Source organism: Agelaius phoeniceus, chromosome 7 (genome assembly GCF_051311805.1).
Source record: "Agelaius phoeniceus isolate bAgePho1 chromosome 7, bAgePho1.hap1, whole genome shotgun sequence".
Taxonomy (NCBI): Eukaryota; Metazoa; Chordata; class Aves; order Passeriformes; family Icteridae; genus Agelaius; species Agelaius phoeniceus.
In genome coordinates, this window is record NC_135271.1 from 43,506,871 (window position 1) to 43,566,180 (window position 59,310).

Genomic DNA, 59,310 nt, shown 5'->3' on the forward strand with positions numbered 1-59,310 from the left:
GATGGCAATGGGGACGGGGATGGGAATGAGTGACAGTGATGGCAACAGGGATCGGAATGGGAATGGGCACGGGGATGGGCTTAGGGATGGTGATAGTGACTGTGGTGAGGACGGGGATGTGGATGTGGATGGGGATGATGACGATAACGGTAGTGGGGACAGGGATGTGGATGGGGATGGGGACGGTGGTGGGAGCAAGGATGATGACGGTGACAGTGGTGAAGGCAGGGATGTGGATGACGGTGGAGACGGAGATGTGGCCAGGGCTGTCCCCGCCGCCCCTCCCGCACCGGGCGGGGGGCGGGCAGCAGGACAGGGCTGTGGAGCTGCTGGCCGAGCGGGTCGATGGGCCGGCCCGCGGGCGGGGCGGGCGGGGCGGTCGCTCGCGGGCTCGGGGATGGATTGCGGGTGTCCGGCGCGGGCGGGCGGTGCCGCCGCCGGACGGAGCGCGGGGGGCACCGGGCCCGGCGCGGCCTCAGGTACCGGGAGCGGGGCCGAAACCGGAGCGGGGCCGGAACGGGCGGGTCCCGCCGCTGCCGGGGATACCGCGGGCGAGAGGCCCCGCAGGGCTGAGCGGGGCCGGGCCCGGGAGGGAACTTTGTCCCTTCGTGCGGGAGGGGGGGCCGGGGGTGTGTGAGTGCTCCGCGTCCCGCCGGCCCTTGGCCCCGGCCGCCCGTGACAGCGCTGTGGGGAACGCGCCCTCCGCTCCCTGGCGCGGGGGAGCTGCCCTGGGCGCGCTGGGGGTGTGTGGAGGGTTCCGCTGTGCCCAGAGCGAGCCTGTACCCGCGGCAGTGCGGGCAGTGACCGTGGCCCTGGGCTCGGCACCGCCTCGGCCGCCGTGCCCCGCTCCGTGCCCTCGCTCCAGGAAAGACTGAGGCTCTGGAGCGTGTCCGGGGAAGGGCAGCGGAGCTGCTGAGGGTGTGGAGCACAGCTCCTGTAAGCAGTGCCCCAGGGAGCTGAGGGAGTTTAGCCTGGGTTAGAGGAGGCTTTGGGGAGACCTTGTTGCTCTGCACAGATCCCTGACAGGAGCCGGGCGGGGGTCGAGCTCCCTGGCAGCAGTGACGGGACAAGAGCACACGGTGTTAAACTGCGCCAGGGGAGGGTCAGGTTGGGCATTGGGAAGAATTTCTGTGCAGAAGGTTGATTAAACAATGGAGTGGGCTGTCCGGGGAGGTGGTGGAGTTGCCATCCCTGGAGGTGTTTAGGGAAAGCCTGTGCCACGGTCTGGTTGACAGGGTGGTGTTTGGTCATGGGATGGATTCGATGATCTCAGAGCTCTTTTCCAACCGAATAGATTCAGTGATTCTGAGCTGGCACAGCTGTCCTGCCTGGCTGGGGCTGTGAGGGGTATGTGCTTCCTCTGCTTGGGCTGCAGCTCCCTTTCCTTTCCCCCTGCAGTTTCCAGTGTTCTACTTGTGAGTTTCTAGTCATTCTTCCTCCCCCGAGGTCCCCAGGGCTTGAGCCATATATCTTTTCTCTTAGGCATTCACTTTTCTCTGAGTGCATTAGGAAGACTTACTCATTTCCTTCTCTTTGTTCCTGCTACTTTTCCCCAAAGATATCTGTGGGCAGGAAGGAGACTCCTGTTCACTCCAAGTGCAGTGATTTCGTGGTTTTCTCCCTTGCCTGGAAGGCTCGGCTTCCAGCTGCCAGGGTGTCTCTCTGCAAGCTGCCCTGCTGGTTCTTATCAGGAGTCTGTGTCTGTATATCCTGTGACAAAGCACGATATGTTTAGTCCTTGCACTAGACGAGATTAGATCTGCAGCATGTGAAATGGATGTCATTTGTAATCCTTAGCTGATGTTAAATGTGGAGCTACTGGTGGCTGGGATTCCTCTCTATGTAGTGAAGCTTAGAGAGGCCTTGGCAGCTTGACATGGAGTTTTTTCTCCTAATGTTGCTGGACAAGAATAACAAGGAGGTCAGTGGATGTTCTGCTTGTCAGATTTCACTCTGCTGACCTGAAACTGGGGTATTTCCAGCTCATTCAGTCAGACTTGAACAGGGTCACAGCCTTGCAGGGGGTGCTGGGGGGGTTACTGAGAGCTGAGTGCTTGGATGGGCTGGGAGCTGGTAAGGACCCTGAGGTATAAAACAGATTAATGCTCTGCACTACTAGTTCTATATAGGAAAATTTGTTTGAAGCATTGTTTCATGAATTTTGAGTAAGTGCTGAATAGGAAGCTTTCATTTCATTGGTGAAAATGTTTAAACATTCTTGTTCTTTTTATTCCTCAAATGCCAATATCCAGCTGTGCCATGACAGTTTGATAGCATAACTGTTACATATCAACAGATTCCTAAACCATACCTTTGATTAAGCTAAAGTCTCTTATTCTGGTAGTAAAATTAATGTGTTTTCTGTGCAGACTTTGGTCTTGTGTAACTTCCTATGCAGATGGGAGCAGTGATCTCTACTTGCAGAACTCAGTACTGGTATGGAAAACTTGGTTGCTTTTTTAGATCTTTTGTTTTGCTATATTCTAAGATCCTACAGGAAGCTTTATTTGAGTAAAAATGACAGGGCTGCAGTGAATGTGACAGTCATGTTGCATAAGGCTCACTTTTCCATCTCTTCTGAATATTCTTGCCTTTGCTCTCACCTCATGGTATCCTTTGGAGGTTGAGTAGACATCAGAATTGTGTTAGGTTAATGTTGCTTTAATGTAGGCTTACAGATTTTGACATATAAATGTAAATAATTTTACTTTCAGTTTTGTTTTGTTTTTGTTTTTTTTTCTGGTTAAAGTGAAAGCAGTGTCTCTGTTTCTTTTATCTCAAAAGCAATCCAATATGAAACAAGACATGATGACAGAACATGTTAAAAGGGGGAGGAGGTTGTATCCCAGAACTTGTATTGTTGGAGCAGCTGGTATAACTGGAAAAACTAAACCCATTTATTTTGCCTGCAAGCCTTATCTTGATATGTTGTCTTTCAGCTTGTATATGAAATAATCTTGAGTAAATACAAGGAAGAATTTCCAGTTGACTTGCTTGCACCATGGCTTGTGACTGAGATGCTGTTCTGTGTCTTTTGGCATTCTTGCTATGTCTTTTTTTCTATTTTTTGGTGGTGGAGGGGAGAGACAGGCTGTGTGTTTTCCTCCTGGAACAGCCAGAACAGCAATACTTCTGTTTTGCAATGATTTGGCAATTCTTTGGCCTATAATGTTTTCTTCTCTAATTGTCAGTGCAATAAAAGTTTGAGAATTTCATGTGATTTTCTCTTCTTGGGCGGAGCTTGTAATGTGGAAATAATCTGCACAAAGAAACATTTGATGCTGTCCCCATAAGCTTGCACATGAAGTATCAATGGTGCAGTTTTATTTCCTGCCCTCAGAAGTTGCTTGTTTCATGTTCAGGAGAGGAGAGTTGGACAGGCTGCTGAGCCTGTTGCCTTCAGTGCAGTCAGCTGTGTGCACATGCACTGTAGACTACACAGTGAGGCTGCTTTCTATATCTTTTGATATCATAAATTGAAGTGGTGGATCTTCTTACATGATCTAGGGTACTGCAGCGTTTTAAAATCAAAGTACAGTGTCATGACAAGAAAATTTTTAATGTTTGTTTTTCAGAAGATCTTCATGTAACTGGCTGAAAAATGGTTCTGCAAGATGACAGCACCAACTCTAAGACTGTTGGAATGGTAAATAAATTTAAAAAAGGAGACTTTAAAAGGTCTCATTGCTGTTTGCTGAAAATTATAATTATATTAACAAAAGTCTTTTAAATGAATATTCCTTTAAATGTCAGATTAGAGCTGGTATGCTTAAAGTTACACCATGTGGAAAGCATATTATTTCCTAATAATGGAAACAAAGGACAAACATGCTTAAGTTTCTGCTCTATTAATAGAGTAGAATATGATATTTACTTTTAAACCATAATTTTTATTGCAGTTTCTGTGTCTTCTGGTGGCCTAAATTTATCATAACTTTTTGCACTTGATAAATTAAATGTTCTGTAAGGGTAAAGCCCTACAATAAAAATGCCAAGGTTGTGGCTTCAGTCCCTGTGCCATTCGTTTAAGAGTTGGACTTTATGATCCTTGTGGGTCCCTTCCAACTCAAAATACTCTGTGATTTTGTGATTAATTGCCTTGGTGTGCAGGATCTACAGTGAGCATTGTCTTTATGGAATAGAAGATGGATAATCACATGCTTTTGTCTTTAAAAAATACATCTTCCAGTTTGTTGGGTCTTTTTAAGCAGTTATGATAATTTGGTAAACTGTGGAAAAGGTTTGAACTTGCTGTGTGTAAATGTTGAGTTCAATGGGGGCTTGTGGGGTCCCTCTTAATGAGTTACCTCTTAATCAAAGAGGTGAAAAGCATGAATTTAACTATTGCTCCCTGTTAGCAGTTTACAAACTCTCAGCCATGCTTGACAGGTGATCAAAAGCTAATTTTGGGTAAGCATTTAATTCTGCCCTTGGTGTCACTTCTGCTGGGGATACTAATTTGAGACTCCTTAGCATAGTGTGTGACTCCTGTTCACCCTAAAACAGAGCTTAGCAACATTTCACATTAATAATGACAATAAAAATTCCAGCACTTCCAGGCAATAAAACTTATGGCTCTATTTTGTATAATGTTTCTTTTCCTATAAAACAGTGGATTTTATTGAATGTGCTTATAGAATCTGAGTTTAAAAATGATAAATAAATTTTATGTAAGACGATGTTTTGTTTTAATACAATAAAATGCTGTATCCATTTAAGGAAGGAAAGATACTGGGCTTTCACAAGACATAACATGGAGGTGCTTTATCTTTCTAGATTATTTTAAGGCAAACAAGGCTGTATGTTCTTCCATTACCTTCTTAGTTCTAATGTTTAAATTCTTTGCTTAGGAATGTGCACTGGAGAAATAGTGCCTTTCTCTGCATAGCTTAGAAAATCAGAATTTAACATCATCAGGTTCTTGTTCCTCATGTGAACCTCCTAGAGTCAATTAATAAGGAAGGGATTGTGTTCTTTGTAATATCAAAATTAGGTAAGGATCCTGTTTTCCTGCAATTCAGGGCTGCTCTGCATTTTTGATGCAGACCAGTTCTTAAGGTTCTAGATCTGTATGTCCCCAACACTTAGGGCTTGAGCTGCAGAAGAACTTGTAGAACTTGAAATTTTAGACAGTATTTTGCAAAGATAAATGCTTAATAAACCTGTGCACATTGCACATGATGTTTCACACTTTGCTTTTTTTTTTTTTTTTTTTTTTTAGGAGACTGTCTTCACTTTGACATGAAGTGTGAAGTTTGTTAGTCACCACTTTTGTTCCTTTTTTACAGTTATTGTGGAAGGTAATGTGACAAAAGTCTTGTTCTTGTGTGTTCATTTCTATCAGAACATATTACCCTCAATGTACAGAAGGCAAACATTAAAGTGTGGAATTGTATTTCATTGCAAGTTAGTGAGTACTGTTAATAAGTGGGACAATGTGTCTGTCTAAAACTTCTCAAAATAGTACTTTTAAGCTGTCTTTGCATTTTGTGTGATGTTTTACATGGTTTTAATTCTGTCCTAAAACTTAGTATTCAGGTTTCAGTAGGCTTTTGAATTTCTGCTGAACTTTACAGGCATTTTAGTATTGCTGCTTGGTAACTTTTTTAGTCAACTATTAGCTTGAAGGTGATGGTGCTGCACTTCATAGTCACCTTTTCTTGTTAAGCTTTTTGCCTTGTTAGGGAAGGATCAAGCAAAGGCTATATTAGGCACACAGAAATGTTAAACAGCTACTTGGTAGTCAGATGAGAAGTAATAGCTGCTCTTACTGCAACATAAAAAAATTCCAACTTCCAAGGCATAATTATGGGCTCTTTATTTAGAATTTTAGCATCTACTTAGCAAAGTTACAGAAGAAATGGTGTAAAATATGCATAGACTCTGAATAACTTTATGTGTAACCTCTTATCTAAGAAGTGCTGGATGTTCCATCATCCTTTACTTTGCTCCTGTTGAAGGATTTTAAAGCAAGGGATTTGTTCAAGCCTAAGGTAGACAAGCTGAGCACAAGATTAAACAGCTGCAGAATGTGACTGTTGTCTGTGCACGATCTCTGTTCACAGAGTGTGCTTTGAAGCAGCCTGTGGTGAGAGCAGCAGAGCTGGAGGTGTGAGGGGACATCTGATGTGGACATGTCCAGTTGATCAGGCTGGGCCATTCCTTCCTGTCTCCCCAGCTCCCTGTCCCCTCCTGCCTGCAGCACAGAGCTGCTGGAAGGCTGCAGTGCTTTCTCTTTCTAGGGTCATTTCCCATTCTCCTGCCTGACAGGAATGAGATTTCTTCCTTCCAGCTTCTTTGAACTCTTCTGTGCCCAGCTTCCACATTAGCTGCATATTATGCAAACACACAAACAATTTTTAGGCTATATATAACTTCATGTAATGGCTTGTAGGCTATTAGTCTACAAGCAAAGTTTGTAGAGTATGAAAGCAAAGTTTGTAGAGTATAATATGTAGTATTTGTTAAACCAATTCCTAAAACCTGAAAAATACCTTTATAAGCTTTCAAGCTTGAAAACCTTTATGTTAGTTTCTTCAAGTTTAAGTTTCTTCAAGTTTAAGATAATACATTTGTTTGCTCTCTCTTTGAGAACAAATATTTCCTCCTTTATTCTGTATCAAGTAGAAACTAATTCCTTGCTGAGTCTTTCATAACTTTGCCTCTCTCTACTTACAGATTTCTGCTTTCTTTTGTCAGTCCCACCATTTTATCAGAAAAGCAGAGTAATTATCCAGAACTGATGCCCACACATGGAATATATCGGCAGAGATCTAGTGGTATAATTATACTTCAGGAACTCTGCCTGTTCATTTTCCTTTTGAAAGAGGCCCTTTGAGAAATGGAGGAAAAAAATGTCAAGATTTGAACATGGCAGAGACTGTATAGAATATGAGTCAATGCAGAAAACAGTGCTGTGATCTCTAATGTGCTTGTGCATATCTGGGCACTTAAATCCTTAATCTGAGGCTGTTCTGGAAAAAAATAATGTACCCTCCTCACTTCCTGAGGACGTTATTGCACTGTCTCTTTCACAAATCATTTGTAAATAATGCAAAGAAAGCAAGTATTTGTATGTTGACACATGTGGAAGAAACAAAGCTCAATTAAAATTTATCAAACCATATTAGCAAAGCAGATGACCTCTATTTACTGTGAAAGTCAGAAGCTGCTCTCTAAAGATGACTTAGATTGCAGTTCCTTGAGCAGTTCTCTCAGATATGGTGTTTGAGTTTATGGTATGCTGTGCCATCTGTAGTTAATGAACTCTTAATAAATTGGTTCTTAAAATATATACATAAATAAGTGAAGGTTAATGATAGAAATCCCACATACATGTTTGGCTGACATTAGAGAGTTTGTAAAGACTTCTAGTACAAGAATGAGTCATCAGTCTTTGTCAATTGTATTTGAAGCTTTTTAGTAATATAATTGAAAGTTTTCCTAAATTTAGGCCTTCCATAAATTTAGGCCATCCAATGGGCAGCTGTAAAGCTGTGTCACAAATCTGAATTCCTTTGCAGTAGCATTAATGAATTTTTGATAGATTTTCACTAGAATTGGTTCATGCCTGTATTTCATAAATTACCAAAGAACTATATTTTTTTAAATACATATATTAAATGTAATTGTATTAAAATTGCATTTTACTTTACTTTGTAGAATACATTGTATTCTACTTAAAGCAGACTACACATTACATGTGTAGTCTACTTTAAGTTTACAATTAATTATTCTATTTTTTCTTGAATCACCTCTTGTTGTAAGAGTTTATAATTTACCCAAATGTTTTCCTACATCTTCTGAAATATTTGCTGAATGCCTCTAAGTTTAAACACATTTCTGACATTTGTCACAACACATCAATCTAATTTATACTGTTTGCAGAACTTGTAGTGTAAATTCCAAATTGTGTTTTACCTACTTTTTTCTTACTTCATTCCTAAAGCAGTTGATAAATTTTTGCAAAGTCAAGATTTACTTTCTAGTTGTCCCTAATATCTCTGAAAATTTCCTGCTGGATCTGTCAAAGATCTGCTTTTTAACAACACAGTCTTGTGTGTCCTTGCAGATCAGGTCCTGTTTATATGTATGAAACAGTTGCCCCCAGTGTTTATTTTTCTGTGTGCCAGTGTAACCTTCTGTGTGTTCTTTCTGTCCCTTTGCCCAGGTTCCAAATGGTGTGGGTGTTTATCATGAACCGGATGAGCTCCCAGAGCAGCTCATCTGCCCAGCGCAGGCGAATGGCTCTAGGAATTGTCATTCTGCTCCTGGTTGATGTCATCTGGGTGGCCTCTTCAGAACTCACTTCTGTGAGTATTGTTCCACACACTTTGAGGGAAAATTAATGAGGAAAATGCAGCAGAATCATAATTATCAAACTTGGTGTTTCACCAGCCTGAATCCACTAAAACTTACAGATAAGTTCAATTCAGTGCCTGTTTCTTTTGAGACAGAAGGTGCTACTGATGACTTTAAAATTAAACAGCATAAACTCATCACTGTGTACTGTAATCAGGGAGTTAATTTTGTTATTGCTGTATTGATTAAAATAATGCCCATATGGTTCCAAAAAACTGGTAAATGAGCTGTCACATGCCAGGCTGATTGATGTAGTGAATTGTAGTTCAGAACATCCAGAAGTTCAGGATGAAAGGACTCAAATCATGGAGTTTAAACCCTGTAATTTCATCTAGTTCATATATTAACCATATTGAAACTGTTGTGGTATTTATTTCATGTTAAGTTTTAGGACTTAAACCAGAGCTTTAGTAATGGAAATTGAGTTTTTAATAAACTCCTAAATTAATTTCTTTGAACTGTCATTATGTTCTAGATCAGTTTTGAAACTAAACATATACAATTGTTTGTGCTTGTCTTCTGATATTAATAAAACATTTTTTTGAATGAGCTAGCGGAGTCACTTTTGATACTGAAATGTTATTTAGCCAAAGTAGTCTTCTCTAATTTATGATTAATATGTTATTGCTTATAAAAGTGGTCTTCAATTTAGAAAATATTTGTATGTAAATGTATTTTCAGTGCTATTTGAGTTCAGTAGCATACATAGTTGCTTGGTGAGATACAAGTAACAAGTGGTTTTCCTTCTGAGGCATTGTTTCTTTCAAAAAGTCTCCTTTTTTTGGCATTGGAGGTAGTTTGGGAGAGGGTTCCCCCAGAACAGGTAGGGCTATTTGATTCCTTTGGTTATCCATGCCAATACTCACAGCTCTGGTATTTTGGGAAGCAGGCTGTTCTGGACTGTATATTTACACTTGATCATTCATGTTGTGAACTCTTATCTATTTGGTAATTTTGGATACTGCAATTATTTTCTTTCCACAGTATGTTTTTACAAGGTACAACAAACCCTTTTTCAGTACATTTGCAAAAACATCCATGTTTGTTCTATACCTCCTGGGATTTATTGTTTGGAAGCCATGGAGGCAACAGTGTACTCGTGGGTTTCGTGGAAGGCATGCAGCTTTTGTAAGTATTACAACTCTGTGGATGTGATATTTGTCTAAGTTTGTACAGAAAAAAAGCTCTGAAAATAGAGACTAGAGAAGAGCAAGAGTTACATATTTGAGGTATAAGCTGAATCATGCCACAGGAAGACATGGCAGTCGTAACAGTTGTCATGTGAAAGGATGAGAGGCAAGAAGAAGCAATGTGAGATGTGTCAGGAGTTGTAAGAAATGCTAGAAATGCTCTGCTGGGCCAGGCCATTGGTCCCTGCAGCCTGGATTTGTATCCTGGGCAATTGCAGAGGATAATTCCTCTTAACAAGAGCTTATGAAACTCACTGCTGGCTCTTGGTTCCCTTTAACTCCCCCAACATCTGCAACCAATGGAATCAGAGCTTGAACTTTGTAGCTGATTTTTAGCACTGACTCTTTTTGTCTCTGGCACAACTATGAACTGTTTGCTGACTGTTTTGAGGAGTTTAAAGTTTCATTTAGTAAGGGTTGTAGAATTATATGTTTGTTGTTGTTAATATTATAGCTTTTATGCATGAGTGACCTTCTGATGCCCATTCCAGAGTTAGGCATAGTTTGTGCTAGAACCTAAAATTGTTGTTATATGACAGAAATACTGGGGTTTTTTTCCAAGAGATGCTGGGAAGAGCAGTTGTTCTATGCCAGTGTTTCAAGATGCTGAACAGCAGCACTCAGGAAGCAGGAAGGCATTTGGCCTGATACTAATCTCACATAAAACCCAGAAAATGTGATCCAAGAACATGCTGTTAATCAACATGTCTTTATGGAAAATAGATTGTGTGAAAGAAACTGACTTGAGATTTTCTGGATGTGTTAGACTTCACTGATAGTGACAGTTGCAGGCATAACATATTTAAAGTGTTACATGACTTTTATCTGATTTTTTTTTAAGAAAAGACAAAGCACAAAGAACAACTGAAAAAATATTTTAAAAAAATTCTTGAGTTATACACATAGAGCATTTAAAGTTGGCTAATATCTTGATACAATTTTTGCTAGATCAGCCTTTAATACCAAGTGTTTGTGTGTAATATGGCATGTGTTAGACTTGATGTTGTTCAGAATCTTCATAAAGTAATTTGGGAATAAACAGAACTTAGTTTCTTTGCTGACAGTAATGAAATACGAACTGGAAAGCAATGACTAAGAGTGCCCAGTCTGTCACATGTTGTGTGTGGCACTCATGACACTGCTACTGGAATCCCATTATTTTTCCTTTTCAAAAGAACAGTGCAGACAGGACTGTAATATGCTGTTAGAAAATTCCTTTCTCCTTCAAGGAGTGCAGTTAAATATTCAACTCTGTAATTATTGCAAGTGCCTTTAAAGTGTCTTGTGTATTAGTCTGGACAACACATCCATTTATATGGTTTTATTTCAATGATTGCTTGGAGAAACACTCACATCTTACTTTTAAGTTCTCTTCCACGTTAAAAGTTTTGTTTAATAATTTTGCTACCATCATGGTAGAAGAGCAAGCTGCAGGTCAGGGAATATGGGTTTGCTAAGGTGCAGAAAGGAGGAGGGAAAGGAACTTTGCCTCAGTAAAATGAAGAAGGAGGCATCTTGTTGTTAATAGATGCACAATCATTTAGTGGGCATTGTGTCCCTAAGACTGAATTTTTCAGGTTTTCTGTATCTAAGAGCCTCATCCTGCATTCATACCTGGGTAGTTTAACTCAGTGGGGTTCAAGAGGTAAAAGGAAGTACTGAAATTATTACTGAACTTGTAAGCCCTCCTGGTATTGGGGAAGGAGGGCTGAGAGGAGAGAGGGAATTGTGACAGAATGATGGAAAAAATCATAAAAAACCTTACTCTTCAAAAATTACAGTTACTAATAACTTTGCCTTGGTAGTTTATTACATTAAGATTTCTGTAATTAGTTTGCAGATGCTGAAGGTTATTTTGCTGCTTGTACAACAGATACCACTGTGAACAGTTCTCTGGTAAGTGCCTTAATTTATGAAGGTGAATGCTTTATAACAACAAGGGACAGCTATCTTGACTTACTGTTCATAAAATATGGCAGTTTTAAGTGTAATAGGTTTTGTCAAAGGGGATTGGTAACTTGCATGCCTAATGTTACTAATAACTACTGCAAATAATGGTATTGCTTACTATGAGAAATATGGGTTCTCAGCTCAATAAAGCACTTAATTGAATGCTTCTGTAGTAGTTTGTCAAAGAAATATCTTCTACAGAGAAAACCTTTACAGATTCAGCTCATACCATCTCTGTAATAGAGTGGAGGAAGCAATGGAGTATTGCAAATTACTGTATGGATATTTTATACAGAATTACTTGAAGAGACATTTTTTCAGATGTAATTTTTTGGGAATTTTTAACTTTATCTATCTCTACTTAAGAATAAAATCATCTTTGCCTTCTCAATTCATTAAGATCATGTGACTCTAGAAAATGGAGCAATTTTGCATTAATTTAAACATCCACCAAAATTCTTAATCCTAAGCAAGTGTAATGAAAATCCAACTACCAGATCTTTTTAATGACTTTACTTTTACAGTTTATCAACTTAATCTAAGCAAGTAGCTTAAAACTTGTCTTGTAAGCAAAATTTTTAATTGCTTGAAATACTTCTAAGTGCCTAAAGTATTGTAGATATTTCCCAAAGTTTTTTGATGTTTAGGTTTAGGGTAGAAAATAAGGGCTTTTAGGGTCATGGGAAGAAAATGGGTACTTCAATTTTTCTACATACAGTCTGTATTTCATGTTAGTAGTTTATAATCTGGGCAGAAGCTATAGCTAATGAAATATCTGTAATATTGATGACTTATTTTGTAATTTTAATCAGTAGGCTGGCCATAAGTTTTGTGTTCATGAAGATACACACAAAAGAGCACAGTTCTCTTTTAGTACTGTGTTTTACCAATGTGTGTAACATACAGTATATTGTATACATGAATTTTGACAAGTCTATCCATTGTGTGCAGACCTGCTTTAAGTCTGATTCTCTTGCTATTAGCTAAATTTTTCTTTATTTAGTTTTCTAATTTGCTAAATAAATTCTGGTAATAATTGAAATATCCTGCTTAACCATATTTTTACTTATATTGATTCATTGCAGAGTGAACCTTTATATGTTCCTGTAAAGTTTCATGATTTGCCAACTGAAAAAAATGGCAGTAATAGTAGTGATGCAGAGAAAAGTGAGTAAAGACTTTGTTAGTTCTTTGGAGAAGGAGTTACTTTTCTCTTTGTTTAGTATAACTGCTGTCATGTTGCAGGACATGCTTCCCCTTCCTCCCCTCCTTTTTTTTTTTCCTTTTTTCTCCTTTCTGAAATCTCTTATTGCATGAATTGCAGTCTCAAATGTTTACTTTCAGGTAGAGAAAACATAGGCCTGTCGTTCAGTTTACCTTTCTTGGTCACTACAGATGCAGCCTATGTTTATCTCAAGGGACCAACTGGGTTCAGTACTTGTGATTCTTTCCTTCTGGCCTTGTAAGACCAGCAGCAGTGAGTCAGCCTCTGGAAAAACAAGCTATTGTCCTTTTTAGAGCAGGAGCAAAGCAGTCAAAGTAAGAATTTTAATAGTCTATGTGCATTCTGGTTTTATTTAAGCCTCACTATCTTGAGATAGTACCTGAAAAAGGCCTAAGTGTCCCAGACAATTGTGGGAAGGTTGGCTTCAGAACATCCAGTTAGGCAGTCCTCAGCACAAGAGTTCCTGCTTATCAAAGGGAAACTCTCTTAATTTCTCCATGGCACACTTTGGTAGGCTCTGCTTCCTGTGGCAACGTGCACCAATCACTTCAGAATTGTTCCAGCTGCAGCTTTCCCTTTACTTTTTTAGGAAATCAGGTATTGTTTCCCATTGATTTAAGCTAATATTTGCCTGTAGTGTTTAGTGTAATAGTTTCTTTATGGAGGAAGCTAATGATACTAAAATAACCTTCTAAATAAAAGCTGCTCCTAGTTTGCAAGATTAGTTAGAGAGTGGATTTCAAAAGGGCAAGTGACTTTATGGTCTCTGCTAAGCATTGAGGGCTGTTGGACTTTAATCTTGTAAATGAAACATTGTCCTTGCAGTTAGGTATAATTGTGTGCAGGTGTTGGCTGTTTGGCTATCAGACAATTAAAGAAAATCATATATATGTGTATATATATAAAATGGTTTTTGAGATGGAATAATTCCTATCTAAAAATGTGTTGTTACCTTTTGTTGATGTTTTTTACAGGGAGCAGGGGTGGTGCTTTTCAATGAGGTTTTCGTGGGTGGATAGATTACTGATTGAAAACAGTAATTAATTGTGTTTTGTCTTATTAGTGGTCTCCTGAATAGCAGAATATTAGTTTAATAAATCATGATGACATGTCTTCTAATTGAATAAGAACCTGTTATTTGTGCAGTATTTTAATCAATGGTACGTTACAATATCATCATTTTATTTGCATATTGTGTTGGCTCAAAAAGTTTAATAATAACACGAATATTTTTATTTTTTTAATTTTTTTTTCTGTTTTTCTGCCTCTGAAGCACCCAAGAAGCCTCGTGTGAGGTTCAGTAACATCATGGAGATCCGGCAGCTGCCATCAAGCCATGCTTTGGAGGCAAAGCTGTCCCGCATGTCCTACCCAACAGTGAAGGAGCAGGAATCCATCTTAAAAACTGTGGGAAAGCTCACTGCAAGCCAAGTAGCAAAAATTAGCTTTTTCTTTTGCTTCGTGGTATGTGCTCCATTCTTTCAGAAGACTTAAGTAAAGATGCATTTAAAACTTGTATAATAAGAGTGAATAAATATTGAGATGATTTGTATTCTTTAAACCTTATTTTATAAATGTGCAATAAGAAGTAAAACTCTCCTTGTGCTCGATTTAATTATGGATCTTCTGGTAGATGCTGTTGCTGCATCATGCCTCAGTTCTGGGGGGAGAGAGAGAATCCAGGCAGGATTTTTGAGACAGAAAAATGTAGAGGGCAGATCAGTGATGCCTTGTCTAGAAGCACCTTCACTGCTACTGCCAAATAGATTCTATGTAGTGTGGACTCATCATGGCTTTTCCTCAGGAAGTAGTTATTTAAGCATTATTTTTATTGTTATTATTACCATCAACAATAATAATACCACTGATGCATGTACCAGAAAACAGTAGTGTAATTTTTTCTGGGGTAGTGTCCTCATGTCCAAAACCAATCCTGTTTATTCTGTTCATGGATGCTACTGCCATGTACATGTATTTCTTCTTGGACTTTATGAATGTTTCTACATAAGACTAGAGAGTGGTTGCTTCCCTTTGGATATATCTGAGATCTTACTAGTGAGATCTCAATCAAGAAGTAAGAAAACATTTGCCATTTTATACCTTTATGGAGGAATGAAGAAATATTTTTTAGGCATTGAATGTAAGAGATCTTGTTTTTAACAGTGGAGATGTGTGCTGGTTTGAAGTACTCTGAAAGAACCTCATTAGGATGACTAATGCCACATGCATTACTGAAATTTCTTTGCAGCCCTTGTGCAGTTATCATCTTGAAGCACTCCAAAACAAGTTAAAAGTATCTTTAGTTACTACAGACTAGCTATTATAATGTCATTTTAATTCTTTATAAGTTCTGAAGTATGGTATTTTGTTATTAAACATGTGCTTGAATGTGGTTGGTTTGAGGCAGTTCTAAGTTTGCTACTGTCTTTTAATGTGCCTTCCACTTTAACAGAAGTTAGAAGTCTCTCTAAGCTAAAAATCTAGTTCTGATTTTATTTTTTAAATAACTGGAGTGGTTTTTTTTAAAGTAGGATTTTATTGCACTGAGAAACTTAAACTCTGTTGTTGCTACCCATATAATAAGTGAATTATTTTTCTTTTTCCCCAGTGGTTCTTGGCAAATTTCTCATACCAAGAAGCTCTGTCAGATACCCAAGTTGCCATAGTTAATATCTTGTCATCAACATCTGGTAAGTTTTATTTACACCACCAGATGTGCCCTACAACTCTGTTTATAACATAGAAATCTCATTACAATGGGTTTGTGTAACATTTTTACCTGTGGATTTGACCTAAAGGCATTGAATATGTATGTTTAGAAAATTCATTTTGTATTTGCAGAGATTTTTTAGAGTACCTTCATATTTCCTCTGCTTTTTATGTGTGTACTTCTGCAGCTACCTCTGTATATTAAAGAAATGTAATTGGAGTACTATAGCTTTGAAGCTGTGTAGTTTTCTGAGCAAACTACTGGCAAAACTTGGTTGTATAAACTCCTCTGAATTTCTCTTGCAGGGCTTTTTACATTAATCTTAGCTGCAGTCTTTCCCAGCAACAGTGGAGATCGGTTTACCCTGTCCAAATTATTAGCTGTTATTTTAAGGTAAGACAATGGGAGGGAACATTTGGTCCAAAACTCCCTGGTACAGTGAGAGGACAACTGTACCAGCTGTGACAATCTGTGACAATAAATGATACCCATCACTTTTTCAAAATCCTTTTTTCACAGATGAATTGAGCAACTGAATTAAGGATTCTTAAATGCTTCATATCACGAACCATTTCCAAATATCATTCTCCTGTAGGAAATTAGATTAATTTCTGTTGGAAATAGATGAACTTATTTTCTTGTGGTTTATTTGTGGTTTGTTTTAGCTTTGTGTAATGGTGAAAAAGTTTGAAACTCAGTGTTTTCAGCCTGTTTCATTAAATGCCTGGAGCATTGTTCTGGGAATTTAAAGGTGGGGTTGGTTGGTTTTAATTTGGGATCATGCCTTAGCAGTTGAGAGCTTCTTTTGACTTTCCAGAAGTGGGTTTTGGTTAACTAAAAATGCCAAAAGATAGAACTGTATATTTGTTTTTCTCTTTCTTTTATCTGTTTTTGTAAAGAAATTATTGAGTTCAAGCAATGTTTTGCATTTCTTCTTTTTTTGCTAGCATTGGTGGTGTGGTACTTGTTAACCTTTCTGGATCTGAAAAATCTGCTGGAAAAGATACAATAGGTATTTACTTATGGGTTTTAATCCTGGAATATGCAGTGATCAGTACCATCTTTTGACAGTGCAAAGTAGTCATATAACAAGATCTGTATCTCTTATTCATGTAACATTTCACAATCTGGCTTTTTAGTTTCAACTTCTAAAACATGCCATTTATGATAAATTTTCACTCTATGCATATATTGGGAAAGTATTTCTATTTTAGAGCTTTCTCCATTTTCCCATGTTTTTCATTTAGTAATGGATTCTAATCAACAGAAGTTTAGGAGAGTTGATCCTACTGTACATAACATGTTCAGCATATCTCAAGGGAGTATTTTTTCCATTTTTCCAGGTTCCATTTGGTCTCTTGTAGGAGCAATGCTGTATGCTGTCTACATAGTCATGATAAAAAGGAAAGTAGATAGAGAAGATAAACTTGACATACCAATGTTCTTTGGTAAGACCAAAAGTAGCTAACTCTGTTGAAAGCTTTAATTCAATGTGTGATTAAATCATATGCTTCCAGGCACTGAACTTTGTCTGAGTGGTAAAGGGGCTTAGAAAAGCCAAGGAAGTAGAGAAATCCTCTTACTCCCATGATTATGAGTCCTTTAGAGACTGCTTGTGTGAACTGTTTCTTGTTTAGAGCTTTAACAAGGAGAGGAACTTCCTGTAGGTATGCAGACAGCCCCACTGACTTAATGAGATTTCTTAATTTTTCTTTTCTTTTCAATTTCAAACCTGTAAATATCTGATGCAAATTTAGTTTGTGAATTTCAGGTTGAGTTTCTTACATTTGTTTCCTTTGCAACATTTCAAATATTGCTTCCTGGCTGCTTTTCTATATGCATCTATAGAATAGTCAAAATAGCAGATTTTAGCTGAGATTTTGGTTATGTTGAAGAAAATTTATTATGATTTACTTAATACTGTTTTTATATCCAGGTTTTGTAGGACTGTTTAATCTGTTGCTGCTGTGGCCAGGGTTCTTCCTGCTTCACTATACTGGGTTTGAAGCATTTGAGTTTCCTAATAAACTGATATGGATGTGCATTGTCATAAATGGCCTTATTGGAACAGTTTTGTCAGAGTTCCTCTGGCTGTGGTATGTACTCCATACATTGAATATATTTGACATGAATTATCTTTCCTGTGTTAAGATGTAGAACTGTCTAGGTTGGGCTTTGTGCCCTTTTCTTTTTCCTGTTTTTCCTGTCCACATGTGCAGTTTCACCATTGTGTCACAATGTCCTGTTAAGACAACAGCTGACTTTAAAAATTAGCTGATGTGTGCTTGCAGTAATTAAAATTCTGTGTGCTTTACTTATTCTAGAATTAACATTTGACATTAAAGAGGCTCTGTGCTACAGAGTTGAATTAATATTAAAGAGGCTCTGTGCTACAGAGTTGCAGTAGCAGAAGTAGAGGATGAATTCTGTTGTAACAGTTCTGTGGCAATACTGCAACAGAAGATCGAGGTGGAGTAGATGGAGTTCAACAAAAACGTTTTTTTTTTAGGGGATGTGGATTTTTGTTTGTTTTTTCAAGTTTAAAGTTATGTATGAATTTTACTAATTTTTTGTTTATTGACAAACTTTTACACCAGTCCTAGGTGTAAATGCATTGTAGCCTATATTCCTTGGCAATTGAACTGGTTTGTTGATAGAATATTTTTGTGATGTTAATGCCATCCTGGAAGATTAAACTGCAGCTCAGTATCAGTGTCAGGTTAAGTGTACTTTTAATGTAGGCAAAATAACAAACAAACACATAAATCTCCCAAACCTCAAACATTGTCTCTCCAAAATCAAGTACTAGCATAGGGTTAAGTACATGGGTGTGCACAGACTTTTTACATACATGATATTTGTTTAATTACTCAGAATGATATTCCAGTCAATTTAAGAGCTAGTTTTACTTCCAGTTCCTTTTCCCTAGAGTTTTGGAGTAATTACAGAGTTTGTGCTGATATCATTCTTTCCCAGTCCAGTGTGCCACTAGGATAGTCTTCTTTAATTTTTTTGGAAGTAAATAATATAATTTAACCTACTTGTTTACTCCACCCAAGCACATATTACCAACTACATAATGTAGGGATACATGTGACTCTTTGTGGTTTTTTTTTTAACTTTCTGATAAATTTTTATTGGCTTCTGTACCATTTATGCATTTACAGTTTTCTGTGGACAGGTTGGTTGTAATTCAGAAGCACTCTCTTATGCTCTAGAGAATCAGGGTATGGAAACAAAATGCAGATTTTTCTAGATGAAGTTAGCACATGTGAAATAGGGAAATTTCCATCATCTCAGAAGATTGGTATGGGAATTACACCTCAGCCCAGAAGACATGCATTGCCTAGTTAAAATTCTGTACATTTTCACAGATTTATGATGGAGTGTGATGGTGTGAGTTAATTTTTGATTATTAAACAGTAACTAACAGTTCATCAAATGTCTTCCTCTTTGATGTATTACTTTGGTTGTCTTTTAACTTTTAAGTAAGACCTCATTATTATAGTTATTATTTATTGTCATTAAATTGTATAATTGTTATGATTTTATTGTCTTTTAGGGGCTGCTTTCTTACCTCATCACTGATAGGCACACTTGCCCTAAGCCTTACAATACCTCTGTCCATAATAGCTGACATGTGCATGCAAAAGGTAAGATACCACTAAATTTTGATCATTGTTTACAGAATTTCCTCTAATTAAATTCTTTTAGGCTTGTACTTGTTTATTTGGTACAAGAAAATAGTTGAGTTTTGCATTTGGAATGTTTCCAGCCAAAAAGAGGCTTTGCTGTTCAGTGTTTTTGCCAGCAAAGTGTAATGAGTACCTGTAGACTTCTGAAACTTTGTGCACATAAAAATGAAGTTAAAAACCCCAAACACAACTTTTATGTTGCTTTTACTTCATGTCAGTGTGGATTTTGGAAAATAAGTCAGAAAAATAAAAGGATAAATATAAGAAAAGTCAAAAAGAGTCAGACCCTGAATAAATACTTCTGTAATGAACATGTGATAGGCAGTATATTTTGTGTTAGTTATATTTTGTGCATATTCCAGCATGGAAACAGAGCAAACACTGCAGTGGTTCCAACAATAATAAAGCATTTGTTGGTAAGACAGTTGTATTTGTGTTGCTCTTAAAACATCCACAATGCACACTTGAGATACAAATTGTTATGGGATGGTAAATAACTTATGATAACTGTAAAAGAAACAAGGAATAAAACATCTGTAGATTCCTCCCTCAAAACTCACTTCCATGAGGTCAATACATGGGAGCTAATGCTGGTAGTAAAAATTAAGAATTTTATATGTAGGTTTGTGTGTCAGTACACATTTTAGATATACACAGATGTGTGTGTATGTGCCAATGTAATACCAATGTATTAACATTGGTAGAGGTGTATATTATAGTTACATATTTCAATATATGAAAATTTTAGGTTGTCTTCTGAAGTGATTCATCTAAACTTCCTTCTGGGATGCACTGAAAAATGGACTATACTTTTCTAATTCCCAGTAAACAGTCTAATCTCTAGACTGTTTATTCTGAATAAACACAGAGTCCAGATCTTGTAAAATTAATTTGTTCTTCATGTACTAGTGCAACATGGAGGCATTTCAAATAGCAGAAACATCTCCCAAGCTCTGTTGGATGACTTTCAGCTGACATTGGTAACAAAAGGGCAAATTACCTTTTTAACTCATGTTGTGGGAAGTAATCCTTTCTGTATTACATTTTCTAAAATAAATTACTAGTACTAGAGGCACAAGTGAGGGACCCTGATTAAAGGCAAAGTGCTGTAGACTTTGAAGCTTTTTGGACAGGTGTATTTGTGCAAGTCTGTCTCTGTCATACAGACATCAGAATATCCTAAACCAGGCCCTGTGCTCGCTGAAGTCTCAGGTGTCCACATCTCAGATAACCTGACAGAAATTTTAGCTGCCCTGCCTCAGGCCAGCCTTGTGTTTACTTAAAAGAACCCTGCACAAGAATGCCACTGGCATGGCTAATAATCATGGAATCATAGAAGGTGCTGAGCTGGAAGGGGACCCATCAGGATCACCCAGTCCAGCTCCTGGCCCTGCCCAGCACATCCCAAGAATCACACCATGTAGTGTAAAGATTAAAATATCAATACATGCAGCCTTCATAAGACTGTCACGGGGTGGTAATTATACAATATTCATAATTACTAACTTTCTGGGTACTTATTTTTCTGTAATTTTCTAACATAAATCTGAATCTTAGGAAATTACAACCAGGTTTCTAATGACTAATTCCTTTTGGCAACTTAGGTGTTCTGAATTTCATTAGAAATCAGTTGGGAAACACAGGGCTCAACAAATGCAGTTGATGAGGTCTTTGAGGAGGATCATCAGTGCCAGGTGCCAAAGCTGAATCTGTTTTCTCCAAAGTCTTCAGCTTTGGATCCTCTTTCCACACGGGGGGGCTGTGCCCACGGCTCATGGCTCTGTCATCCTGAGAGGCAGGTCCCAGGCTCTTCCTGTCCTTGTGCCCTTGGTTTGGAGTTCCAGAACCATGGAATTCCAACCACTTTGGGTTGGAGTAGGCTTTATGGATCATTGCTTTCCAACCCATGGAAGGTCTAGGAGACTTTCTCCTTGGCACCAGAAACACAAGTAAAAACCTAAACCTGAGACTATTTGGAAATAACAGTCTTCATTCAGCTCCCAGTGCAAACAGAATTTTCCATTGTTAAGAATTAATCAGTGGGAACAGGTTATGCAGTTCTTAGAAGAAGCAATAACTATAGAAATTGTACAAAATAACTCACACTGTTTGAAAGAACTCAAACTGCATCTCAAACTTACAATAATAATCATTCCAAATATACAGCATGTCAATTATTTTTTGAGCTATCTAGTGAATGATGTTTGTGTTTCAATTCCAGGTGCAGTTTTCCTGGTTATTTTTTGCAGGAGCAGTACCTGTATTTTTTTCATTTTTCATTGCAACTCTCTTGTGTCACTATAACAACTGGGATCCAGTGATGGTGGGAATCAGAAGAATTTTTGCCTTTATTTGTAGAAAACATCGAATTCAGAGGTAGGGCAGTCACAAACTATAATCCTGTTTCTTTAGCCTTTCCCATATCCTATAATCCTATAGTATTTTATAAGCCACAATACTCATCCTCTGTTTATTTTTACCTGATTTTATATTCAGGTGTACTCATTTCTTAATAGCAGTAGTTGCCAATTCATTCATACAATTAACCTATGTAATGCTCAGAAAATGGAAAGATGTGAAATCTGCTTACCTTTTAAAATAAGTTTCCTAGTGCTTGTCAAAATTTTTTTCCCTTAATGCATCTGTAATAATTTCTGTACCCAGCACATGCAGTGAAAATTGTGCAAATTCGAGTACACTTGATAAATTTAAGGAATCTTTGCATGGTTTTAATGGCTAAAGTTCAAACAGCTGCATATTTGGTCCCTTATGTTGGCTTCATAACACTCAATTTAATATTCCTGTATGACTTGAAATAAATGTGTTTCTTTTAAGAATGCCAGAAGAGAGTGAGCAGTGTGAAAGCCTCATCCCTATGCATAGTGTTTCACAGGATGGAGATGGCTGCTGTTCATAGACAAAAGGTAAACCTTTAATAAACCTCAAACAATGCACAGAAATTTGAGGTTTGGTTTTCATGGTGGCATTTGTGTTATGCAAGGACACATTTTTAAGGAGCATGCAGTCAGTCTTGTTCTATATTGATGGACAGAGTTTGAAAGTGTATCTTCAAAGTTATTATTACTACTTGTTGCCAAGCATTATTCTCATAGTTCTTGGTCAATGGTTTTGAAATGTAGTTTTTTACTAAAGAGTATTACAAAGTTCATCCAAAACTGGATGTGAGTTAATACACCAGAAGAGCCATACAACTTCTTGGCATGGGTGATGTGTTTGGAAGACATCTGAAGTAATTAATTCACTCTTTAGTGTGTTGGGGTTTCAGTTTGGGCTGCTGCAGCCCATGAAACACAGCACCATTCAGGGAAGTTTAAAGATCACCAGACTTTATCATTACTGGTCCAGAAAGTGGAAAGGAGCCCTTGTGTTTGTGGATGATAAGAATTAAGTTGGGAAATTCCATTAAGTATTAGGCTAAATATTTCTCATTATAAGCATAGGGAAAGTAGACTGGAATAGCTAAAGAGTTTGCAAAATATCCCACTTTTAAGAGGAGGTTGCACAAATCTCTAAAAGGAACATTACATGGTTTGTCAGTACTGGCCTGGAGCATTAAAGCAGACAAAGTTTAGAGCTCTCCTAGCCCTGTGCTTCAGGGTTTTCAATAATGTGTGCAGAATTACATGACATTACATTATATTTTTATTTTCCAATGTTGCTTAAATCTAATAATGAAATTAAAAATATCCTAACCAAAACAGTAATTGTGATGTCTTAAGACATGGACTTATTTCCTTTGTTAGTAAGATGGAAACAAATATTTATGGTAATTTCTCTTTGTAATCCTGAGTTATGTACCTCTGATAATTTTTTTCTTCTTCTTCTTAGTTTAAAAATGGAATGATGCCCAGCGAAGAGACAATCTTCTGGAAAAGTCCCTAAGGAATCATGTTTCAGTGCCTATTCTGAATTTGTAGTAAAAATAGAAGTTTCAGTTCTTTTGAAACTCTAAACTTTTTCTCTTTCTTGCTTTCATCTGATTTTATAAATGAACAGATCTACTACATGCCTGTCACCATGGGAGTCTTAGTCCATCTGAGCAACCAACCTGCCTTATAACACTTGAGCTGGTGACATTACTTGACAAAATCAAGAAAGCAAATGCTGTTAAGTGATTTATTTCTTTTTTAAGTCACAATTTTGTTAAATGCTGGACAATATTATTTTTAAAAATACTTTAAAGTGAGTTATGTAAATAAGTTTGCAGGTCATCAAGTCTTACAGGCTTTCAGATGAAAAGCTAAATAGATATGTTACCTGTAGTAGGTACAAATTAAATTTTTTATGTTGTATAAACTATTTGCATATTAATAGATTAAAATAGAAAAATAATTTATTAAGTGCATTCCTATAATTCCTGAGGCAGGATCTTTGTATGGTCCTGGAACACTACATATACAATGTCCTAGGCCATTTTGAGTAGCCTTGTCATGGCAATGGGTGCTGATGTTTAAAAATCAAAAAACTGCCCAACAATCAGGAATGCTTAAAATTTCAGTGAATAGTTAAATATTTCTAATTACAATACATTTGGGTATACATTCTTATACATGGTTTAAAACAGACTGGTTCTGTAACCCATTCTCAGTCCCAGTTGTCTCTCGGACATGGAAATTTTAAGGTGTAGCTGCCACATTGTGAAAGAGATCAAATTAATTGTGGAAGTTTTCAATCAGTGGGTTGGCACTACACTAATCTGCTAAGCAATATGAAGAGGAAAGGTTGTTTGCATTGATTTTTCTTTCCCCCCAGCTGTATTAATAAATTTATTCTAAAACTGATAATTATCTTCCTTCCACTGCAGTGTTTAATCCTTTTGAATCCAGAGAAGCTATTATAATTATATTCAGGAATATTTGAAATTAGTCAATGCTATTTTTCAGCTCCTGGCCTATAAGACACTTAGATCAAAGTTAATTTTGGCTTTTGATGGATTTGAGTTTTTTATAATGAATGTAAGATGGATTTTTAGCCAAGAGTATTTTCTTCCACATAACAAGATTAATAATAATGTAGGGTATTTCTACTGTCCCTCCACACAAATACAGAAGGATGACATAGCAGAAATGCCTCTTCATGTTTTGGCACTCAGTAATAATCCTTCCAAAAGCAATTTTGGTGTTTTGGTAATATAACTATTATTTAAGAGGGAAAGCAGGAAAGCAACATGCTTAAGCTCTACATTTATAGAAGAATTTGAGCCAGCAGCTGGAATTTAATATAAGAAATGTGTGTAGAGTAGGAAGACAAAATGAACCTGGGGCTATTCTGTTCAAGTATTTAACCTTTATCAGGTTTTTCCTTCTTGTTTTTAGTACTGGATTGCACTACAAACTTTGGTGATCTGAGGCATGTCTTTAAGATGAGATAGTAAGTCCTTCCTGGACCCCAAATAAGAATTAAAAAATATCCAAAACCAACCACAACAAAATCACAAACCCAAAAGAGACAAGAAAGTCAATTAAATTTCACAGTTAAATTTCCAAACCCCACAAGTAGAGGGGTCACAAATGCAGTATGTTGAACTAATTTTATTTTGCTCGAATTTTCAGGCATTTCTTGATCAGTGGAATTTCCTTAGGTTTTGGATTTTTCCTTCCAAATTTATGACAAAATTAGAGGATGTTTGCTTTAACATTTTTTCAAAAAGTATTGTTAATGCCTACTTACACTAAAAAAAGGCTCTTTTCAGTTAATGAAATGTTTCAGTGAGATGCTGCAGAATATTTGATACCAGGCATTAACTCCAAATTTGAATCAGCTGGGACTTATGGCATTTGTGCATTAAGCCTGGGAAAACCAAGTTTGCTTTCAGATGGCAGTGACAGTATTTGTAGCAAAATCTTCTATGACTGTTTTTTGCAATTGGTCACACAAACAGGATTGGATCTATAATGTCAAATATGCAGTTGCTATTTATATTTGCCCTTATGTTCATGGCTTAAAGTCAAAGATCATCATAGCCTCCCATGTATATGACTGTTAATTTTCATTATTCATTAGTTTGAGAGGTTAAGAAAAGAAGTACTAAGAAAATATTCTTCTGTCTCTGACCCTAGGAATGATGAAGAACATTCAGTACATTCAAAGTCAGGGCTATCCAAATGTTTTTCACAAAAATGTGTTATTTTTTTTTTTAAATAAGATATAAAATATTTTTATCTTCTGGCACTAGGTAGCTTAAGCTGTGTTTTTGCATTAAATTACAATTCTTTAAATAGTAGGAACAAAACAAACTGTCCTTGCTGAAAGGATTTTTAAACAGTGGTGCCCCTGTAGTTACAGGAAACGTGTTACAGTTTTAATTACAGAAGCTATGATATACAACATTGTTCCTGCATTTAATAGAATGTGATGGAGTTTTTTCTACAAAACCTTGTGATTTTTAGTACAATGATATTTTATAAATATAAATGTCTGATTTGAAATGTAAATTGCATAGCTCTCTAATGGATGCTTGGTAAATGCACAAGAGATTTAGCTTTGATTCTCAGGTACCTCTGATGCAATGGAGACGTGCTGGGTTTTTCTTCCCTGTGACACAACTGGAATGTGAAGGAGCTCTCTCATGAATGGCAATATACCCTGTGTAGTAGGGTATATTGTCATTGCTCTTATTGTTTCAATTTGGGAATGGTTTCATTCTGACTTACTTCTTGTAGGAACCACATATGCTTTAGAAAAATAATGTCGAGCATTTCTTTGATTGTCACCCACTGGTTAAGGAACAGTGATTTCCCAGGCCTGCAAAATGGGGAATGAATACTATGTGTTACTCTGTCAAACAGTTGAACTCATTCCTGTAATCCTTTGAGACAACCAACAGTTTCTTCTGTGTGTGCAATTGAGGTTTTAGGGCTGTTTGGTTTTTATATATGAAGGAAATTATGATAATTTGCCAAAAGCAAATGCTACAGAGCATGCCTTTGCCTTTAGGGTTTTGGTGAGTCTTGCCTAGTTTGATAAGCAGTGTGCTGCACTTCAAAAGCAGAAAAGAATTTCAGTTTTTCTGGCCACTTCATGTTGGGTTTCAGTCACACTGAAAATGTGTTCCCTACAAGGGGCTGCTGCAGATGTAGTGCTGGTTCAGCAAGGGTTGGAAATGCCACCTCTGTAACCAAGTCTGGGCCACATGAGTGCTCCTGAAGGCACTGAGGGCTTGCTCTTTGGCTTTCCCAGTCTTCACTGCATCCTGCTCCTTGGCTTCTGGCCTCTGGGAATGCCTGCAAGGGCTGGGGGCTGTAGGACAGGACTGGTCTGGCTGGCTGCAGGGACTGCTCACAGGCTCAGAAGCTGGAGGCTGAGGCACAGCCTGGCTGTCCCTCTGGGTATTTGTGGAAATGGGGTGTTGAGCAGGGCTGGTGTTCAACCCTGCAGGGAACTGCAGGTGATTCTTGGTCTATTCATGGCAGACCTCCTTGGAATGTACTAACAGAAACAGGAGGGCTTGCAAATTGCTTTTCTTGGTGTGTGATGCTGTATTTTGTCATTCCTGTCACAATGCTCCTGCCTAGGTACTGCTATTCACAGCTGTGATGGCTTTAAATAAGGTGGCAAAACAATTTCTTTATAATTCTTGGTTCTATTTCTCTTAATGTTGAATGTTGTCTTTCCTATTCTCTACTGAAGATCCTCCTATCTTAGGGAAATTGTTACTGAGCTAAACTGAGCTCTCAGACGATGGGGAAAACCAGTAAAATTGTGGAGATAGGCTGAGTTTATGGACACACTTTGAATTTCATATGGAAATAGACCTCAGAAAGGCAGAGTGTAAATGAAGTGAAGAACTGGCATGCTCAAAAATCAAGATACAAACTGATGTTAATATCACAGTGTTGGGTTATATGGCTAACTGTAGGATGGTACTTTGAATCAGTTTCCTTTACTTGGCATAAGTTTTGAGTTAAGTTACCATTTCTGTTCTGGCTGTCACATGTAGCCTGTGATTTAATAGTTATAATTCCAGTAGCATTTATGTGATTCATAAACTGTTGTTATGCATTTTTCCCTCTCTAATCCACAATTTCATTAATGTTGTATTTTGTTTTACATGATCATTTCAGGGCATGATTTCTCAGGGAAATATGGATGATACCATATATTGTGAGAGCCAATAACTAATTCCTGCTTTTAAAATCGTTACAAACATTTCCAGGTTTCACTCAAACATTTCACATCATGTAACTTCCATGTTGAATTTCCTTAGGCTTATCAGGTAAATCATGATGAGAATGTTAAGAGCATTTAAAGATGTCAATAAATTTTACTCTGCCCAACACTTTGTTACTTTTTGGAGAAACATCCATTCTAAGGTAATGAAATGTGTGTGATTTTCTACTTAATTGTCCTCTTTGCCATAGAAATGGATAGTTACTCTGCTGATTTTGAAGCTGCACTTCTGGCATGACAATGACATTAACTTTTAGGGTTAGGCAGTGCTGTAATAACACATAATCTGATTCTGCGATAGATCAGTATAAATCTCTAACATAAATATATTCATTTTTATCATTAAATTTTTAAAAAGTCTCATCACTTTGGGGGATCTTGTTTGTTTTTCCAGTAAAGTTACTTTGGCCAGAATGGGATCTGATCCAAAGCCCACAAGAGTCATAGACAGCATTAATAAAGTAAAACTTTATTGAAAAGAGCTCTGCAGTCAGGTTGACCTTTATGCCTTTGCAGTATTTCTGTCTGCAGCATGTACTTGGAGTGGTTTGCTTTAAGACCTCAGTAATATAAAGGAGGATTTTTAGTGCTGGTAAAGATGGTAAACACACTACTGTTACTGTTCACAAATGATATTTCCACATAGCCCGTATGCAGCTTAATTATTTAGAAGGTGAATTAGTCTTGCTAAGTGACTTTTGTCTAAAATCAGCAGCATGAGAAATATTAACCCCTGCACTTTGCTGTACACTTCTTTTGCCCATAGTGAGAACATGTGATCATAGTCATCAGCCTTGAGCACCAGCTTCCTCTTGATGATTTCTGCTTTGACATTTCCATTTCCATGCCCTGTTGCATTCATTGCAAAGTGAATTTCCTCTCTAGGTAAAGCCAGCGTAATTGTATTTTGACTGCCCTAGTCCTCTGTGGTGTTAGAAATCTGACATAAAATATAAATCTGACATGTGTTGTGACTACTTAAGAGATTTGTGTTCTCACTCTTGTCATTACATCTGGTGTTAGTAGGTAACCAGACTTTTTCTGGATATGCCTGTCATGATGTGGAATGCATCCACAATTCCATCTGGCTTTCACTTCCTACTTTTAAAAAGCATAAAGGGCTTTTCTCTGAGGATTTTTGTAGAAAGCAGCTGTTTAGTTCCACAAGTTCAGAGTCCTTTAACTGCATCTCAGTTTATGAAGTTGCATCCCATATTCGCTTTCTTTTATTAATGAACTTCTTAAGGTTTTTTCAGGAAAGGTCCTCAAATTTTCTTTATGTTCCACAGAAGAAATATGCCTGGAAACTGAAATGGCCTCAGAAATAAAAATTCAGGGGTGTTTATTCTTTAGTTTTTCACATATGTTCCTGATTTTTTTTTACCCACTTTTTTTTTTTTTTTTTAAGAAATCCAACCACATAAAACCAATGAAACCCCCATACTTACCAAGCTGAGGGGAATTAGCCATTTAGTGCAGAACTAATTTTATATTATATACAAATGATTGTATTTTTATCAATGATACCAGTCAATGTGTTACTGATGTGGTCAGTCCACAAGTCTTCCTTGTCTGAGTCACAGGTGATGCTTCTCTTCTATGTAAATCTGACCTCTTGCATACCAATTAAGTTAGTTCCACTGCCAGTATGAGTAATTTCTAAAATACTTTAGAATCTACTTTTTCCTCTAGCTAAGGGGACAGCAAAGGCTTTCTAACCAATGTCACTTTCCTATTGAAGAAGAAGAAAAAAAACCTAAAAAAATGTAAGACAGAAATGTTAATTAAAAATCAAGAATATTAGTAGGAAAGTAGGAAGCATATACTGTAAAATCATTGGGGTAATTTCTTGCATAGCCCAATTCCACATAGGCAGTAGTTTATTGGATTGATCTCTGGTTGGGTATTTTAAATAATCATTTCATATTGAAGCTGAAGGCTTAAATTAAGCCCTATGATTGTTTAAAAAATCATGGAAAAAAAAATATAATTGGAGACTTAGGAGGTACTTTTTGTTTGTGGTTTGGTTATTTTGAAGTCCATCCAATGCAGTTACAAAGGAATGCTCTGTGAATTGGCACTCATGAGAGGCTGTTTACACAAGGCTACATGGAAAGTACAGCCAGGTGTTGGAGCTGACATTACCTGCATGGAATTAGAGAAATGTACTAAGTATGAGGTACAACTTCAGCATTGTAGAGCTGAAGGGACATTTGTAATGATTTAAAATTCATGTAAAGTCTCTTTGGAGTAGATACCAGTAAAACAAAACTGGTTTGGAAACCTTGATTTCTGAAACCCCTGACACCTGAGTGCAATAAAAGATGCACAAAACCAGTTGTAGTTTTGGTGGTTGTTCTGGTGTTGCATTTTGGACTGACTTTCAGGGAATTCTCAGTTACACTTTTAAAGGGGAAGCTGCTTTAAGTGAAGAGCTTTCACCTGAAGAAAACTTTTTTTTTTTCCCCCTGAAGTCTGTACAGTTTGCTGATAATTCAGATGTTCTGGGAGCACAGCAAGTTCCAGATATCCAAGTATCCTCTATGAAACATCTTTATGCATCATCTTTTAACCATTTTCCTTGTGAAAGCAGAACCTGAATTGCTGATGTGTATTGCATTTGCACTTGAAAACCTGATTTCAGAGTGTGTTAAACCTTGATCTATTTTTGATAAAAAAGAAATGTAGCATTTTAATCTAATTTCCATTTAATGGCAAGGATATTCATGCAGAGAAAAACATATATCAGGGTTTGATGCAGTGATTTTTAAGCCAAGAAAACAGCAGGATGGCAGTGGTAAATCTGAAATGGAGATGCATATCTCTTCAGAAAATCTGGTTTCCTCCTGCCCTTTTTATACCAAATTGTGTCTCCATTATTCCAGGATAATGCAGCTGAAGCAAGAACCAGAGCTTTTATCCTTTTGTTCTCTGAAAGTGAACACTGGCTTTTGCCTGGGGTGTCTTTGTCCTGTCACTTCATTTTCTGATGGGAGGTCAGTTAAATAAAAAATATAGAATAAGTATTTTTAATTAAAATCAGATTTAAGCTATTAATTATTTTGAAATTCTCTATATTAGTAGAGATCTAATGAATGGAAATTGAAGTCCTATATTGCAAATACTGAACAGTGCTTATATATTTTTAACAAAACCAGTATATATATGAATATTTGGAACATGCATGAAGGTGGAAATTGGAAGATTGTTTTTATGTTAAAAGGTTTATAAATTGAAATTCTCGATATCAAGTACCAAAACCCTATAAAAGGGCTAATGAAAAGAAAATGTAATGTATTCTCATTAACAGCCTGTGTAATACAATCAATGGGTGTGATGTTTTTGTTCTGTATTATATTTATTATATGTAAGTAAACAATAAAGATTATAAATCTTATTTTCTTAACAGGAATTGGTATTTGATTGGGGTTACTGCTTGGTGTGTTTTATATCATCAGTTAAGAAAAAATGGTCACCAGGGCTGGGGTTAAAAGTGAGTTTTGGGATGTCTCGTGTTACCTGGAGTCAGCCAGGATGTGGAAGGCTGTAATTTGGTGTCAGCTTGGTGTGAGTGCAGGTTTGGGCTGGGGCAGGGCTGATTTTCCTCCCCATGGCTGCTTTGGGGCTGGTTTGGGTCTGTGCTGAGCACGGGGTGCTAATGCAGAGATGTTTCTGCTGCTGCTGCCGCTGAGCGGGGCTTGCACAGAGCCAAGGCCTTGCTGCTTTTCCTGCTGCCACTCTGGGAGGAGTTTGGGGTGCACGGGAGGGGACACAGCCGGGATGGGGGACCAGGGCTGACCAGGGGACATTCCAGACCATGGGACAGCGTGCTCAGTACCTACAGTGGGGAAGGAAGTGCCGCTGTTGGGATGGATACACAACATACACGCACACTTGCGTAGAGACAACAACAGCAGCTTCATTATTACAAGTTGTTCTTAAGTTTTTATACCCTTAACAAAGTGTGATTTTAAGTCATTAGTTACATCAAAACAGCTCATTATATTCACTGGACACAGCAATAACTTACTGTGTTTTATTGGTGTAAAGTCATTAGCATCAATAATTAATTGGTCAGAATTTACAACAAATTATTCAGGCTGCTCACTAGGGCATGTATCTTCTGCCAGTATCTTTTATGTGTTTATTTTATGAGTTTCCATGCTAATGGCTTTGCTTTCTTCTTTGCTATAGATAAACTCATATTTTATCAGTTTCTTCTGCTGCTAACTCAGTTTGGCTTGCAGACAGACTAGCTGTTAAGCCCATCTACAGGAAGGAAGAAGAGGGGACATTGGGAGTGGAGGTGTTTGTCTTCCCAAGTCCCCATTGCGCTGGCAGGGCCCTGCTCTCCTGGGAATGGTAGGAAGGAAGAAGAGGGGACATTGGGAGTGGAGGTGTTTGTGCTCCCAAGTCCCCATTGCGCTGGCAGGGCCCTGCTCTCCCGGGGATGGCTGAACGCCTGCCCGGCCCTGGGAGCAGGGAATTCACCCTCCGTTTGTTCCACGTGGCTTTCCCTGTTTCCCTGCCTTAATCCCAGCCCACGGCACTGCTCGCTTTTACCCTTCCCCTTCCTCCCCGATGTCCCTCTGGGGCTGGGCTGTTCGCTGGGATTAAAGCATCACAGTCAAACACCGATTTTTGGTGGGCCATTTCCACAGTCCAACACCGATTTTTGGTGTGTTTCGGGTGGTTTTTATTGGCGAGCTCCTGAATGGCAAAGCGCGCACAGCCTGTGAGCAGCAGGGGGAGCTCCGGCCGTGCCCATTCCGCGGCTCCGGCTCAGCAATTATTGTGTAAGTGGTGAAAAGATAATTAATTTACCTGTTTATCATCGCTGATTCCCGCAGTTAGCCAGGGCTAGACATTGACCTTTCTTCTTGCAGCTGAACTTTCAGCGTCTTTAATAATTAAAACCTGGGGGATGATAGGCATTTACCTAAATAGTTCATCACAAAGAAAAAAAAAATCCACCATAGGCTTTTCTGAGTTTTCTGGATTAACTACAGCTGAATTCTTTTTTACCGAGATCCTAAATGTTACTGCGCAGCTATAGCGAGATGCAACTCTTTACACTAAAACAAGGGGATACTTTCTTTGCCACCAACTAATAAAGGAGTTCACCTCATATTCCCTGACAAGCAACAGGAATTCTGAAGCTCCAACGAAGAATTTGAAGCAACTTTACTTAGTTTCTTTATACTTTCAAAGGCAAGCTGGCAATAACAATCCTGTTCTTTTTCTAGTGTACTAGCTGAATTCAAACAGGGCAGAACACTTTGTGTCTTTATAATGCCGCTATTAAAAGTGATCAGCTCAATATTAGGAAGCTTGACAGGTCTGCAGTTTCTGTCGTCTCTCCCAGGGCGACTCGCAGTAGGACAGATACAGCTTTGTCCACTAACAGCAAAGTTGAAATCTTTTAGGACAGCACGTAGATATTGATCCAAGTTGCTTCGCTCTCTGCACCTTCACGGTCCGAGAGGATTTTGGTGCTCAGGGCGAGGGGTAACGAAGGCCCCTCCAGCACCTCTGCAGGCCCAGCACTCTGCTCCTCACGTCCAGACCTCACTCCAATTTCCCAGCTCTATATTGGCTCGTTGTTTTGGGGTCTTTTCAGTACGTTTGCAGTAGTAGCCGCTCATGGCATGCTGGTCCTGAGGGATTTTTGCACACTCCCCCTCACAAGTCTCGTCCCTTCTCCTCACGGTCTGGGGAGGTCTCCGGCCTTCACTGTCTCGGGAGAGGAGCCATCAACGCAGCCCCAGCCGGGGCCTTTACTGATCCAAAAAAGAACCATTAACGACAAGGACTTGTAATTGTCATAACAAACAGGTAGCACTTTAGCAGCAACAGCGGCCTGACTAGTTTTTGTAACCTTTTTCTCACAAAAAAAATTGGCAGATTTTTTGTTTATAACACTAACCGATGGCTAGAATCCCAGTCATTGTGTGATTCCTCCCTTTTAAGTAGCAGGGATAAAGTAAAATGTGGAATAATTTTTGGCAGGTTCTGCCAAAAAACCCATAAAAGCTTAAAATGCATCACTTCCTTAGGCTCTGTCAGTACTTGATGAGTTGTGCTGAGGGGACAGCTGGCTGCATAAATGGCTGGGGCAGGTGGTGACAGAGCCACAGGGAGGAGGTTTTGGAGGCTTTGATAGAGATGTGGGGGTCAGAACTTGTTTTGTGGTTTGGTTTTTCTGTTGTTTTGTGGATATTTGTTCGTTTGTTTTTCCTTATCCACAGCGTGAATCGATGTATTGTTATTCTGTTAGGCTAAGATCTAAACTGTCCTCTGTGATATCCTGACACCCGGTGCTTTTCTGTATACAAAGGAATCAGTCAGGCTCTCTGGATTGCTTTCAGTCTTTAGGATATAATTTGTTGACACATTATCTTGTTCTACTCTGTATGCTCTTCAGTTTTAGGAGACACATTTCATACATGAAACTGCCACTTGCCAGAAGCTCAGTGTCACTTGCTACAAGGTGAGGTTTAAAGCTTCTCAGAAGGATGATTTAAATCCCATTTTCAGACTTCTTTTTCTATCAATAGTATGCATGTGGGAGACATTCTTAGGTTTTATTTATATCTGCAACCCAAGTGTATTCCGTTTATATTGATTTTCAAAAACTTGGACAAAACTTAAGGTTTCTAAAGAAACAATAGTTTACTCTCACTTTCCCTTCCTCTTGCCCCCAGCCACTACTTCAAGATCATGTGAAAGAAAAGCTAGTTCTAGTTTGTGGCTTTGCAAGCTTTCAGGACTTTTTTTGGCAGTGTTGCCTAATGTGTTATAATTTGCTGGGAGATGAAAATCTTCATATCATAAAGATTCCTTAATTATCTAAAGAGCCTTTTCTTTGTGGGAATCTTCCAGTGGTGGGACATTTTCTAGGCTTCTTTGATTTAGCTGCTGGGGTCCTGCTGCTAATGGTGATAGAAAATTCATGATTACACTGCAGAGTGTGCATTTACACAGCACTAGAGAAGCTGCATAAACATAAAGGAACATTCTGTCTATCTGTAATAGTGTTCCCACTTAGAAAGAAGCTCATCTGCCAGCAGATCTACTTTTTTTTTTTTAATCCCTTTGGAAGGAAAAAAAAAAGTTTAGTTATAAGCAGATGGCTTTTGTGGCTGTGGTGTTGCAGGCAAACAGGAAAGTGAACCCATGAGAGAAAGGGAAATAAAGAGGAAATCTGAAGCAAGGACTGTGATGGATGGATTTGGGTCTCGAGCACACCTCTCCCTAAGTCCTCCTTGTCTTTTTGTTTGTTTCCCTCCTCACAAAGGAATGTACAGAAAACACTTTTCACTAATTGAGAGGATGTCATTAGTTCATAGTATAAATATTTAAAATATTATGGGTATGTGTTAGTAATTTAACACATGTCTTTTGTTAAAAACACATTTTGACAAAAGTGCTGAGACTGACTTCTACCTCCCCTTTCACTGTTAGGTAAAAGCTGATACAGCTCCATCTGTCACTCTTTTTGCATGTGATGTTTTCCCCAGTACTTAAAAATGGAGTTGGATTCATTACTCTTCCTACAGGAATGTGTTGGCCATAGTGAGTTTCAAGTGTAGGAAGAGGAGCTCCTGGAAAATGTGTTCCTAGGGTAAAAGAGAAATATTTCTCACTGAAATATTTTTTCTCAAGGAAATGGTGATGGACTAAGCCAGTGTCCTCTGTGAGATGCAAAGGGGCAATCAGGACCAGCCTAACCTAGAGAAGAAAAGAACAATGGGATGATCTGTCAGGAGCTGATGGAGAGCCACGGAAGGGAATGAGCAGCCTCTTGGAATTAGATGCATAATGGATTTCCAGTAAATGAGGTATACCTGAGCTCCTGCAAAAGGAGTCAGCCGGAGCTGAAATTATTCCTGTCCTTGTCTGCTCCTTTTGTACCCAAGGGTGGGGTAAGATGGTGAGTTCTTGTTAAAGCTTCAAGACAGAGCAATTTTTCTAAAAGTCTCAACTGTTCTGTGAATAGTGGATGAATCACCTTCAGATTGTCATGGATTAAAAGTTTCAAAACACCCCAAAACTGAAGCATTTCATTATTTTAAAAAAACACTAATTTGCTTTTAGGGGTCTAAATGATATAAAGGTTTGGTGACACATCAAGACTGTCATGAAATAATAGTAATGTCATATTGGCACCCTGACAAAGTAATTCCTCAAAACACTTAGTTAATGCTTTTAATGATGTATCTCTGCTTTCTGGCTCTGGTCTGCCATTATACTTGCCAACCTACCTCCTCCCTTTGCAGATGATTTCTAAAACTGACACATTTATGTCTCCCTTTATAAATTCTTCATTTTTTCCCTTTTTTTTCCCCTTCTCCTCTCACAGGTTTAAAAAAAGACAGTTCAATTCTAAATTGTTTGAAAAATTGGCAGCAGAGTCACCCTAGCAGTATAGCAAAGAGGCACAAGTACAGAGCTGAGAATCCTGGTTTTGTGAATTTCTCCTCACATACCAGACTATTTAAAATCTAAAGTGTTTGTTGGCCTTGAAGTGGATCTTCAAGAGAACTCTTTAACAAAGCTGCTTGTTCCACATAACAATATTTTGTTATATGTTTAGAAAACACTCTGCTTCTTGCTTAGCTTGGCTTTTCAGGAGAGGATCTTAGTTCCAAGGTAAAGGTTGCTGGGTGTAAACTCAAAACAGAATGAATTCTTAGAGAAACTCTAGATTCCTACAGTCAATTCCATAGTGTCCTTCTGAATTTGACCTGTTCCAAGGACTCAATCTTTTATCTGCTGCTTTGAGTGTTGTGAGTGACACAATATTGATATCATACTTGGGAAAGTTCCTTCACCTTCCAGTGGTTTGAGTTTTCCCCTTCCTAAAATCATGGTAATGATTGCAATTTCTTTTTTAGGAGGTGAAAACAAGACAACAAATTGTTGGCACAGTTGCTTCAGGGCCTGGGCAGAAAGCTGTAGCTCCCATTAAGGACGTTAAGTTCCTATAAAGAACTACTGCCAAAGTTCTTAAGGAAGCAATAGCTACAGCTTTCAGCCCAGGCCCTGCAGCAATTATTGCCATCTTGTCTCTCATATTCCTTTAAATCTCCCTAATTCCTCCTGCCCTGCCTGACCTGTGCCACTTGAGCAGTCAGTTCACTTCCCAAAGTCCTTAATCAGTCCCCACTGGAGGTGCCAGCACTGAGATCAGTGCTGGGCCAGGACCTTTAGTGTGGATGCCACCAGACAGACACCAAGGAAGATGAACTATTTGTTACATTTTTAAAGGAAGTCTTTTAGCTGTTTGAAAAGAGAGTGGGGATTGCTCCAAACCTAAAAATCTTTTTTCTCTAATGTAACAAATGTCAGTTTACCTCGACTGCTGCTGCTGCAGAAGCTGTGCCTGTATCAAAGGGTGCAGAGCCATCATAATGGAGATGTAGAAATGTTAGTGACTGTGGCTGAAATTCAGTGTTTAAGGAACTGGCTCAGGCTCCTAAAATTCACATCTGTAGGAGACCAGGGAAAGGACTAAGCCAAGAAGGAGAGAGGAGTAAGAAGAGAGTTAAATAGGGTGAAGGTTGTGCAAGTCCTCTCCCTCCATCTCCAGTTCTGCTGCTTCAGGTAGTTATCAATAATTCCCAAAACTCTGGAAGATCAAACCTTTTCTATGTTTACTGTTCTCTAAGCTATTCTTTCTTCCAGCAGTGAAATAATTTTTATGCTCTGTCCCCTTAGACCAGACATACCTCGCAGCATTGAAACACCCAAGAGATGTTTGCATATTTACTTTTCTGTCTTAGAAAAATCTTGACCTAGTGAAAAACATCCTGCTAGAGATAATTTCATCACTCTCCACCCACAGTCTATTGAGTCTGAATATTTACTTCCTCTGAGCCACCTTGCTGCCTCTAAACCTATTCATGGACCTCTAAAAATGCTTTTCCTGCATTCTGCTAATCACCAAACTCAGGTTAGGTAGGAGAAATTCCTCTACTGGTAAATGGACTGCTGGCTAGTGGTACTCTGGTGTGCTTTTTGTTTGGGTTTTAATCACATGGTACTCCCACAAATGTACTGTGTTCTGCTTTTTCCTGTCTCTATATGCACCAAGTTACTCTTTGGAGATAGTCTGGCTTCTAGAAATTGGGAGTCTGAAATGTGTGTCTTGTACAAAAAGTATACATACTTACATGTAAATTGTAACCCTCTGAAGAAACATCTAAAAAATTCCCCCTCGCCCACATGTTCCCTGTCCCACTGAGCTGAGATTTCTCTGTGCTTTATGGGCTTTAAATAATGGGTGTCCCTTTCCCCCTTCTTAATTTGCTGTGGTGTTGGAAGGGTTTTTGCCTTCCTTTGCAGACAAAGCAGCCTTTTGGAGAATTCAGGAGAGCTGAAACATCTCAGCAGGTGTGGTGTGAAACTGGGCTTGCTGTGAACGCTGACTTACAACTTTTGGCTTGGAGGCATCCCACAGAGTGTCTGTTCAGGTGAACAAAATCCCACTTCTGAGACTGTTACAGGCTGGATCATCAGCTGGGAGTCAAAGGCATGGCCCCATTTATTTGGATGGAGCTGTGCTAATTTACATCAATGAAAAAATCTGATTTTAGTGGATAATCTGCAGTTAATCCCTACAGTGGGTAAATAACTGTCTCTAAATGCCGTCCTTTGGGTGCTTATTTTCTGTTTAATTGATTTTGTAACTTTTCTGTAGATTTTTTTGATAGCAAATTGAAATGTATGTGACTAGAAGAAAGAGATGCACCTGAGGCTTGTTACAGTAAAAGTGAGAGTAGGAACAACAGAAATGTCTTGCTCCTTGCTGATTTCATGAGCAAATGTGGATCACATGAATGAATCCTTTATATTTAATGGAACTTCTTTGTTGTCCATCACCCTAAGAAAATCGCAGAGTTTTAAATTTTGTCTTTCTATTTCTCTCTTAGTTACTGCTTCAGTTCTTCTCTGCACTGTACTTGGAATGGAGTTACTAAAAATTTCCCAAAATTGTTTAGTTTTGGAATGATATTAACATTATTACTCATAGTGACTAAAGTGCAGATCTTGGGGTTAGTGATTTCATGGCCATTTGCTGGTTATAAATTTCTGGATGGGGTTTAACAAATTGTGCCAAGAGAACAGAAAGGCAGACTGTCCTTGACCCTTAGTAATGTTGATTTTCCTGGAGAGAGTTCTAGTCTCTAGTCTTGATCCTTTTGCAAAGTAAGTACATCCCTGCTGCAATTTTCTGTCTGCAGAACATCCTTTTAAGAATCAGTTATGTACACTGCAATAATTATTTACTCTTAATTAGTGTGATAGTTTAATTCATGGCTTCCTTTACCGGTCATCTGTTCTGCTATTTCAAATCCAGGTCTGGCAAAATTTCTTTGCCTGCAGTTGCTTGAGAGGAAGATTATACAACTAATTGAACTTCCTGGCTGTGGTCCATGGCCTGTAAGTGTCCATCTTGCTCAAACAGCTGTATAGAATTTTCCAGACCAGCAGGCTGGTCTGGCATTCAGAGTCAAGCTTTATTCACCCATTATGATGATCACTCATCCCAAGTGAAAGGAAGGTGAAGATTCCTTCTTGGGAAGGATACTTCAAGAATTAGGAAACTGATTTACTCTTCAAGTGTTTAGTTATCAACCAGAGATCATGTTATCAAATATACACTGTATGAGTTATCTCATTAGTAATATGGACAATTATTAAAATGTCCAGATTATTAAAATATCCAGACAATTGCACAATGCAGGCAGGAAGCTGAACCTGGTAGCTGCCACAATACCTGGTGTTCAGCTCACTATTGCTCCTCAGTCTTACAGACATGGCCTGGGAGAGAGGGAGAGGATGCACACGTTGCAATAATGGATCACCACACTGAAGTGTGTCATTCAAAGTCACTTCAGGAAACAGGTTCAGGTGTGTAAGGTGCAACAACAAAGTAATCACATGTAATATTTACTGATGTTGAAAGACTTACATGCACAGAATTTACAATTCTGTGTGGCATAATAGAAATTAAGGAAAAATATTATGGCAAAACCAGACTCCAGTGAGTGTATTTGTATATATATATATTTATGTTCAGAGGAGCTCTTGTTGAATTCACACAGTTTTAGGGCTGTGTTCATCTCCTGGCTGATTTTGTACTATGTCCTGCTCTGTGAGCACTTCCTCCCCTGCTGCCCACCCTGGGCACTCTCCAGGCTGTCCCCCACACCTGTTCCCTCAGTCCCTGGGGCCCTTTCTGAAGTGCCCAGGTGTCATTGCTGGGCTGAGCTGTGCCCTGTGTGGGGTCTGTGGCTATGGGGAGCTGCTCATGTCTGGCACAGAGGGAACCCCACTGCCCAGACACGAGCAGAGGGAGCTCTGGGCTGTGCTCTGGATCTGTCTCTGGAGGATTTGGAGCCACCAGCTGTGGAGAGGGAGCCCTGGCAGCCATGCTTCAGGTGTCTGATGGCAGCAGGGCCAGGTGAGCACCAGGATCTCCTGTCAGGGGCCCTCAGGGTGGGTGGGGTGTGGGTTCACAGCACAGTGTGCAGTGGTGAGGCTGGGAAAACCATGAGATCAGCTCTGTTACTTTATTCTTTCCTCACAAAGGAGTGTCCCTTGAAATCATAATCTTACTAATACCCTGTGTCTTTCCATAACCTTGTCCTCCAGTTGTCACTTCCCACGGGTTCTCATGGACACAGTGCTTTGCTGTTGCCCAAGTGACATGAAGTCTGAGGGAGCTGCCAAAATATGCCCTTGAAATCATAATCTTACTGACATAAGCTCATATTGGAGCTCTTTCATGCTGATCTACTTATGTGGTCTCCAGAGATTGCTTTAACATTGATTTGGTTCATCTGGACATTACAGTGTGCCCTCCATAGGTGCCTGCTAAATTTATCTTACCCCTGGCTTTAGCAGGGACACCACCCCACAGAGCTGACACCCTGTGCCCCAAAATGTGGTCATGTAGAGTCAAAAGGTCAGAAAAATGCTGCCCAGATTTCCACTTTGGGTGCTTGGCCCACGAGTGCTTGGGCAGGCTGGGAGCTGCTCTGCTCCCACACATCCTGCAGTGCCCGGGGCATGGAGCAGCTTCTTGGGAGCTCCTCCTGGGGCTGGAGGTGCAGGTTCCTTGGGAAACCTGAGAATTCACCCCCAGCACCTCCTGCTGTGCTGCTGATGGCTTGCAGGGGCAGGTGTTGGGTTGGGTTGGGCGTGTCCCTGTGCTGGGAAGATTCTGAGGCTCAGGCTGAAAGCTGCAGGTGGCTCTGTCCTGGAACACTCCAGCCCGAGCCTGGGTTTGCTCAGTAACACCCCAGGGGGGTCAGCTGCTTGCAGGGGTGTAGGAGGAAAGGTGTTGCCTCCACTCCCTCCCCAGCAATCCATCCAATCTGGAGCAGTGTCAGAACCCAGGAAATTCCTCTGGCTGCCCTGGAGGACTGGAGACCCTGCTGGGGGGCTGAGAGACCTTGGCACAGAGCCCCGGACACCTGTGCCTTTGATTTAGCCCTTGGAAAAAACAATTACCAACCTTAGATGAGGATCTGCAAGCCACAAAAGTCTTAGTAGAATAATAGTTAGTTGTCATGGGGTGGAAAACTAGAATTTTTTGGGTTTTTAGAATGGGGATTCAGGAGGCAAGATGAAGGAATCTGGGCGTGTCCAGCCTTTCTCTTTCTTCTTCTTGGCCTCCATCTTCTGCTGTGATGTTGGCACTTTCAGATTGGTCTAGAGTAGAAGCTCACTGTCTAACATAGGTGATAGGTATTGGAAAGTAATGATAAACATTGTACACGTAGTTTTTAGTATAAAAAGATAACATTGCCCTGGGGGCAGGCAGAGTGCCTCTGTCTGTCTTGCTGAGCGGACCTCGGCAGGACAGGAGAAAGAATTTTATAGATAAGAAACAATAAACAACCTTGAGACTGAGAACAAAAGAACCCTGACTCCTTTGACTGCTGGGCTGGGAAAAAGCAGCTTGTAGGTATCCCAGAGTCACTGTGACCAGCAGAGATTCTGAGAGTGACAGGTCTGTCTGTCCTGTCCAGCTGCTCCTGCTGTCTGACTGTCTGGGCAGAGATCCTGCCTAAAATCCTGCCACAGACAAGGTCTTCTGGTCTGCTGTGCTCTCTGATTTGAAATTCTGTGCACTGAATTTTAAAATTCAAAACCTTTCTCATCCTTTCTTGCAGGACATGGTGTTTTGCAAGCCAGGCCTGGGGTGACTGAATGTGATAGCACTTTGTGATTTTTGATGGAATAGGTGGACTCTGAAAGTGAAACAAAGCTAATGGCTCCATGTTCCTTGGATCATAGTTTTCCAAGGAAGAGACCTTGGCTTCTTTGTACAAGCACAGCAACCTTTTACTGCAGTAAAAAATTTTCAAGATATAGAATGGGGAGCTAAATAACCTGAAATATAAAGTATTAAATAAAAAATAATTTAACAATAATATATGTAGTCAGTTTCATCTACCACATATGCTAGTCTTTCAGATAGTACTAGTAAGAGTATAAACTGCTCTTCTGCATACTAAAGCAAGTGAATTCAAACAGCCAAAGCTGCTGTTTCCTCAAAAATTTTCTTTTTTGAGAACTAAATAAAACATATAGAAAATAACAGGGGGAAAAAAATCCCCATTTATAGGTAATTCTTGCTTGCAGCCTGGCACCTGAAGAATTACAGTGACAGAAGATACCCTGAGCCACTCTGAGACTGCAAGCCTGAATAAGAGCCAGGCTGCTTTGAACTGCTGCTTTTGGAGCTTCTCTGCTGCCCTCAGCTCCCAAAGCCCCTGGCTGAGCTGCCTAAGCCAGGCTCTCTTTGGAGAGAAGGATAACAGTAAGGAGCAGTTTACAGAAGGAAAAGGAAACTTATCAGGGACAGGAGGCTATCAGGAATTACACATCTTGCCTGGTGGTGTGTGGGTGTCTCAAGCTGATGGAGATAGTATTTCAGATTATCTTTGCTTCTGTGTCTGCTCAGGATTTCTTCAAATGTGAGCTTGATGAGATCTGGGTGGTGTCCCACTATCTTGGGAGCCCTTGAGGAAGGCAAGTCAGGAGAACAGCAAATTGAGTTCTTCTTTATATGGGTGCCTAACAAAAATTGAGCATAGTTACCCCAAAGGGATGAGTAAATAACCAACCACCACATCTAAATATTTTTAACAATCTGATTTTAATCCTGGAATATCTTTGTTTAACTGATTTTCTAGTTGATTCTCCTTTTGTATTCAGTCGTCGTCAGAACACCCTTCTTGATAATATTTATTTTTTTGTATAAATTTAGACCAAATAATATTTTTATAGTAAAAATTTGACATTTTTATCATCACTGGTAGCTCATCCTTTGTGAGCTTTTTTTCTGTGCAAGAGCTATGTTGTTCAGGATCCCTTGAGCGCCCAGTTGTGAAACTTTCCAAAGAATGAAATTATGACCTCACTGAAGCCAGCAGGAAAACACATTTTGTGGTGATGAGCAAAAAAACCACTTCTGGGGGAAATGCTGGACATCCATAAATATAAGTGCATCTATTATGTCTCTTTTTATATATCACTTTTAGATCTAAGATGCTCTCCACTAAAAGAAGCAAAAATACCTCTTATGTTATGTTCTCCTGGGATTTCTCCCTTTCCAGCTCCCATCATAGGGCCTTTTAGTAAGTTTTGGGATCTGTGGAAATTTCTGACTCCTGGAAGTGCTTTTACTTTTAATTTAAGACTTTGAAATCCTAAATTTCTTACACTTCGTAATGCATTCTGCAGAGGAACCATAAGAATTGCCAGACCCAATAATAAACACAAACCTGTACTTACACACTGTGGATTTCATACAAATAAATGGACATGCACTATTCATTCTCAAAGAGTGGAAACACAGCTTTCCTATATTTCTAAGATTTTTTTTGCAAAATTTCATGATGTTCTTAATTATTCAGTACCAATTATGAGCCTCCAAGATGGGAATGAGAGCTGTGTTTTCTAGAAGTGAAACATGGAAGTGTTCTCCAAGCTATTTTAATGCTAATTCTTGCTCACTTTTTCAGAGCCTGAGCTTTAAACACCACAACTGCAAAAAGATCAGACCGAAGTGGGAAATGTATTTTGGCCATAAACATGAAATTGTGAATTGGCATTTAATTGTGGGAAGTGATTCTGTAGTAGGTCGTTTTAGATCTTTCAATTGGTGTGAGTCAGAGAGCTTTTATGGCAACAAAATTGCACAGTAGGCTTTAATTGTGCATAATTATTGCACTGCATGGTGCAGATACTATACTGTAGGCATTCAGCTGCATTCTGTTAGATGTTTTTATTGAAATCTCTGAAGAAGTGTACCTGATGTTATTTGATATATGTTTGTTTAATGTGCTCCTGCTCTTTTTTGTCTTAGGAAAATGAAAATAATCATAATAGAAAATATTTCCTCCCTCCCTCCCCCCCATGTTCCAGATGACTAATTATACTGCATGGGATACCTGTGGGCATCTGCTAAAATTAACTGGAGTCTTATTTCTGATTTCAGCTCCAAGAATCTTACAAAAGGTCCTTGGGTTTAGGAGTGTAACTTTAAATAATACAGACTAGGACAGGGTTCAGGGTTTTTACACCCATCTGCACATTCTAAAGGCTGAATGATACTTGGTAGACTTTTATCTTGTTACTTCTGTAATCTGCAGCTGTTTCCAATTTGATTATTTTTCTTCCTTGAGTGTTTTATGTCTGCTGGATCTGACAAATGCACCCACCTACAACACAGCCTGTGCCTCGGGATTAGGAAAATTTTATTTCTTCCTCTACAAGTAAGTAAAACATCGTTATCACTATGGACCTAGTGATTTGTGAAATCCTGTTGTACTTTCTTATTCCTCCTGCTGAGCTTTTAAGTTGTCAGCAGTGATCTGATTGTTTCCCACCCTTTCACCAACAATGGAGCCCAGGCCAGCACTCTGTTGCTCTCATGAATTCAGTATCACAGCTCCCAGCCATCAAAAGGGCTTTATGATGTTTCTAGGCTGTGACATTTCTGTGGAAAAAAACAGCTTTGGGTTTGGAGCTTGGGTTTTTGGGGGATGAAAAAATAGAGTCTGATATTATTGTCATTATTCTGGCGCAAGATTCTGTATTTCTCCCGCCTCTCCAGGGATGAAAGCAGTGTGTAACAAACAGTGGCTCTTGCAGATCCTTTTCCTGTCTGTGCTGATGAACTTGCCATTGCTATAATGTAGATAACAAACCTCACAATAACCCTCTTTCTTGTTAGCATCTTCCAGCACAGCAGCTTCTGGCCTCAAAGAACAAGGGCCAGGAAGAATGAATGTTGATTGCACCACTGCAAAGCCTTTTATTGTTCTTGTTTGTATAGCAAAAGTGAAGTAGCAGGAAGAAACTCCATTTTTTAAAAATAACTGCTCTGTATCCAAGGCAATCTGAAAATATTGTTTCAGGCTGGATTAAGCCAGGCAGGGATTTTTCCTCTCTTCCAGACTATTTCCTACAGTTATTCTGGTGATCTATGCAATTCACAAAGAACATGTGAAAAAATCCCTAACAGTCTTACAGCTCTTTTCATAAGAGTGTGCATTTGGGAACAATGCAGGATCACTGGCATCCCACCTACTGTGAATTTTACCAGGGAAGTGAACTTCTATCATTTCTGCTTCACTACTTGCATGAGTGGGCAATAACTGTACAAACACCATGTCCTGTCTGACATCTGCCTTCCCACAGTGCTCTCAGCCCAGAGGGCAGAGAACAGACACCTCTGGGGGAGCTGAGGGGTAACTGTTGATAGGAACTGGGAAAAGGAACATTTAAACACAATTTAGGACCTTTTTTTTCATAGGCTCCACCTGTAAAGTGGGGTCTGAACCTCAGTTAAATGCAGTCATTTTACAACATGGCAGGTTTAAATGGTTTGTTTACTTCAAAAGCCATTGCACTTCCAGAGATAATCAAGTCTTTGATAATGTGCCATAGAACTGTATTCACTGTGAGGCTTCAGTCTGGTTTTTTGTTTAGATTTTTTCTGTTTTTTAATTTTTTAAAAGCTTGCTATTTTAAATTTTCTTTGTTTTCCTTGCTTCCTCCTTGCAGGAGGAAGAATGAGCAAAAATAAAAGGGAAGAAATTCTTACTGATTATCTTACTGCCTTAAATGACAATTTGGATGTAGTCCCAGATTGTACATCTGCCCCTCTAATGTACATCTGAAATGATATTAATACCAAAGCAGACATCTGTGTGCTGGATGTGTTCAGCTGCTTGGGAGAGTGGTGCTGCTGCTGCTGCATCTGCAGAGAGCAGCCTGAGCTCCTCCTGTGCTCAGCAAGGAGGGGCACGAGGGAAGAGCAGCCCTGGTGCCTGGGCTCTCCACGGGGCTCAGAAAGCTCTGAAATTGGCATTTCACCCCTCAGAGTTCATCCTGCTTTCTCTAACTCTTGCCATGAACTCTAGCTCACATCTAGAGCCAGGTTATGCTGTGGGATTACAGTGGCAATGGAAGAGAAAAGGTTTTCTCGAGGTATTGTTACCTGGACAGACACCAGCCCTGAGATCCTGATGGGATGGGCAAGGGCAGCCTTTCTGTGCAGGCTTGAAGCCTGAAATGGAGAAAATTGCAATGCCCTGGCTGCACCAGCTACTCAGGCACACTTCTATGACTGTTCTTATGCTTATATTAATTATTAATTAATCATTTGCACCTGCAGAAAGAGCTGAACCTGTTTTCAGCTCAGATGAAGTTACAGACCAGGCTAGGAGAGTAAAAAGGTCAGGACAGGGAAGAGGTTTTACCATCCTTGTTTGTTCATAGAAACATATTTATATTTTTGTATTTTTCTAATAATTCTAACTTTAAACTAGTCCCAGAGTGGAAAGACCCATTTGCACTTGAGATCTTTTGTGAGAGAGCTTCATTTACAATGTAGAAAGATGACTGATATTCAATAGGTCCCTTCTTCCAGGTTCCTTTTCCAAAGGCGTCATTTATAGGTTGCCAGGTAACCATAAGTCTTTGACTTTTAAATAATACTTCATGGAGGTACAAAAAGCAAGATTTTTTTTCCAGAGCTGAAGTGGCAAGAGCTATCTGAAATGAACAGTAGCCTTAGCAAAAGTGTATGGAGCTGACCACTGATATATCCACACCAAAATGTGGAAAAAGCCATGTGTTAAACTCTCCTGTGGCCTTGTGAATCCAATCCCAAACACAGAGAGTGTGCATTTTCCTAGCTGGTTATTAAATTGAATCTGCATATTCTTACTTAAGATCATATTAGTGTTCAATAGGTAAATAATATTCTTCATCACCTCCAGGAAAAGCAGGTGTCTGCTGCTCCCAGTCTGCTTCTGCTTCTCCACTGAGCTGGCCACTGAGCTCTCTCCCTGCAGTGTGGGAGAGAGGAATAAAAAAGATAAGTGTAATTAAAATTGTCAGCGTTAACATAAGAAGCCAAATGTCCCTAGAGGACAGTGCCAGCTCTTCCTTTCTCCTTCTGCTTTAATCTGAGGAGAAGCTGAGTGCTGTGGAATGGCCAGGATCACCCATGGAGCTGGAAGAAGGAGCTCAGTGATGGCTCTGCCACTTTTTCAGCCCTCTACAGGGCTGAGGCTCAGCCACCACTTAGGCAAGGTCCCTTATTCTAAGAATGTAACCCACTGTAAGCCAGAGCTAAACCCATGCCTATTCCTGTGCTAAGCAGCACCAGATGCAGTGATTTTGGTTTAACCCCTTGTTACCAAGGCACCCCAGTCCTGCCTGTGGGGCAGGAGAGCTCGGGCTGGGACTCAGCCTGGGGAACAGGGTGGATCTCAAAAGTTGTTGGTGCTGCCAAAGGTGGAATCAACTTTCACAGCAGTTAAAGGAAGATGTGACAATGCGGCCTTAAAGGCAAGAAGGTCATTGCTCCACCATTCCTCCTGCTCTAGTTGGCTGGGTGGTGAATCTTGCTCAAGAGCAGCTTCAGTCTGTGTCTTGCAGTGAGTCCAAGGGGCAGGGGATTGCCTCAGGTGATTGCCTCTGGTTCTTGTCTCTCTGATGTTTAGTGGCAGGGCGGGACTCCAGCCCAGCCCTGCTGGCAGGGAGCTGCCTGGGGCCAGGAGCTTGTGTCACAGGGTTTGCTCTTTGTCCCAGTGTGGCGAGGAATTTCAGTTCTTGCATGCCTAGCTTTGAGTCTAAAACCTCCACACAGCTTTCAGCTCCCCTTAAAGGCTGGCCTTTGAAAGTTTTCTCTGAGGCTATTGTGGAATATCTTACTCAAACATTCAAGCCAAATCAGTTCTCTATTCCAGACCTTTATCACAGCAGCAAAGTGTTAGAACAACTAAATGAAATGTTTATACCAATGTCTGAAGTTCACAGTAATCTGAGAGTGTGCAATGACATTCCTAGGATAAATTGTACAGCTCAGCATTGAAACATGACACATGACCACAGTACAAAGATTGTTTGGAAATCTACTGTCAGACAAGAAATCCAGCTTTGCAATTTTGGCTTCAGAATTTATACTGACACTTCTTAATCATAAATGAGATACTTACATGCCATCCTTTTGAGCATTACAGAATACTTCAGGATCAGAATTGGTGCTGAAAACACAGCCCGTGTACCACTAAAACCAGCCAGATTTTTCCTAGCAGTGTGCTCATGTTAACTTTTCTGATAAGGTAAAACTGATAGCACATTTATTGTGTGTTTTGCTAAGTCTGTGCTACTGATGAAGAGCTCTGGCATTGCAGCATAAAGACTGCAGGCTTATTGCAGCATAACATGAAAGTCTTAATCCCTTATTGCTGCAAAAGCAAACAACTGTCCTTATGAGGAGCCTAAGCCAGGACAACAGAGCTCAGAGAAGAATCCTTCCACCCAGAGTCCCTGCAGTGCTTGGGTAGCAGGTTTCCCACCTGTGCCTCAGTGTGTGTTTATTTATACAGATGTTGCTGAACTAGGAGGACTTCAGTAACACAAAGTAGAGATCTGGCACCTTCAGCCTGCTTTTCTCTCTGCATTCCTACCAAACCCCAGTAAAACAGATTCACACCTGCCCAAGTCCCAGAAAGCCCTCAGCACAGCTAATACACCAGTTTGCTCAAATTGCAAATGGAAGTGATTCATCTTTGCCACACACTGGCTCCCCACTGTTAGGTCAGGAATAGCAAGGAGATGTGGGGGAGCTGGAAAGCTCACCTCAGCAGCTTTTTTCATTCATAATTCAGTTGGGGTTGGACCCAAACCTGTTGAAGAACTATTGCAGTTGATTGCAGTAGGATTGTGGTATCCAGCCATTTACTATGCAGGCAGAGCATAGTAAATTTACTTTTCAGCAGAGCTTAGAAATTAAATACAGCCATGTGATGCAATGGAATATTCCAGTCAAATCACAGCCCAATCCTTCAGACCCCACTCAAGTGTTAGGCTGTTGCCAGGTGAAGACAGCAAAATTGTCTGTAGTGATTCAGAAATGTTCAATGAAGTTTCTTGGTTGATATCACAGCAGGAAGACTTAAACAGAGCAGCAGATCTGGTTGTCTTGCACTCTACAAAACTGAAAAGGGGATTTTTAAAATGGCATCTCTGGCCTTGTGATGCTCTTTTAAAATGAGGAAATGTGGGGTAAAGTAGCTAATGTAATAGCTTTTTCAAAAGATTTAAAAAACTTGACATGGGTAAGAAACTACACCCTCATCCTTATGTTGGCAAAATAATGGAAAAGTTAATAAGGGATTTAAATGATAGAGATTCAAAGGAGAGAAATATAATAAATGTTAATCAGCACAGTTTTTCTGAAAAATATAGCTTATGAAGGAAGCCTGATTTTGAATGTGATTACAAATGTGTTGATAATGGCTGTTGTATAGATATTGATAATATTTTTCTTATATTCTATTGCAAAATTTTGCATTCTGCAGCTTCAGTGAAGCACGCATTGAAAATGAGCTAGCAGATCTCAAAAATGAGATATCATTGGCAATTATTCCAGAACTCTGAAATTGCTCCAGGGAGGCTGGCTGGGGGAGCATTAAACAAAGTGCAGCAGATCGACTGATGAGCTCGGGCTAATCACGAGCTGGAGCTGGGCACCCCCTCTGGGAAACAGGAAAACCTGGATCTATTTCAGACTGTTCAAACAGCATCTGAAACTACTGAGCATTTCCATCAATGATCCAGCTGCAAGTGCATGGATTAAAGCCTGGGGCAGTGGTCAGCACGAGGGCAGGGTATCCCAGTTTGCTCTACACTTCAGTCGATAAATCTGAGCCCGTGCACAAAATGCAACCAAAAGAAAACCTGTATGGGATGCTTCTGCAGAAGGGAGAATTCCCTGGAAATCAGCAGCTTGAAAGATGTTTTAGGAGATTAATTGAAACTCAATGCCATTTGCCAAGGTGATTCTGTAGCAGAAAGGAGGAAGAAGAATGAGTGTTAGCTAAGCAATATCTGATAGGACTGGAAGGTATATCCCAGGTGTCCCACCCTGGTGGGGCTAAAGGCAGTAATGCCTTTCATGGGAAACCCTGACCTGGGAGGTGTAAAAAGCTGGATTCCAGGTAGAAAACAAACAAACATCACCAGGGCCAGATATCTTGGTATAAGGAAGAAATAATCAGGAAGACCACACCACACACAGGTGACAGTACATGGGTGACTGGAAGAGCCTGTGAGTCCCCTCTTAAGGGCTGTTTGACTTAAATTAGAGTCACAACAAGAGGCAGAGTGTGCAGGCAGAAATCAAACAAGTGCAAATAAGAAACTGTACTCACATTTTAAGGAACGACAAAAAGAAATGATGATGCCTCCATCTCTTGGGGTCTCTGGGTGGAGAAGGGTACAGATATCTCAGCCAAACAGAAGCTAATGTGCTCACTGTGGGGGGACTGGGGGATTGTCATGGGATCCAAGCAGCCTGTTCCCTTCTGGTCTTCAATGTAATGAGCCTGAGAGGGAAAAAGCACAGCTTTTATTGAAGGCAGTGAAATTTTGCCTGAAGAAGTTCTGCAGCATAATTCCAGGTTTTTGAAAATTGAACAAAGTTCTTGGTTCTGAATACAAATCTTGCCTTAGAGTGTTGCTGTTTGCACACATCACAGAGTTCTTGAGCTATTTAATCCTCATTAGCGAAGCATTATTAATCCACAACACTGAAGGACAGAAGGTATAATTTAGAGAAATCCTTATGGGAAGGATCTCATAGGAGATAAAAAGGAATTAAAGTGTTTCCATGGACTAGTAACACAAATCATGGCATCCTAATGCAGTTATTCTATTAATGCTGTAAATCTAAAATTCTGCACAAGAGTTTTGGGTTCCTATGGGTGCTATAAGGTTAGGGAATAATGTTCATTTTTAACCTGTGTTAGATATAACCCTGGTCTGTGGGATTCCCATCTTGTTTGCTCCTTAAGGCTTTCCAGTAGTGTAATGTGTTAGAGAACTGAACTGTTCAGTTTACTATCTTGGGATTATTTTCTATTATACTCACTACCAGTTTAACCTGTCAAAAACAATTATTAAGCAATTTGTAACATAGTAGAGATGTAAATGGTCTCAAAAAGCATATGACTGAAAAAAAGAGCAATGACTTGCTGGAGCTTGCATACTGTAGAAATCTGTAATAACTTGTTTCCCAAGGGTTGGACCACTTGAAAATATTTTGGAATAGTCAGGAATTATCAGTCTGGATAAAAGGGGAAAGGCTTTACAGGGAGAGGGAAATCCCCCTGCTCATGGGAGTGTTTCCTTCTGTTTCACACAGAGCAAAGAGGAGCAGCTCTCAGGGACACATGCCAGGTTCCCTGGGAAGGATGTGACACCCTCAGTTTGAGAAGCTGTGTCTGTCATTTCTCACAGCTCCCAGGTAAGAGCTGCAATGCCTTGGAAACAGCAATCTCCCCAAGTGATACTGCAATCACAGAGGGAATGAAACAATGGTGCTTTACACAGCACAGACAATGGGTGTGATACTCTATTCCAAAATGTTTCAGAGTGGGAGGCAAATTATCTCTGCCAGTAACAAAGGGAGCAAATAAAAGAGCTTGTATTTTCACTTAACAGAGCAAAATGGCTGTTTTGATCACATTTAGTGGTTCCTCAGCTCCTTCTCACTGAATTCCCTGCACAGAGGAGTTAAAGATGTAAAGTACTTAGACTTCAGACTGACATTTATTTTTTATGGTAGCACTACATAACTTCCAGAGCAGTCTGGGGCTTCCCACAACCCTGCAGTCAGGCTTCACCTCAGTGTTGGTAGTAGGAGACTTTGTTAATTCAGGGCCAAAAGAGGAGACAAAAACCTCAGCAGGCAGAGTTTCTCACTGCAAGGCTGTGGAGCTTGATCTAAATCAGAGAACAATTATCCTCTGGCACTCACCAATCCTCAGACCTGCCTCTTGGTTTGCTCCTTGTTTCTTTTCCTTTGCCAAGCTGTGTACATACTCCCCGTGAGGAGAGCAGGATGTTCATGAACCTGCACTCTCCTGCCCACTCCAGGTTTCCTGTGGGGAAGGTGCCCTTCAGCTCTGTCTCTCTGAATGTGTTCTTGGGTGCAGGTCCTCTACCAAGAACTTGTTTTGGAGATGAGTGCTGAGAATTGGAGTGGGGTCTGTTGTAAGCCCTTTGCGGCCTCCAGAGCTGCAGAGTCCCTGAGTCAGTCACCCACCTGCAGAGCTCCATGCAAGTCTCACACAGAGTTTGCAAATGCATTTTTAAACTTTGCTTATGTAGATATTGTCATTATATTGCACAGGTTTCATTCTATTGTCTCCTTAGTGGAAGAGCTTTAAACCTCCTTGATGTTTCTTGTAGGCAGCTCCTCCAAGCACTGACCCTTCCTTCTTCTCACAGCAGCAAACTGATTCCAATTTTCTCTCAAGCAACCAACCCACTCTTTTATAACACTCTTCTTATTGGCTACAGCTGAGGCCTGTTAAAGTCAGGCCTGTTCCAAATCTCTAAAAATTGGCTCAACTGCAACTCCTTGAGGGGTAAGATTACTTTCTATACTACCTTTATTTTCTTATATTCTATCCCCCTACATGTACACATGCAGACAAAACCCAAGACCAACTCCAGTCTTGCAAACATTTACACACAAAACATTTTCTAGAAGACCTTCCTGACTTATCATCCCTCTAGGATTTTGGTTGATGTTTGACAGCTCCAAGTTTCTATTTTTTTTGCCCTAGAAAGCCTTTTCTTCCTGTAGATAATACACAAGCCTGAGTTAAAACTTTGTTTTTACAGATTCCAGTTCCTTCTTTCTGGGTAGCATCTGGAGAGACTATCTGTGGACTGTGGACAGTGTTTCCACATAATTTCTATTCTTTATCAAATGTTTTTTTAGGAGGAAACCAGGCAAGTCCATTCTGGAAGAGTCATTTCCTTTGACCTAGACCCAAATCCTTTATTCATCTGAATGGTTGTCCTGTAACACTAATGGCTCTTGAGCAGTCTGTATTGCTAGCTGGCTTCTGCATGCAGTGATTCTTCCTGATGGCTCTTAAATCAAAGAGAAGTTAAGACTGGGAGCTACAATAACAAAGAAAAGTCACCCAACAGTTGGGCAATCAAAGTAGCATTCACAAAATGTGTGGGATATGTCAGCTGATGCACTCACAAAGATTTTTACATGCTGTCTCCACGCTGTGTTTGTGTTGGGAGCCCTTTCTGTCAACAGAGAAAAGAGAGACTCCCAGGGCAAGAGGAATATTTTGCATATTTTCTTTAGGATGGCATCAATCAGGTCTTGGTTCCAGTGAGGAAGATCTTCAGTGCCAAGAGGCACTCCTGGAGTGACAGTGTCAGGTGTCACAACAGGCCTGGTGGCAGCAGGTTGGCATTTCCAGCTGTTCAAAGCATATGTTTTCTTAGTAGGAATAGCATGGAACAGAACAAAGATAGAAACTATTGTCAACAGGGGATGAGGGGGAGAGAATGAGAGATTCAGAGAGCAAAGAGAAAAAAAAGGCTTAACTAAAATATTTTCATGTTAACTTGATATAATTCATGCTTCAAAATTTATATAAAAGCACTCAGTTCACTACAGAAAAAGGTGTTTTTGTATTTTTCCCAAACAGAAGAGCTCTACTTACCTGGTATGTGGAGTCATAACAATTTATTGATCATAAGTTTGTCCTGTTGTTCTTAAACAACCACTTGCAGGGAATGCAGGATCACATAAACCCAGGTGAAATAAACAGTTTGGGATCCCATTTCCTGTTTTCCCTGCTCAGTTTTGGGATTTAGATCTGTAGGACAGTGAGCAGCCACTTCCCATGTCATTGTTGAATAGAAGCATTTCCAGAATAAAGGAACTTACACAGATAAAGTGAGCATAAGTGCATGCCCAAAGCAAATGATGAACCACACACACACTCTGCAGGGCCATCAGAAATAAACACTGCAAGCAATGCAAGCCTTAACTCTGAGGTAAAGTGTGTGCTCTAAATTTAGATCAACTCCCTTGCACGTTTGTTTGTTTTATATTTTCCTTGCTTGACTTGCATTTATCAATATAGTGCTAAATTGCCAAACAGTCCCATTACACTGTTAATATTTGCCTCTGCATTTCAATGACAGCTAAAATGCACTGAAGAAAAAATGCAATCCTCCATGAGTCAACACTGAGCTGGTGGTGATAGAATATCCTGGAGCCAAATTCACCTAATGCTTTTGCTGAGAACAAGAACTGAAGCCTTGCATTCTGGCCGGATTTAATCTCTGTCAGAATTTATACATTTTACCTAGAAAACAAGATGTGGCATCTTCTAGATGCAAAAATTCCTGTCTAATACTAATTTTCCTGTTGTATAAAGTGGTTGTTGGTGCCTTTTGTAGCCCACATCACAGCAACAGGTGAAACACTCTGCCTTTTCTCTTACAAGCTATTTAAAATTGAATTTGTTGATGTTTCTGCAAGGGAATGAACTGCATAATGGTAAAACACAAGACCCTTAAAATGAGAAGTTGGATATTTTGAATTACGTGTATTGTGAATGAGAAGGAGCAGGGTGGCAGGAGTGCCCTTGCTGTGGTGATGTGCTGCTAGGACTCCTTGGAACTGGGTCAAAAAGCTGTCATTGGTTTACTCCAGGCTAAACCTCATCAGCTGAGTTCTGAAAAGAGGCAAAATTATTCTGTAATAGCTCAGCTGGGCACGTGAGTGCAAGTCCTGACAGTGACAAAATGGCAAGCACAAGAAGCAAGCAAGGAGATAAGTTTTGCTTTTTTTTCCCCCAATGATAAGGCTTAGTATTTCTATAAAGAGATTTTTTTCAGGAGACTGGGATTAAACTATCAACATTTTTAAGAAGATTCTCTGTTGGTTTGGTAGAGAAAAAAAAAAAAAGCACGAGCTCTGAACTGCAGTGTTTTGGTACCTGCATGTGACAACCATTTCCATGGATTATCAACCTTGCAGATTTAACAAAAAATTATGGAGAATTCAGGATGTGAGATGCATTTTTGCAGAAGTTCTCTCTGTCTTGTCACTTTCAGCAATGAGCCACATTCAGAGAAAGAAATCTCAAGATTTTTTTCTAGGGCAGTAGCATAGCAGCATCCAAAAGTGTGAACCTCTGTCAAAAGTTGAGCTGGAAAAGTACACTGCACAGAAGAGTTTCACTTAAAATATGGCTTAAGGAGCTGAGTATGCTCTCAAATAGGAGCTTTGAATTGTATTTTGTAGCCATTAACATCTATCTGGACAAGGTGGCAGTTGAGAAGCTACACAGAGAATGGGATTTGATTCAGTGTGCTGGGGATTGTGCCCCAAGACTGAGATTTGTTGAACCAAATGTTGTGCTTTGGGGTCACTGTGCTTCAGATAGAGGGAAGTCTGACAGATATTTCAGGATATGAGTTCAATACAATCAATTTGTGATTACTGGGACCTGGGCTTAGTGTATGTGTTCGTTTTGGTTGTAAATTGCAGTTCTTTTGTCAGGCCTGGGATATAAATAAACTCATTTCCTTTGGTGCCTCATGCCCAAAGGATGCCAAAAGGACCATCTCATTTCAGATTTACCTGCATTTTCCTGCCTGTCTAATCAGCTGCTCTCCACCTGGGGCCAGGACTGGTGGCCTCTCCTTGGCCAGCTAACACCTCCTGCAGTGTTAAGGGACAGAGAGGGGAATCTCTTCCCTTACTGCAAGAGTGGAACATTAACCCTTTCATTTCCTTGCCAGGCAAAGTGCTCTTCCACCTAATCACAGCAAAGCACAGAGCTCCTGGTGAGTTTGGTTTGCTTCAGACAGCATTGCTATTGAGTGAAGGCTTTGAACAGCTTTAATGTCTTTAATTTACCAGGGAGATCAGACAGCAGGTGGTGCATTGTTCAACAGTTCCAGATATGACTGTGTTATGTGTTTTAGTGCTGTACTTGTGCTTTAATTACCATGAATTAACATCAGTTAAAAGCACCAGAGCAGCCAGTGAAGACCTGTGGAAGTGCATTTGTTTCTCAGCAGTCTGGGTGCTGCAGGTCATGTGAGGAAGTTAGCAGGAGCCCAGTGTACTGGTGAGGAGGCTCAGGTGTTGCACAGATTTTCTGTATCTTGGAGAAACCATTTATTCTCACTGTGCCCACTTTCTTCCCATGTTGCTTGCCAATTTGTAAAATACACTGCAAGCAGAGAAGTGCTTTCATCTATTTATTTAGATGGAATGATTTGGAGCAGAGACCTTTTTCACTGTGTATCCTGGAAGCACTCTTGAAACCCTGTCTCTATCCTCCAAATAAGCAAACACTCACAATGCACTGCTCCAAGAGGATGGTGTTACAGCAGGTAGCACTGCACATGGCTGAATAAAAGATTCCAGCTTTCCACGTGCCACCTTTGTAATTCCATTAGAATTCATTATGGATGTTCAGGTTACATGGAAGATGCACTGCCCAGCTCACATAACCCAGTCTCTCATGCTGCCAGAAGAGAAGGAGCCAAGCAGTTAAGAGAACAAGGGTCATGAAACTGTTTCACCCAAACCCAAACTCCTAGGGAAATTAATAAGAAATAAATTTCACAAAAGGCTTGTATTTATTTATACTATTAACTATCACAATAATCTTCCAAAGGAGAAAAAACATGATTCAAGAATAACTCACCAGAAGAACAGAAAGGGATCTCAAGGGTAAAGAGGCTGCTTAGATTCCAGAAAGCAGAAAGAAGCCACAAGTTATCTGAGAGCTGTCTTTAATTATTTAAATTTCTAATGAAAAATAATTTACAAAGCCAACATGGGCTCTCTTAAGCAAATTGATTTCTTAAAACATTTAAAATCACTCGGACATTTCACTTTTGTCTGTGTTGCTTGTTCCTTTCATTCCTGCAGCACTCTGCCTGTGCAGATCAGAGTAGCTGTCACTGCAGAACAGCCATCTCATTTTGTTTACTTTGTGTTTCAAAGGGAATCGAACAAGCCCAGGATTCACTTTCTCTAAACAAATACTGGCAAGACAAAGGTATCACAGCTATTCTGGGGACAAGAGGTTCGCTGAGATGGGAAATGGTAAAGACTGGCAAGAAAAAAACAGTCAATGTGTTTTTATCTGAAAAAAAGTTAATCCTTTTCACAGCCTCATTTTCTTTGCTTTTGAGATAGCTCTCCTTTTTCATTTAGGTTTTAGAGTTTTTAAGCTAAGGGAAGCAAGAAACCAAGATATTTCCTTTGTTCCTGTCAAGTAGCTTGAACAGTTCCAGAACAGAAACCAGTCGGAGCAGTGTGATTAGCGTAGCCAATTAAGGTGGATTTGCATATTCACAATGCAGCTATCGAGAAATAACTCTGCAGAGATAAGGGGAGTGTGGCAGTGCCTGCGTGCCAGTCAGAGCAGGCTGGCACTGTGCTGTGTGGCACTTGAGCAGGGACAGCGGGGTGATGCTGCACCAGCCTGGCACAGCAAGGGCGGGAAGGGCTCTGGGCAGGCAGGAGCAGCCTGGCCCTGCAGGCTGGAAAGGGTTAACCTGCAACCTGCTGTTGCATCTGTCCAACGGGTTTGTTTTCCCAGCATTCATTCCAGCCACGATTTTTTGCTACCTGACAGTTTTTACCTCCTCGGGAGTTTGGGATGCCCTGGTCCACGGGCACGGTGGGGGGCAAGGTGGGGGGTGAGCTTTGCAAGGTGCACAAGGGAGCTTCACTCAGTGGATGGATGTAAAGCCCTGCTTTCTTCTGCCCCAAAAAAGGGGCTTTCACCATGGTGGCATCCAAGGACCAGTCCAGAAAGCATAACAGCCCTCCAGGAAGCCTTGTGCACTCTGTTGGATAACAAACTGGGGCTGGCCATCACAGCAGCTTTGCTATCTCCGAAGGTGAAAAATCACCTTTTGCACTGCAGCAACAACAATCTGTGCTCCATCTCAGTGATTCTCTGTGCTCCATTCTCAGTCATATCTTACCAACAACTGCATCATTACAAACATTTGTGTGAGCATGGAGTGGCTGAGTGAGGCACACAGAGCCAGCTGCACCCCGAGCCCATGGGATCTGCACGCCCAGGAGGCTCAGCTCTCTCGCCAAGGGGCTGTGCAGCATCCGTGGGTGCTGATTTGAGAAGGAAATACAGTGGGTTCTGTCCTTAATGCTCTTGCCTCCTCCTCCTTAGCAGCTGAAGTCATGGTGTGCAATTGCAACAAATGGGGTCAGGAGGGACTCCCTGGAGTGTTCTCCCGGGTACAACTCCACATTCACCTTCAAAACTGCTATGGGAAAGGCAACAACGCAGAAATTAACTCGTGGTATTCACTGCTACAAAATATCAAGGAAAACTTAATGAAATGCCTAAGGTGGGACCATTACAAAAATCCTGAGTCTATAAACTGGTATCGCATCCACTGGGGTAAAAACTGTGAGCACTGAACCTCCTTGCCACAAAGAGGCATTAAGCATATTTAGTTGTGGAGCAATGCCTCTCTCCAGGAAGATATATCTTTCTGTAATCACCCACAATAGGCATTTTACTCTGGAATACTCAATCCTGGTTTATCTAGTCCAGTAACCCATGGAGAATTTTTTTATTTTTAATGGTCTCCATCTATGATTATCCACAATTGTCTCTTTCCTTCCTATCCCCTTTGTGGCACCAGCTCTTTATTAGAAACTTAATAAACTTTGTGTACATTCTAAAGATAATATTGAAAACGTAAAATTGTATTCTGCATTTTATAATTGGTGTGGAAAAAAAATGGGGAGATCTAATCCTATTGGGCCTTCTCTTTTTCTCTCTCTCTCTCTCTCCCTTTTCCCTTTTGATGGTAAGCAGCAAATTTTAATTGGCTTCATTTCCACAATTCAGTCATGCATATGTAATCTTTGTTCACACTTTTATAAAGTAAAATTAAGTGAAAGAAATGGGGTAATAATAGAAAGCTTGTCTGAGCAGAACAAATGTGAATTATCAAACGTAAGGAAAGATGACTGGGACTACACAGCTTGAAGTTCTGCCAGGTTTGAGGTGATTTTTCGGAAACAGAAGTGCATAAATAATGCACAGAAACAGGTGCTGATTATCCTGTTTGGGGCATCTTTCTGTTCATTGTGTACTTGGGCTGCTGAGCTACAGTGATAACCACTGAATGCGAGGAGACTGTTTAATAACAATTTCCTAATGTTTCTCTTTTATCATGAGCTGCAAGCGTCACATGAGCTTGTCTAGTTAATAAAAATCACTTTGTGAGCCCACTGCTCTTAGATTTGGCACTGGAGCAGATCACTGTACTGGGCCTCTCTTTATTACAGCTGCAAAAGCTCTACTGTCATTTTGCATTGTAATTTAAAGGTTTCCTAATCTATATACACCCCCTCTAATTAAATGTTTCCAGGGGTTACCTCGGGCGCATTCAGTGCTATGGTTTGAAACTAAAACTAAAGACCACATCAAATTCTTTCCCCTTGGGGTGAGACACAGGAGGGGGAAGAACATTTGCATCCCTGCCACTCCAGATTATTTGAAAGCATTGGCATGACTGGGATTACTGACTTGGTTATTTCTGTTATCTTAC

The 59,310-nt window shown here is 39.8% G+C and overlaps 1 protein-coding gene across 4 annotated transcripts; it reads left to right on the forward strand.

Moving 5' to 3' along the window:
- Window positions 1–274: 274 nt before the first annotated feature.
- Window positions 275–30,718, forward strand: SLC35F5 (solute carrier family 35 member F5). 4 transcript variants are annotated; one of them, XM_077181700.1, is made up of 18 exons: window positions 275–479; window positions 2,370–2,436; window positions 3,576–3,646; window positions 5,222–5,300; window positions 8,171–8,312; window positions 9,346–9,489; window positions 11,385–11,447; window positions 12,587–12,668; window positions 14,000–14,190; window positions 15,335–15,416; window positions 15,742–15,829; window positions 16,384–16,448; window positions 16,780–16,884; window positions 17,373–17,532; window positions 18,999–19,089; window positions 21,353–21,507; window positions 21,967–22,055; window positions 22,981–30,718. In XM_077181700.1, exons 5-17 carry the CDS (start codon window positions 8,178–8,180, stop codon window positions 22,046–22,048), a joined length of 1,443 nt encoding a protein of 480 aa, XP_077037815.1. In that variant the 5' UTR covers window positions 275–479; window positions 2,370–2,436; window positions 3,576–3,646; window positions 5,222–5,300; window positions 8,171–8,177; the 3' UTR covers window positions 22,049–22,055; window positions 22,981–30,718. The 4 variants fall into 4 exon arrangements, with proteins under 4 accessions (XP_077037815.1, XP_077037817.1, XP_077037816.1 ...); XM_077181701.1 differs by lacking the exon at window positions 275–479 and adding an exon at window positions 496–1,347; XM_054636377.2 differs by lacking the exon at window positions 275–479 and adding an exon at window positions 1,392–1,921.
- Window positions 30,719–59,310: the final 28,592 nt, after the last annotated feature.

Bases quoted from the DNA above. Each gene is read 5' to 3' on its own strand.
- SLC35F5 (XM_077181700.1), top strand. From the start codon at position 8,178: ATGGTGTGGGTGTTTATCATGAACCGGATGAGCTCCCAGAGCAGCTCA. The intron at 11,448-12,586 runs GTAAGTGCCTTA...GATTCATTGCAG, and splicing joins CCACTGTGAACAGTTCTCTG to AGTGAACCTTTATATGTTCC. The intron at 15,417-15,741 runs GTAAGTTTTATT...TTTCTCTTGCAG, and splicing joins TATCTTGTCATCAACATCTG to GGCTTTTTACATTAATCTTA.